Raw genomic sequence first — 71,749 nt, 5'->3', positions numbered from 1 at the left:
TAAGATATCGGATAATATGCTGGGAAGTTATACTACAGTGCAAAGGATTGTTTCAGAGACTGCCTGAAGAATTCCCCTGCTCAATTATGCTTCCTGGTGTACAAATCCAAAGTAATAATATGCTGTGTAACAAAGAAAACAGACATCCTGTGTATAATCCAATTGTTATGTTGAGGAAAGTTATCGCTGGGAGTTAAGGGAAAAAAAAACCCTTAAATGTTTCTGATCTGATGCAGTTTCTAGCTGATCGCATCTTACAATCTAAAGAAAACAACAAAACTTTCAGCCTCACCTGCCATGGGAGGCAAAATAAGAGTTACTTATTTAACCTGAAATAACTGGGCTTCCAGGCCAACTGAATAATCGGGGATAAGAAAGGGAGCTAGGCTTTTATCACTTGGCCCTGCCATAACTGCATAATCAACATTTTTGTAACCTTTCATTAAATGTTATTAAATATTTTAGAGGCTGAACAAAGGGGTCATTTGTGCATTTTGTGTAGCAATTCAGGAAGATACAGACCTTGTATTCTTGACTGTCTTCTGGAAGTTCATCAAGTTCTTTGTCCAGCTCAGACAGGGACTTTGTAACATCATCTAGTTCTTCCTGTAACCTTTTATATTCCTGACGTCCAGCATCAAAGTCTCGCTTGTATTGCTGTCTCTCGTGGTCTGATCTGATAGGAGGGTACTCACTACATAATAAAAACAAACATTTATGAAACATATAATTACAACAATGGCTGGTTACACAAACCACAAAAGCGCACAGGAAAAAAAAACAAAAAAACAACCATGTTCTGAAACAAAAGTAAGCCAATTATACTAAATTCCATTTAGAAATATATATATATATATATATATATATATATATATATATACACACACACTACCCCTTAAATTTAAGTGGAAGGGTTTCCATCACCTTTTACCCACCATAACTTATGTAATGGTATTTCTTTGCTACCCCAAGCCTCAACTTTTAAGCCAGTATCACAACCTCATGCTGACGAGTCCCATGAAGGACGAAACAGCTGTCCATGAGTGGTGATCTGGCTATTGTACCTCTTTCTGAGTTTTGTCTAAAGGCTGTCTTGTACAGCGGGCAATTACTTTCAAGGAATCCATGTATAAAGTGGATATAGAGGCAAAGGTGATAGTTGTTAACCTTGTTTGCATGCGCCTACCCAGAATCTTTTGTGGTTGTCAATACACCATGAGATTTCTGAGGGGAAAACAAGCCTTCTGGCTTGTCTGGTGTCTGTAGGTGAGTGTTTAATAATACTTCTACTACCCCTTAAATTTAAGTGGAAGGGTTTCCATCACCTTTTACCCACCATAACTTATGTAATGGTATATATATATATATATATATATATATATATATATATATATATATATATATATATATATATATATATATATATATATATATTAATTTCTACACAGGGATGGCTAGATAGATTTTTATTTGTAGACTAAAACCATTAAACAGCCACAAAAACTAAATAAACCAACACACACACGGTAGCATCGCTAAGTGGAATAATGTTGATGCATTTTCTTTACAGGTCCCGTAAAGAGGATTAAGGAGGAGAAAACCTCACTTTTCAGGATGACAGCCCTAAGCAGTATCTAATTAACTTTTAACATACTCACTGCCCCCAACATCTTGTCCTCCAGCCAGACTGGTCAGCCCAAAGTATGTGGCTTATATCATGTAAAAATTATACATCAGTGTGAATTAATATAATCTATGAAAAAAAGGTTTATAGATTACTACCTGTCCCAATCATCATCCTCCAATTCCTCACATGACTCGCCCCCGGTATTATAATCTGTATCATAGTGATCATTGGGGTATCTCCTGGCTCTCTCTGACTGCTTCTTCGGTGGTGCCTTCTTGCTGGCAGACTCCGAGCCACTGCTGTACACATATGGGGACATGCCGGTGTCATTTTTCACAGGGTAGACCTCTTGTACGCTAATGAAAAAAAAAATGATACACAATGGTTATATGGACAGTATTCTTGCAACTGTATATTTCTGAAAACATAAGTCAAGTAACCACAACAACCGTGTTTTGGACTTTCCCAGGATAACCTATACTGTTTCCAAGATGGGGTTTCCAGGATTTTTGTATAGAGTGTTGTATAGTGGTTTGTTTGATCTGTAGAGGGGCAACACCTCTTTCTATGTTGGTAAACCCAAGGGATGCTACTCTTTGCTAAACCTTCTGGACCACCATCTTCCTTATTCACTACCCTCATCTTGATCTCTTTTTCATAAATTCATTATAATCTATTTTACTGTAGCTCCTGAATGCTGCTGCCATATCTTCCTTACACATCACCTCTGTGTCAGTCTATCCACTAGCTCCATGGATACAATTTAATAGGTAAATCGTCATAGTGGTTCCCCCACATACACCACCTTATCTCTAAATACTCACCGTCTCATTCCCTCCACTCATCTGATGATCTGCGCCTGTCCTCAGCTTTCATTTCTACCGCTAATGCTCTTATACAAGACTATTGTTTGGAATGTTTTGCTCTGGCTCTCCCTTTGTCTCCAACCATATAGAGAAGCCCATCGACTAAACCATTAACACCTTCACTTTATCTACCCTCACTCCTGCTGCAGAAGTCTCCCTCCATACCTTCAATCCGTGTATCTAGCAACATTCTTTATTTTTAACCAACACATAGCACTGCAGAATATGACGTAGCTATAACAAAAATTTAAAAACAGAATTCTTCCAGACTAGTAAGAGGGGTGGGCCACTTTCAACAAGAAATAGGAAGGGTTTTGTGGGGTAAATTATTGCTTCTGAATGATCCAATTCAAAAATATTTAAAATAAAAAATATTCTAAAATTATTAACCACAGATACAATACAAAATATATTTTACTTTGCTGGAATATGGTGGAGTAAACCTTACTCTGTTCTCTTGATCCCCTCAGGCATCTTAATATTCTAGAAGGAAAATTAACCAATAAGTAGCTGCTGCCTTTTCACCACCCAGAAATAGGACCTTGGAAATATCAAAAGACGGGAATGAGGGCCAATGTTCTAATATTTCTGGGCACTTTTTAAAGCTGGGCCCTCATCATCAAAATCTTGACACGTTTTGCCTACGTGTTCATACCAGAACATGTCTAATAGATTTGTAAATTAATGCTTAGTATGAAGAACAAAAAGGTTCATTTACAAAACCCACAAAATATATTGGAGAAAGGGGAGCATAAGATATATATATATATATATATATATATATATATATATCTCTCTATCTATCTATCTATATACACACACACACATATACATACATATATACCCGTTCTATTGGCTTTGTTTTATAGATCTGTTTTACAAAATGGCTTTGAGTAATTTCAGAAACAATACATCAAAATACACAGCGGAGGTCACACTTTACAGGGGCAGAATTAAACCGAGTCTTACTTACTAGTGTATGTCGTGGTTGGGTTCCAAGTAGGACGGAAGGGCATTCACACTTCTGTATTCAAGAGCTGATCCATTGAGTTTTTCATTGTACTCTGACATTGCAGGTACAGATTCAGGATTAACTGGCACATTCTTCACCTATTTGTAAAAGTAATGCACATTAAAAAGTATATAATGTTTTCCAGTGTACATAGCATAGCGGTAGCACCAATGGCTGCTTTTGACAGATGACAGAAACTAAGAACCTGTTTAGTTAAAAGGGGTTTATTGGAAACCTGTGTAAACCTTTCACATAATTGTGTTATTTTTATTTTCTTTGTAATGGCAGTTGGCCGAGCCGTATAACTAGTTTTTCTACCTTGCAGAAAGAACAGAACGAGATAGAGGATTGTTGGAAAAGGTAACAGGTGGCGATACACTTTTCCTCATGCTGTATAAGCTTGGACACAGGACTCTTTGTTCTTCGTACAAAAGCAAAATACATTTGAGAGTAGGCTTCAACAGTACCCCTTCTTGGTCTACATTTAATCAGACACAACTGGGGCAATTCCACAGACAAGTTCTAAATGCGCGCTAGGGAATGACAGTCAAACACAAGCTAAAGTCTAAGTTGCACAGCAGTTGATATACAGTTGATGCTCAAACTCTAAAAACACATTGAGACCTTCTAGGCTCAGAATTTTAAGCAGTATAATAAACCAAATATGAACACTAATAAAGTTTAAGCGTGGCGTCATTTAGAGAACACCAAGCCAAACCGCAAAACAAATTTTCCCCAATTCTCCCTCCGTAGATTCATAAGAGGAGGGAGCTTACCCAATGTTAAAATAAAGCGTCATTCTGTATAAATGGTCCATATGGATGGATCTCCCTGAAAGGCTATTATATAGAACCAATGAATGGCTATTTACTCCGTTGCTTTTTTTGCCTTTTTTACATTCTGCGGAGGTGTATTTGGTAATTTGGTGTTTGTCTCTTTTTTTTTTTCTTTCTTAATTATAGCCCTGATTTTGATTATTTCACAATTTTTATTGAAGTCCTGTTCTAGGTGTGTAAGCATGACACTAGTTTAAGGTTTAAGAGATAAAGCAGGTTCAAGCACTCCCAGTATATCTTCCATAGCAGACATCATGCGTCCTTCCGGCTTTGAATCCAGAGTAAACAGGTTGGTTATGTAATGAAACTACAATCCCCACCCTGAAACTCAGGGTAGAGGAGAGTCTCCTCTACATAAACACCCTACATATCACTAGAAACAAAGGCAGATTGTATTAGGAAAGCGCTTTTTCTTTTTTTACATAACATTCACATGCTCGTTAATAAAAGGTTTTTAAGAGGAAACACATGTAAGGGTATTTATCACTTGAAAGCAGTGGCAACCTTAGAAATAACAAATTAGATAAGGCTTATGTTAAAGAGTTACAAATGCATAACACATACCGTATTGGTTCGATTATAAGACGACCCCCCAAAATCTGAATATTAACTTAGGAAAAAAAAGAAAAAGCCTGAATATAAGACGACCCTAAAGGAAAAAAGTTTTATCAGTAAATGTTAATTCATGTAAACTAATTTTTTAAATAAAAGCTATGATTGAGAAAAATATTTTTTTTGTTTTTATTTCCTTGTATTTTCCAGCCTGTCCCCCAGTTACGCACATCTGCCCCCAGGCTTGCCACACCAATATGCCACTGTGCCCCATGGTATGCCTTTTGACCCCCTATGTGCCACTCTGCCTCCAGAAATGCCTTATACCCCTATATCCCATTCGGGCATTTAGGGGGTTAAAATGCATATTATGGGGCAGAGTGGCATATAGGGAGGTATAAGGCATTCCAGGAGGCAGAGTGGCATTAAGGGGGCATTTAATAGAGCACTCTGCCTCCAGAAATACCTTATACCCCTATATGCCACTCTGGCATTTAGGGGGTTAAAAGGCATATTATGGGGCAGAGTGGCATATAGGGAGGTATAAGGCATTTCAGGAGGCAGAGTGCTCTATTAAATGCCCCCTTAACGCCACTCTGCCTCCTGAAATGCCTTATACCTCCCTATATGCCACTCTGCCCCATAATATACCTTTTAACCCCCTAAGTGCCAGAGTGGCATATAGGGGTATAAGGCATTCCAGAAATGCCCTATGCCCCCATTTAGCACGCACACACTTACCGGTGCTTCCAATTTCCTGCTGTATCCTGCAGCTGCAGCCGGAAGGAGGTGGAGTTGGCAGCGGGGGTTTGTCTGCGTCCGTCGCGCATACCTTCCCCGGCTGTCAGAGATCAGAGTTCCCCGCACCGGTACGGGGAACTCTGATCTCTGACAGCCGGGGAAGGTATGCGCGACGGACGCAGACAACCCCCGCTGCTAGCCACACCTCCTTCCGGCAGCAGCGGACGTTGTCTACGCGAATCGCGTAGACGTCAACCCGCTGCCCCGGCAATACAGCAGGAAGCACCGGTAAGTGGGGGGGGGGGGGGGGGGAGACAGGAGGATCCAGGTCCCCTGCAGCGGTGCGGGGGATCTGGATCTTAGTCTCATAATCAGACCTCTATTTGAGGTCTGATTAGAAGACGACCCCGATTACAAGACGAGGGGTATTTTTCAGAGCATTTGCTCTGAAAAAAACATCGTCTTATAATCGAGCAAATACGGTAAATTTACCATGTATTTAGGATTTATATTTACTAATCTAGAGTACATCAATGTTGTAAACACATCTCATAGTCTAGTAAATTGTGGAAATTAGGGAGTGTAACCAGGGACAGGCAAAAAACTTTTACAAAAAGTTTTTTATGCATCTAGCAGTTGATAGCTTGTTACTGAACCATTTTGTTTAGATTGAACAAAAAAAACCCATTAACATAACTACATTCCCTAAGATTTATATGTACTTATAGTACTTGTAGGCACATTGGCCCCTTGCCCCCCCCCCCCCCCACCTGGAGCAGCCTACCCCTGCTTATAGGACTGTAGAACCCTCTGATACACTCTTGCCCAGCAAATATTGGGATCTCTAAGAACAGAGCAATATCAGGGGAGGATACTGGGATATTAAGGAGGTATGGGACTATAAAGTCTAGTTCAACATGGTGATACCATTGTATTTGTCATCTTCACAACAGCCCGTCCCACAGGATTCAGCACTGAGTTTGCTAAAAGATGAATATTGCATACATTGCTTATCCATTAGTAAATACAGGAAACAAACATCTTATCTGCAGTGTTTGATAGCAAGTCATACATGGGCTTTGCCAATATCATTATGGCTCTCCCTTACCCATTCTTCAACCTGAGGATCTCCTGTTTCTGCAATGTTGTCTTTCCTCCACAGGATGTTCATCTTTCCACATCTGTTTATCTTTCTACGGATTTTCACAGCAAAGAAAATAATAATTGCAAATGCCACAACAATCAGGAAGCCCAGAACAATCGCAATGGCCTGTTATGGAAAGAAAGCAAACATTAACTAATACAGCAAATGATACAGTAAACAACTATTTAATCTGACTATTTATGGATTAATTTGTGACCTGACTGTAAAGGGTGGATAATGAGATGCTCAAGGAGGTTCCATATGCATGAATTAGGATATCCTACAACTGGTTCTATGTAAATTACGGCACTCCATTCTCAAAATGAAATCAAATAAAAAGATAAAAAAATTAAAAAGGGAACAGTCTAGTCCCTTAAATGTTTTGTCGCTGTGTTCATGGAAGTAAAATACTTGTCCTAAATTACTACTCCTGCTAACCTACGCCCAATGAACTAGGCAACTTCTAGCCATACATAGGGAAATGTAGATAAATGAGATACTGCTAAAAGGATTGCAGAGGGAACCCGTGGAGATTTAAACACTACGCACATCTTAGCCACCTGTCACCAACTAGTACAAAACACAGCTGAGTCTCATGTCAATATTCCATCATGAATGAAAAGCAACACTTACCTCTTGTGGCTCCACCACACAGTAATGGTAGAGATATTGATTTACAAAGACACCGGATGTTACTGGTGAATAAAACTGGTTACAAATAGAAACTATTTGGGTATAAAATGTAGATCCAGAAGCCTGGGCCACAGGGTTTACTCCAATAGTATAGACAATGGAGGCAATAAAGACTAAAGCTCCCAGAATAGCAGATACCACGATGACGATCAGATAGAATTTTCTGGTGGTGGAGCTTTGTGTCCTCGTTACAGTCATCACAAAGATCACCATTGCAGTAATAAAACAAAACGCAGCCATGGCGAGGAGGAATCCTTTGGCAGTTCTTGGATCTGTGTAGTTTCCTCCATATGCAAAGCCCAATCCCATCTGTGATCCTCCAAAACCATAGCCAGTGTATCCTCCAGAATAACCAGAAGATCCTCCAAACCCATAACCCATGGACTGGCCAGTGATATCCAAATCCCAGGGTAGAGTAGAAGCCACACAAGCAAAGATGCCAACACACATGACTACAATAAGAATTGACATAATCTTTATGATGCCAGGAGGTGACGTCCACTTGTAGAAGTGTTGAATTTCATCTTCTGGATAGTAGGAGTAAGCTGGCTCTCCCATCTGTCCACCATACATATCCTTACTAGGCATTATGCTTGGGGCATATGTGGACGGTTTACTGGAGAAAATGTAAAAAAAAAAACAAATTAAAAAAAAAAACACAACCATTACATACTAAAAAAAAAACACACAAAACCAGATTGAAATCCAACATTACAATTTACATTTCCAGATCAAGTTACCAATGTGGAAAAAGATTCCAAATAAAAAGTTTTTTATGCTAATTTATGGGCAGCTACAGAATATTACCTTGATTTCCTCTACTCGTTTTAACAGGTTCAACATGGCTATACGATCAAAAATAACCTAATCTAACTTTACTAAACAATCTGTCAACAGAATGTGCAGCTCATTGTCAAACTGGCAGGCAGCGACAACAATGTTCAGCTCAATTACGGAGAACAATAATGCATGAGTTCAGAACTCCAATGTCATCATTTATTTATTCATAGTTCAACAAGATTCAGGGATACAAAAGGGTAAGAAAATCCAATTTAGGAGGGCTGTTTGAGCTCAGAAGTAAACAACTATACCATACCAAGGTTGGATGCTTACACTGGCATAAATTCTTTCTACGGAATGGTATTTGGTTTGAATCTTCTTGAATTACACCTCTCCCAAATTTCTACTAACTGACCAATGATAATGAGAAGGGGAGAAAAAGAGAAAAGGAAAATTGAAAGACAAAGATAAATGGTAGAGGACAGCTAAAATAAAAGGTTACCGGAAATGAAGAAATCAGAACTTTGTTCATTTGAAATGTCTTGCAAATATTTGTGTGTGTTCGTGTATATATCATTTATATGTTAATTTCTAATGACTCATGCGAATAGGGAACATTTAAAGCAGCTATCCACCCTCAATTAAGTGTATGAATAGAATATATATTGCATACACACACTTACTCTAAAATGCCTGGCAATATCCGAAACACAAAAGGTACTATGAATTGCTCAGTTACAATTTGTCATTAAAAACTGCAATATGCCCTAACCTGATTAAGTGTTTGAGGTTAAAGAAACAAAAAAAAAAAAAAAGTGCTTAATTAGGACAATACGTACTATTCATCTGGACGGTAAGGCGGCGGACTCTCAAAATGCCTGGCAGACATTTCCGACTTGTAGGACCGGTTTCAACCAACAGGGAAAAACCTAAAAGTATAAAAGCATAATTAAACTCAGATAACGAAGGGTTAAAAAGAACACACTTACAAAGTATCAACAAATATGCCAGCTCTGGCCTTAAACCCGCAGCACCGACACCAGGGGCCTATTCTAACACAGGCAGGCTAGGTAAGCAGTTCCAGGGGCTGTAGCCCCCACTGCCACATAACAGGAGCAGAACGCTCGGTTGAGCAGTAGTCTGGTGTGCCCCTGCTTCATGGGCCAGTTGGGTAGATCAGCAATATACATTACGGAGGACTGAGACTCCATTCCGTGCCACGCATGGTGTCCACGGGCTATGACATCATATCCCTGTGCTCAGCAAAGTAGAAGGTGGACACAGAGGTAAGTTGTAAATGGAGGTCTCTGTGGTTTTAGAAACTGTATGAGATCAATTACATTGGAATTTATAATATACAGTATCAGGATTATGAGGCTTTTCCTAATCCCCATATTACAGATATTTATTAGAACAGATCATATGCACGTATTTACAAGCATGGAATAGTATATACCACGAAGCATAAGAATTCATGCATTTTGAATTTACTTGTGGTTCAAATTAAGATCCTCTGTACTCTCAGTCACAGATCTCTGGTTAGACCTCACCTAGGGTATAGGAGGGAAATTTCAAAGGATAAGAAATTTTAGCACAAGAAGCCATAATCTAAAACCAGGGAGTCAGAGTCTCGGGTGTAACGTATGGAACGTTTACTGAAAGGGTGGTAGGCCAGTGGAACAAGTCTTAGGCATTCTGCACTTGCAAACAACCAAAATAATGGAAGGGGCAACAGCCACTCACACTGAACTCATGTGACTTCCTGGAGGCCATGGGCTTGAGGATTGTTGCGATCACATACATGTTTTGCTATTTCTACGTCAATGCATGGCTCACATAAAAAGACATTTGTCACAAATGTATACATATAAACAAACTGTATATCACTTATTTATATATTTGCATAATTACATTGCACTGCGGAAAACATTCCAAGACTACAACGGCAGCCTCTGTGCCTGCAGATCAAGGAAGTTTATCGAAACAAAAACGTTTTTGTCAATGCTCATCTATATTATGCCTATAGTACGCCATTTTATGCGCAAAGAAAATAAATAATTTACATTTTTTCCACTGGACATCCAACTAAGGATGCTCATGGCCCAACACAGGAAAAACTGCAGCAGTGGATCTGTCATACTCATGTTTTTTTATTCAGCAATTTACGCTATGTACATACTGCTAAAATATAAACATTCTGGGCAGTATACAGATACCACACTAATAAAATATATATACACACATTATATATATATATATATATACACACACACACACAATTCATATTTCGTACGATCTATTTTACGCAACATGTGCCTTGAATCCCTATAAAGGGCAGAATTGTATTTAAAGAGTTAATTTCCCCACCTAGCAAGAACAAAGTAAAAAGAAATCCAGTAGAGAGGGGGGAAAAAAAAAAAAAAAAGACAAAAAGGCCTGCCAAGTTTTTAAGAACAAAGTGTGCATTTTACAAGAAGGAAACAGGAGAGGGCCCTAGCAGGGAGTTTCCTTAACACCACCTGCATTTCAATGCGTATTTACAGGCCAGGAATGCTTGTATCGTTTAACCCTTTCACGCAAATGTATTTTAACTGCAGTCTTCATGGACGCCACTAGCCAACTCCAACATAGAGGAAAATAAAGAATACTTTTATTTATTCTCTAGTAGTGTTTCACTTGAAATTGTCACCATAAAATATTATCCTGCTATTTTCCCACCCTGAGCCCCGTAGCGCTGGTATTCACATCACCAAGATGGTGTGGTGTGTAAAGTGCGCCACACCCAGACCGGGACCCCTTTGTGCAAATAAACTAGATTTACCCAGTCTTATTTGGAGCGTAAACACCGCTGACCCTTACAATAACCGTGTGGACTGGAATTCTGGGGTAATGTAAAGAATTTGCACAGAAACTGGGATTTTGATGGCACTAAAGGACCATCTATTCTGCCCATTTTTCCTGATGTGAGACTCAAACCATAATCACTTCTCGTTTCAGATTCTGGATCGCCATAAGCCTATCCCATGTATGTTAAAATGCACTTACTGTATTAGCCTCTACCACTTCTGCTGGGAGGCAAATAGTTCTTCAGTACAATAAATCCTCTGTATAAACAGAGCATCAGATACAGTATAAATACACGAGAGGTCTTTGTGGTTCTAGCAGAATGTGAAGATCACAAATCAAATGTTCTTTGCAGTATAATTTGTTGTTTTCAGTATATTGTGCTTCTGTCATTTAAATTAATTGAAGGTTATGTATAAAGATTCCCCAAGGGTGTGGTTATTACAGTGCCAGAGCGAGGAAACCTTTGAGCATTTGCTATGATAAAAGGAACACGTAGGTGTATAGACTGTCTCCACTACAGTATGAAAGGAGACAGCAGAATGCAATGATAACCATAATTACAGCAAAACAATAGTATTAACATACAACAAAGAGTTAAAACCAAACCCACTCAGGATCTCAATAAGAATTTCAAGCAAAACGTAGTGCTTATCTGATTAAAATAGTGGTGCAATCAGAACAGAGAATTGAAAGAATATTCTAACATTCTAACAAGCCATAGGGCCAAAAACCAACAGTTACCGAAACTATTCTATGGAACATTCATTCTAAAGTAAATAGCAACCCATTCCCACTAAACAAGAAATAACTAAATGAAGAATGCATAAGGCTTCCAGGTGTAAAAATGGTAAACAGCAATACCTCCTTCAGTAACATATATATATACACACACACACTAATATACACTAATATATGGGAATCTACAACAGCTCCCCAGAATGAGACAACCAAAATACATGGAAGAGGAAAAGGAGGAAAAACAACTTGTTTAATGTAAAATATACAGTATTTTCTTGTAGACGAAAAGAAACAAGTTCCATGGAAAATATCCAATACTAAGCTATGGCAGCATATTTAGTAATGTATTATGTAGTCAGTCATATCTCACTATAATTGAAGGGCTCCTATAGATATGAGGGTCTAATGCGCACTGTACAGCACTGCAGAATATGTTGGCACTCAGCGATAGTATGGATCACACTTCTAGGTATAGAACCATTTGTGAAACAAAGTAAAACATGAAAGAGGTTAGAGGAGAAGACTGGTGTTGGGTTTATCTTACACCTGTAACCTGTACTTTTATATTTAAGCCATGGAGACATATCTGGCAGCCATGTCCTAAGCAAGATATATATTATAGATTTAGGGTGTCCTGCTGGTACTATGGAAGAGCTAAAGACTACTCCTGGTTAAAATGTTACTAAAGATCACCGTTTAGCCCACTACAGATTAGACTGCCTACCCTCCCCCAACCGCAACAGGTAGAACAAGACCTACAACTGAACACAATCCTACAGAAAGCAACACAGACATGAGGGGTTCTATCAAAGCTCCCCACCTGTACAAACACCTGCCGTGTCCTGATCTCAGCTGGGTCTTCTTTATCTCCTTCCCAGAAGAACTGATCCAAACAATCACAAAGTCTGATAGCAATCCCACCACAGCAGGACCTCTTCAGAAACTCAAGACCAACCCCAACTTGCTCGGATCCCGTGATGTCTTTATGACTTGGTCAACACACAAACTCATGTAGATTCACTAAATCCTGCCCTCTACACCCTGCCCCTCCCCCGCTGCCCTCCCCCACCCCTCTCGGGATCCAGGCACCTGAAACTGGGGAGGAGCAGAAACTGGTTCTCCGGTCACACGTCAGGTGGTTTCGAGAGTCGTCCTGCATTTCTGTGTTGTTAGTGATCTGTATCTAGGATCGGTTTGGAAGGAGACTGAACTATTAGAATAAGTGTGTTCTGTAGAACTTGAGATGTTTGCTGTTGGCAGTGCTTTGTGACAACCCCTTCTGTCTGTCTTGATGGTTCCTGATGGAGCTCCATGGATCTTCTTTGATTCTCAGTACCTGTACAGCTGCTGATTATAATTCCCTGTGTCACTGCTGATATATATATATATATATATATATATATATATATATATATATATATACCCTCCTGTATAACTTGTATTCGTTCCATGTATAGCTGTATTGCTTCCAGAACCTGGCCATTGAGTGTTCTTGGTTCTCCAACCTATAGTACCTTTGGATATTGTCTGTATCTGCTTGCATCCCATGGGTCTGGTTGTATGTGTCTTGTGATACTCAATGTTGCCGACTATGAATGTAGTACGGTAACCACTAACCACATATGCCATTTCTGTCCAGGGCACATACACATTTTATATAAAAAGTAATGCCTGACACTGTGGAGTATGTAGGATTTATGAACTCACAGAATGGAATCAGTTGGTGGGTTATACATCTCACATAAAGCTTTGGGGTTTATTCACTAAATGGAGTTGTGGTTTAAACTTTTGCTGCAGGAAGAGCCTCATACCTTCCAACAATCATGGATTTTTGTGGGACAGGGTGCTGCTCCACTCATGCTTTTGGACTTAGTGGGGATGTTGGCCAGTTGGACAGATTCTTGACCGGCGCAAGGAGCTGTAAAATCAATGCAGCTACCATGTGACTACCTCCCAACGCTAGTGTTGCCAGGTGGCTATTCTGTAAGGTGTTTGGGTGGCCCTGCCCTGGCCCCACCTGTTTCCTGGACTGGCTTCACCCACTGGTGAACATACAATTTATGTAAAAGCTTTTTTATTAAACTTTACAGTCATAAATGTGAAAACATAAAACATCAAAATAATTGGTGAGAATTTGTTCCTCATCTCTTTTTATTTTTTTTTAGAAAAATTAACTTATTCTTTCATTACATCTCGCCAATGTTTTACATTTTACTGTAACATCTCCCTGATATTTACCACCTCACCATTACTTAGTGTCATAATCCCACCTTGTAGATTTCTTGCCCCCTATCATATATCCTTTGTCCCTGTCACAGTCCCAGTATAATATCCCCAGCCTGCCATATGCTTCACCCACATCTCCTTGTTGTACATCTCCTCAACCTCAATATTGTCTCCCACAGCCCCTGTACTGTAATCTGTTTTCTTTTATACCAACTTACATTATTTTATACACTTATATATATATAGTTATATACATGTGTGATTCGTATTTTTGTTATCCTTGCTTATATTTTACACACTAACATACTCACACATACACTAACATACCACCGCACACCCTAGCATACCTACACACACATACACTAAGATACTTACATACCCACACTAACATACTTACACACTCTAGGATACTTCCGCGCACACACACTAGCATAATTCCACACACACTAACATACTTATACACACTAACACAATTACATACACCCATACCTAGGCTGACAGGGGTCTCCATTACACCAGTGGTGTCAGCAATGGGAGATGATCTTCGTCACCGCGCCCCCTTTAGAGGGCGCAGGCCCAAGTGCCTTGCACCGGCTGGCCCCCTATTGTTCCACCTCTGCCTCCCAACAATTTGGACACCTGAAATGTTGGCGGTATAGTGCTTGGCTGGCTCTGCATCGTGCTAATTACAGTTTAAGATAAACGATAGATATGTATTAGTAACATTGTATCTTCTTTCTTTTTTCCATGATCCGAAATTTCTTGCCACAGATTGGCTGTTTAATTGGCCATACGGTACTTAAATCAATGGGAGTGTTCCTGTCACTTAATAACAGCGTAAGCAGCCAATCGGTGGAAGCAAAATGCTCCTATTGTGATCAATGGAAATACGTCACACATGTGCACTGTGGTCTAAACTGCATGCAGTCCTCAGAATGCGTCTCCTGGAGGGCATTTGGCTGGGGGCAGAGAAAGGGGCAAATGCGTTTAAATGGAACAGCGACTATTCAACGAGATGGGCTTTAAACCGTGTTGTTTCAGTGCCACTCCCTCTTTAATATATTTCTGATTTCCTATATGGACTTCAGCCTTGAACCTTTCACGGAGTATGAGTTAATTATTTTATGATAATCATTTTGTCGGCAGTAAAAGTCTACTTTTAATCTGTTTGTTTGGTTTATGATATTATTTAATCTGAGATTTACTAAACAGTTCACCCGTTCCCCAAGTCTTCCATATACTGTCATTCTATGATCTATCAAACATTATGTCACAATCTTTGATGGTTTAAGCGGTTCGAGCAACCATGGCAAATCTGCCAGCTGACCCACTTTAGGAAGGATGGTTCCTCTTTGCATCTCAAAGCGCTCACTCTCTGTTTCTTCCCTCGATGTCTCTTTTTGTTCTAGGAGCTCAGAATGTTTGCTGGGTATAAGTGTCCCACAGTGTTCTCCAAGCCCACCGGTCCCATTATTTTGTATAGAAATAGCAGGAAACTGGTTTATACACGGGGGACACAAGTTTCGGTAAAATTATCTGCATCTAATCAATGACGGGTTTACAGTGTTTTGGGACTCAAATTCAGACATCTTTAAGATATATAGAGAAACGGGAACTTTCATCAGCTTGGTTCTAAAGCTCCTGCATGTCCTTGGTGGCCCCCAAAGGCTTCTTGGTGCACAAGTGGATCTTTTGACGTTGGTACATTTTGTACTTAAGAATTTTGTGATTATTTATTGTCAGCCACTGCAGTGTTTATCACATCACTGATTGTTTATAAGAAGTTTATACCTAAGTTGTATTAAATCCATAATATAACTGTACACGATAATTATAATTTCTCACAGTTATAAAGCACCTATACATACATCTTCTGTATATTGCGGGCTAAGTATATATATATATATATATATATATACTTGTTTCTTCAATCATGCAGTACTTTAAGCGATGGATAAAAGTAATTTTAGAAACTGCTGTTCCTTATTACGATAACAATCATTATGTGTATTAGTAAAGCACAGATAGGCTAGTCACTTGAATTAATCTTATCAGCACAGGCCAATAACTTAACATATAAACAGTCCATTTACTCTACTTATCAAAAGTAAATTACATTACAGAATGAGGCTGATAATGTGTTTGATAAAATGGTTCTACTAGAATTTTCTAATGTTTTACTTTATTACACATTTATAGTAATCAGCACAATAAAATGTATAGTTAAAACACACTAAATAAGGCAACTTTTGGTGACAGTTCTGCAAAGGGCCCATTGCATGGGTTTGTTTAGTGTATAGAAACGTAAAGTGTAGGATCTGGGAATAGCGGCCTGCCTGCTTTAAAACAGTTTCTTGTGTGCATGGGAGCAGCTATCTGCACCTCTATTCCTCCCCAGGAACGTATATCTGCCCTATAGTTAAGTTGCTAATTGCTGTTGATTTGTTGGCGGTAACTTCAGGACAAGAACTGTGTTGACTTAAATTCCTTAAGGTGAATTCTGAACCTAAATACCTCCTAAACATTACAAAAAGCACACATCATGGGTAGTTTTTTTAATTGTAATAAAAAGTCTCTTGTGTACACCATCCCTTTTCTGCAGAGAATATAACTTGAACAAAAGATATTTCACTTTTGTAAACAGAACCAAAGTTGGTTTTCTTTTTATTTATTTTTTAAAGGGCAGGACACAAACAAATGTATCCGGAGACTGGACTTGTAATTCAACAATGTGCGTTACAAAACAAACAATTATTTACAGATTTCATGCTTTAGCCCAAGATAAAACTTTAGTCTTTAGTTCGCTTAGATAAATAGAGGTCTCTTCAATAAGGGCCGGTTCTGGATCAAACGGCACCACAAGTCAGAGAACTCTGATTCTGCTCCTTTTATTTCCGTTTTAGATATCATTATGTCTTTACACAATTATTGTGTGTTTATGCAGTTTAGTTTATAAACATCTTGGGCTCTCCCTAAGAAGAATACACCATTGCCCGATGCCCCTCGGTTTCAGGCACTCCAGGCAGCTGCTTCAACTAAAGATACCTCGGTCAGATATCCTATACAGCATGAAGCCACTTCAGCCAAAGAGAGAAATTCAACTGGAAACATAGAATTTGATGGCAGAATCATTCGGTGCACCTAGTCTCACTATTTCGTCCTTCTTTAAAGACTCAAAATCTTAAATTAATGGAAAAGAATACTTTCCATTGGGGGAGGTCTTACAACATTTAGCCTGTCAATATGCTCAATATGTACTACCAAGTCAAGTCCCAAACACATTCACAGAAAGGGAATGCATACAAGGCCAAAAGGAACACATTAATGATCCAGCTACGATGTAAATGCTGCCGTATGTCATTGTTACTCAAGGCACCTTGGTGAATATATGTGGAACTGCATGTAAAACATAGGGGGGATATTGCCACTCATTGCCATCCCTTTTCTGGTTTTCATGTTTAGAAATACGGTCATTTATACAACTTTTGTTCATGAGTAAAGGCGTTTATAACAATCATTTATTTTTTAAATGAAAATAACTTTGTTATTTAACTATTAGGATTACAAGTGTATTAAAACAGCTAAAATAAAAATAAAATAATACACATGAAATGGGATGACAAAAAAAAATGAATATTAAATTCACATTCTATTGTGATATTTACAGACAAGGCACTATTTTCCAATAAAAAGACTAATTGTATCCATTGTCCCAGTTCATGACTTTGTCATATTCCTGAATCCTGCGTTTAATGTGGGAAAGTTTATTCTTTAGGTATTCGCAGCGTTCCTTCTTTTCCAAAAAAGTAGGATCCTGTATAATAAGAAAAGAGAAATAAACAAAAGGCTACAAACACATTTCACAATCTCATTACTGTATTTCTCAGTCTTGAACTTGTGCATGCAGCCCAGTATAAACGTGGAACTTTTTACGCTTATGTTTCCTAGTGATTTTTCTGGCACAATATAAAAAATGTATCGCATCTAAGCGGATGACAAATGGGTGTCGATTTTGCACGGCAGATTTAACCCCTTCACGACAAAGCCTGTATATGTACGGGCTCACAAAGCATTGCCCTTAATGGGTTCAAGGACAATCCGTTGTCCTTAAGGGGTTAAACCTAGGGCAAAACAGCCGGTTGCCCCACAGTAATCATTCTGCCAAGATCTATTTTCTCTCTCTCTCCGCTCTGCCACCCATACCTGTGACCAGGCCCAGACTGGCCATCTGCCCGGTGGGAGCTGGCTGACGAAGTCCCATACTCGCCCCATCAGCTGCTCCAGTGGCAGATTTGGTGCTGCAGAGTGTGGCCGGCAGCTGGATATACCCGGCAGCTGAATATGCCCAGCCGCGCGCTACATTAACAAGAAAGGTAGCATGCTGCTGCTGCTGCGCATGGTGGGTAATCGCGCTGAAGCAATAATAGAAGTTAATTGTACTCACATTCTTCTTCTTCTGATATTCCTGGAGAACTTTAGAAATCCTCTCATATTCCTGTGGAGGGGGAGAAAGGTTAAAATGTTCATAAGCAAATTGTGTGTAGCTTAATACAGATAACAATTACTGGTATCACAGATCTTTCCATGTGCTTAAAATAAATAACATCGTACTGCAGATTAATGTTTGTGTTCTTATTTTTGTCCATTATTTTGAAGTGAGAAAAGGGGGGGTACAGTAGGTAGATTTTTTTTCCCAGCACGCTGGCATGTTAATAAAAAAAACCCAGACAATGTACAAAAAAGGGACACGAGTGACGGCCAGGATATAATATAGAGTCAAACAACAGAAAAACACATACAGGCGGGAGCCATATGCGGAAAGAAAATAGCGGGAACGTATGGGTAAAATAGAGCGAACCCGGAATTACGGGTACCGAAGAGTAAAGAAAAAAGAAACAGAAATAGGCTGAGTTTTCACTACATTTTCCAAGGTGCGTTATGATTACTTTCTACGAGAGTAGACGCCTTGTCAGGAAAAGTACCAGCTATGTTAATCACACGACACAATCATAAGTATTAGGCACTCAGAGAACATCACTAAAAATAGGCCCCACTGGGATAATTAGCAGCATGTTTTGCATTAACTGGTTCGGCAATGCGGCTTCCTCTATACATTGCAAGGGACGTCCTCGTATAGTTAGGGGAAAGGTTTCTGTAAAAGTTACAATATATTGGCGTCTGCCGCATAACCAACGGATCATTTCTTAAGGTGAATTATGTTGAAAAACGAGCAGTAATGCACGGTGAATAAACTATACCCAACGAAATGACAAAGTGTTACGAGGGGTAATGGTGATTCGCACTGCCTACTTTTTGTTGGCTCAAATAAAGAAAAACCGTAAGCTATTTTGTTATTGAAAATGCTATATACTGGACAGTTGAAAGCGGCAATTTCAGTGGAATATTAAAACAATTTGTAGGAACAGGTAAGTGGATGCACGATGCCGTGTGAAGCATTCTCCATGTATATGAATTCTCAGGTCAGCCCGGGAATGCAGGCAGGTCCCATGGCCTTGTGGGGACAGGTCTGTATGGAATGTATAAACTATAACGAAAAGAGTAACTGGAACAACAGGACTGACGTGCCATAAACACACTCTGTTGGGATAACCACAGAACTTTAAACGTTTCTAGTTAGAGGGGAAACGGAAGGTTAAAGACGGAGAAGTAACGGTTAATTAGATTGTCAATAATACTAATTTACACTGATTAATCTGCCCTTTTATGCACACGTCTGATAACATTTAATAACTCATTCCCTACTACAGGTCATAGTATAACCATTCTATAGTTTTATGACCTACTCCATTTCCAGGATGGTTGGCCTAGTTTGACTGTTAATTAAAACAATGGATATATATCTAGAACTAGGAGACGATCCATCATAGCGTGAGAAGTCACCCAAGTGACCAACGGAATGGTTGTTCGGATGAGAAGACTCCGTCTCAATTGGTAGCTTTTTATACATGACCTTTATGTTTTTCTAAGTAAATAAAACTGTATTGTGATTTGGTATTGTGGCCACATAGAGGAATGTATTCAATAAGAGGGAGCGCTTGCAAAAAGAGTACTGCTTTCAACTCCTTGACTTTACAATATTTTATGAAAGTCCAACCCCAATGAGCCCTGAAAAATGTATAATCAAACCAGTGAAATATCTTTTTGTCCTCCATCCCTATAGAAGTAGTGGTATATCTATAAAAGATGTGCCAAGGTGTCCCTTGGACATACCAGTGCGGCCTAGCATTTTAAGCAGTGGCAGGGCCACCGAGTTTCATAGGATAATTTCCAGGTGCTCCTTACTGCGTTACCAACTCAATGCCTTTCCTCTGTCTTTGCATGAAAATATGTATGCGGGGTACTACTGTAAATCGGGGGATGTTGGCAAAGATAAACCAGGCCATTGTTCAGCAGCGGCACCTATTGTGTAGAAGAAATTTCAAATGAGCGTGTTTTCTCTCTTTTAGTGTAGGTGTTTCGATATACGGCACTAGCACAAATTATTGTTTTGTAAGTTTCTATAGGCTACTTGTTCTGAAAATAATTTGTGTTTTTGCTGGATAAACATCTGTGTTGACCCTTTATAATAAGCAATGAAGCAAAGGAGATGAAACCAAAACTCTCCTGCAAACTCTCCCTTTATTAACCCCGTAGGAATTGAACCGAAGGATAAACAGCAGTGTCAGAACCAAGTACTAGAAAAAAAAAACGTTAAGAACATTTAAAAAAAAGTCAAAAGAAAGGCGATCCCTGAACAGAAAAAAAAGTACAGACACTCAAATGCCATTAAAGCTTTCATGGACCCAGATTCCAGTACATGTATGGCCTTTTAGTGGTAATTTGTAGAAGGTCCATCTTGGACTAGATCAATACTCAGGTCATGAGTCCTAGCACTGAATATAACAAACACACTACTATAGCTGTTCTGTCTCAGAAGAAGGATTTTGATCTTTGATGAAGGGACAGATGAGTGAGAAGTTTTGGGTGATTTCTTCTCGTGCCAACATGCATGAGTGTGGTGCTGTAGACAGGGGAATAGGCAGCTAAAAGCCCTGAAGATATTTTAAGTAAAAGAAAATGTCAGAACTAAACATATTTTAACTATTTTAGTTACTATCATATTTATTCTCCCTCCATAGTTGACATGTCATCTTATGCTAGGCTAATGGGGACTCTCGCGTCTGTTCGATGTGCCCCCTCCGCTCACTGCAATGGAGGGGAATCGCTGGGATTTCTGCAAACCACTGAACCTTACAAGGATTTCTACTGTCATCTGCCTGACAATGTCAGAATGTATTTGCATTTGAGGGGTGCAAAATCATTTACAAATTAATTTTGACGAATGGTTGCTGATTTTGAACAGCGCAAGACAAGCAACCTAGAGGGAACCATATAATCAGATTGGGTGTTGGGTAAAATGACCACTGCATACATCTGTTGGGATGCACACTTTTACTGTAAAAATCTGCACATCAGAGGCATTAAGGGGAGACACTTACGTGTTGGTTCTCTGGATTTCGAGGGAGTTTGCACATTATCGCATCCAGGTCACTGAATTTTTTTAGGACAGCTTGAACCTCAGCCGAGAGCTCTTTGTACTCAGCAAATTGATCGTTGAACACGGCTTTATACCGATCCCGCTCATCATCAGATTTAATTACCTGGTATTTCCTTTAAAAAACAAAAACATAATACATAGAAAGGTTATTACAGAAAAGAATAATTTTGAATCATTTTGGCAGATTTTATTACCATTGTAATCCAGAATCCCAATGACAATTAATATTTGTACAAAAAAAGTCTAAATATTTTTAAGACTACATAGCTCACAAATGAAGGTAAAATAGATAGAACTAAGTTACTATATAGGAAAAAAAAAAAAGCAAAATGACATAGTGCCTGATGTGCATTTTATAAAGTGCTGGTGTATGATGTCATAAGGACTGCAGGAAAACATAAGCTGCAGATATTACATAATACCAACTTGCCCTTCGAATGAAACTGCATCTTATATATAAATGAGATCCAACTTACGCCACATAGTCAGGCATCACGATAGGCTTTGGGATATGGCCTGCTGGAATATATCCGCTGAGAAGCTCAGGTTTCATCTCAAGCATCTTTATGTTTCTTTGCTGATTTAAAACATCTTGAACGTGCCCACTCCCCATGGCCACGTCACGCTGAAACAACAAACTTTAATTACACGTCAAAATAAACCCAGGGGTACAGGGCACTTATAGATAAATCACAGGTAGTCTAACAAATACCTCGGATACACATAACCCCTTCGATTAACATTATCTTGCAGAAATCATTAATGTCTACGTTCTCTTCTCCTTATGCATATCCATCAGATTCCGTAGTGTTGGACAATCAGCACAACAGCTTTAATCACAGATAATTAAGAATTACATTTATTTACATAGCACCAGCAACACCGTACCAATAAAAATTAAGACATATTGGTAGAGAATAGAATGTCCAATCTATTGTACAGTATTTAGGTTTTGAAAATTGTGGATTTTAGTAAACTTTTTTACTAAATTAGACAAATCCTCCTTAAAATCTATGGTGAAGATTAAAAATGAATATGTGTTATCTACCACCATGTCATAATAATATTTTCACCTAAAAAAGTATACAATATTAAACTCTTACTGATTACAGCAATTCTTTCTGCTGCCGGCTTGCTAGTCAAAGAATGTTTTCTTAGGACCCGAGGGTGGGAAACACCCAGATTTATATGATAAAAAACATACAGCTGTGAAAATGCAACCTGGTACAATCTGACTCTCTTTGAAAACAACTTCTGTTTACGCCGCAAATTCCAAAAATGTTATGACGTTTTCTTTATATCTCTCTAGTTTGCTATTTGTTTGGAAACGCCAAACAACTCAGACACACAAATTAAATGTATTATATAATATACAGTAAAATTATATTATGTTATTGTGTTTCAGAACTATTTAAGCCTACTGCTTGGTTAAACTGTCAAACTATATTAAAACAAAGTGCTACCTTTGCCCTAAATAGCTTGTGAGTGCCACCTTTGCCCCAAGTGGCTTATCAGTGCCATCCTAACCCCCAGTCTGCCTGTGCCATTTATGCTCACATGCACTTATGGACATTCACGCTCACATGCCAACATACATACATAGCCCTTCCCACCCGCAGCTATCTGTCCGGCTGCTTGCACACTGTGCGGGCAGCCTCGGTTTTTCAGAAGGGACACGTGATGTAACATGATGTGACCCTGATCCGTTCCTGTCTCCCCGTGCTGGTTCAACATAGTTTAGAAAGGGCTCATCCGACTTGGGCCAAGCTGGAAGGGTCGGAAGGGCACTTTCTAATTTACTTTGAACCGGCACAGGGAGACAGGAACAAGTGGTAGTCTCACCACTGCCTAACAGCATAAAATACATCCTCTGATTTTGCTTTAAAAAGAACATGGTTATCTGGATGAGTCCGATTGTGGCATGAAAAAACTCCAAAACACTTGAACTCCCCTGACATCGATTTACAAGGCCCATTATACTTCCCAACAAGGTCAGTTTGTGAGTTAGATGTTACATGAATGTGATGTACCGCTGCCAGCATATACTGCTGGCACCGCTCATGAGTGAAACACAAAGTGTGGTATATATGCAACTGCTGTAGTTGATTGGTAACCTATAATAAAAGTGTAATCACTCTGGGATCCTGTTGCCTTTACATGTTTGAACCTGCGTGTTGGAGCGTTTGTCTGCACACGCACACTGCCTGACAGAGCCGTGCGAAGCCTGGATTGGTTGATATTTGGAGCTCCAGTGATGCAACGTCACAGCGCTACTGAGCAGCAAGCGTAGATCACGCCATGGCGGCTTCATCCAAGCTCTGATGACCCCAGTGTTTTCTCCCAACAGTGAAAGCAGAACATGAGCAAATTGCAAAGGGGCAAGGGATGACTGGGTTTTAAAAATCATCCCCAACACAAGGCAACAAAACCACTCTCTTATGCTTTTGTGGTCTGCCACACAAGCAGCAATACAGGCATGTGGGAGGCATAGGCATTTGCCCAGGCTGAGGATGCCTAGTGGCTAGTCAGAACCCGCATACAAATGGACCACACGCATCCACCTCACTAACAGAAAGAAAGCTGTAAAGGTTTGTGGAGTAGATTCATCCATAAAAACATCAGGTTCCCCAAGAAGCTAATTTTAATGCATTTATCTCTGATTAGTCTGCATGTCTGTAAAATTCCCTTACTAAATATATACGTCACAAGAGCAATAGGAACAGTGGCTCCTGTCCTACCTACATCTATGCCTCAGCAAAGGTTTCTCACATTGTAGGTACACATCCAATGCATATTTAAATTCCTTCATTGTATTAAACTAGACTACATCTACAGAAAGGCTGTTCCACCTATCTACCACCCTGTTATGAGAACAAACACATAAAAAACAAAAATGAAAATGATGAAACATAAGAGAAGCAAAATAGAAATTATGACACAACAAAAACCTAGCCGTAAACTCATTATATAAAATAAGTAGGTTCTTCTGATTAAGCCAAACGATAAGCAGGCTAAGAGCGGCTGTACAGGTTTCAAAAAACCTACAGCTAATATATTGAGTGCTCCTACTGCTTTAATCATCTGAAATGTACCCAGATGCCCATACTGTTTTCATGAGTGAATATTAAAGTACTTATTAGGCGCTTTACTAAAGATTTTTAAACTTTGGTAGCAGGAAAGTGGCTGCATTGAAATGAAACACGCATGCGTGGGGGGGGTCTCGTTAGACAAGTAACCTCGCGTGAGCCATCGCTGGAGCCGGCTGGAAGAAGCTCCCTCTTCCATTTTGCCGGGCAGGAGATGTGTGTTTCACTGCAACACATCTTCGGCAAACCAAAGGAGCCGTGGGCAGACAAACAGATCTAACGTATAGAGAGGATTCTGATAATCAATGCATCCTTCTATACACTTGGGAATAAAGTTAATGTTACGTTAACAAGTCAGTCTGCATGTATTAAAGTGCACATTAGGGCTGTATGGTATCTTTTATAGTAACTCTGCATGATTTGTAAGGATAAAAGTTACCGTATTTGCTCGATTATAAGACGAGGTTTTTTTCAGAGCAAATGCTCTGAAAAATACCCCTCGTCTTCTAATCGGGGTCGTCTTCTAATCAGACCTCAAATAGAGTCTGATTAGGAGACTAAGATCCAGATCCCCCGCACCGCTGCAGGGGACCTGGATCCTCCTGTCTCACCCCCCCCCCCATCATACACACACTTACCGGTGCTTCCTGCTGTATTGCCGGGGCAGCGGGTTGACGTCTACGCGATCCGCGTAGACAACGTCCGCTGCAGCCGGAAGGAGGTGTGGCTAGCAGCGGGGGTTGTCTGCGTCCGTCGCGCAAACCTTCCCCGACTGTCAGAGATCAGAGTTCCCCGCACCGGTGCGGGGAACTCTGATCTCTGACAGCCGGGGAAAGTATACGCGACGGACGCAGACAAACCCCCGCTGCCAACTCCACCTCCTTCCGGCTGCAGCAGAAGGCGACGTCAACCCGCTGCCCCGGCTGGAAGCACCGGTAAGAGAGGGCTGAGAGGGGAGGGGAGGGGAGAGTGTGTGTGTGTGTGTGTGTGTTAGTTAAATGGGGGTATAGGGTGTGTGTGTGTGTGTGTGTGTGTGTTAAATGGGGGCATAGGGCATTTCTGGAGTGGCGTTAAGGGGGCATTTAATAGAGCACTCTGCCTCCTGAAATGCCTTATACACCTATATGCCACTCTGCCCCATAATATGCATTTTAACCCCCTGAATGCCAGAGTGGCATATAGGGGTATAAGGCATTTCTGGAGGCAGAGTGCTCTATACAATGCCTTTTAACTCCCTTAATGCCACTCTGCCTCCTGAAATGCCTTATACCTCCCTATATGCCACTCTGCCCCATAATATGCATTTTAACCCCCTAAATGCCAGAATGGGATATAGGGGTATAAGGCATTTCTGGAGGCAGAGTGGCATATAGGGGTATAAGGCATTTCTGGAGGCAGAGTGGCACATAGGGGGTCAAAAGGCATACCATGGGGCACAGTGGCATATAGAGGGTTAAAAGGCATATCATGGGCCACAGTGCCATATTGGAGTGGCAAGCCTGGGGGCAGATGTGCGTAACTGGGGGACAGGTTGGAAAATACAAGAAATAAAAACAAAAAAAATATTTTTCTCAATCATAGCTTTTATTAAAAAAAATAGTTTACATGAATTAACATTTACTGGTAAAACTTTTTTCCTTTAGGGTCGTCTTATATTCAGGCTTTTTCTTTTTTTCCTAAGTTAATATTCAGATTTTGGGGGGTCGTCTTATAATCAGGGTCGTCTTATAATCGAGCAAATACGGTATTTTATCCAGGACATTAATTTATGAACTCCAACATGGTTCTGAAAGGATGTGTCTTTAATACAGGCTGGTGTCAAACTCGTTCATGATCTATGCAGATACTCCTGAGGAAGCAATTTTGTTTCAACAATTATGGCTTACCATGGCTTTTTGTGGATGATTCTGCGAATGGTTCTGTGATGACTTCATCTATCAAGTAAAACACACGAGGTGCGATTATCATGTCAGATATAAATGGTTGTAGGACAGACATCAATGCAAGTACATTTACCTGCAATGTGCTCCCCTAAATGATTCCTTCTACTTTTCAGCAAATGTTTTAGGTAAAAGTCTTCAGACTCCAGCTTTTACAATTGTTCAATAGCACAAAGTATATAATAAACCCAATATCCATAAAGGCTACTCCGAGTGTATGTAGAATACAATACCTTTATTAGTAAATTCACCAATAAGAAATGATTTCTCTGAAATCAGGTTACACATGGCCTGGCGTTTGGTAATAACGGGAGGATAAAGAGAGGATGAAAGGCTATGTTGGCATAGCTGCCAAAAGGGCTACTTAAATGTTTGTGGTTTCTGTGGGTAGAATTGATTGTTCATTTTGATAACCCTTGATTAACAGACTTTAGTAGACAATAGCAGAGCAGAGCTTGCAACAGCACTTGTAAAATAAATGCACATGTGGACCATAGCCCTTATAGAACACCAATATCAGCTGGGACCAAAATGTGTGTAATACACCAATATATGAGTAAGCAAGGAGACTAAGACTTATGTTTGAGACGTCACCATGCTATAAAAAGATTAAAAAAACAACTAAAAATACCATAAAAAAAACGTACCTCTTGCTCTATAAATTCACGTCTCCTCCTGGCACCTTCATGTCTCCAAAGCTTCAGGGAAACTATCCCACTTATGAGATACACAAGCATGGTGACAAACAGGAAAATGATAGCAGCAGTCTGGCCTCCTTCGACACGACAAAATGATGCATTTATCGGGGTGTTAAACAATTGATAATAGCAAAGCCCCCCGCGGTTTGTGTCGTTGACATAAACAATAGCGGCAGCCATGTATAGAATAAACAGACAGATGTTAATTCCGAATTCAGTCAAAGGCCACCAGTCGGAATCCAGAAGAATGGTGCGGTAATACATGGACATCCCAAGAACAAGAAGGATTATAGTCACTACCCAGGCAACACCTGCCACCACAAGAATAAAAGGTGTCTTGGGCCCACTATAGTAGTAGCCTCCCTGCATGCTAGCCGTGTATCCATAAGGCTGGGAGTACCCAAACATATTGTACCATTCATTGTCTTTGTGGATGTACGCGGTGACACAGGCAAAGACACCGGCCCCAAGCAAAAGTTCCACCACACACAAAATCCTCAGCAAGCCCGGCCAAGACTTCATGTAGGAATATCTCAAGTTATATTCTTCCACTTTCTCACTGTAAGTCTTCACTGTATGAGCCGGGCGATCCAATGAGTCATATGGGTCATGGGGAAGCATGGCTTCAGCTTCTCTCTTTGAGTTGTAACTTCCTCCTGACCCACCGTAAGGATCTCTGTAAGAACTTGCTGTAGCTTTCGAGTCTACCGCTGAGCTTCTCTCATGTTTTTGTGATGAAGTTATGGATGGTGACTGTGGTGGGGAGCACTGAACTCCACCGGAAATATAGTTAATATCTGACATTGGTTCTTCCCATTGGTTGTCCTTTTTTCCCTTAAAGAAGTTCTTCCATGAATCTGGAATAAATCGCCTTACGGGTCTAAGTTCAAGGGCTGTGACTGGTTCTTCACTATCGCTTGGATAAAACTCAGGCCCAAATGGAGGAGCAAGGGGTAGGGGAGGTGGAGGCAAGGGGTCCGCGCTTAGTGCCAACTCACAGTTTTGAAAGCTCTGAAGGTTTTCAGAATAATGAGAGTCTAATGGTACCTCATCATAATGTACCCCTCTCCCATTGGAACTTCTGCCTTTAGATCTTGGTGCTGAAGAAGGGCCTCCTGCAGACATTTGTGGGAGATTGCTGCATTACACACACAAAACAAAAAAAAAAAGAATTGCATTACTATAAAAAAAATGTCAGTAACCATATTAGAAAATTCCAGGAGCTAGAGCTTTGTGTTCAAAGAGGAAAAGAGATTCTGGTGTCTTTCTTTATAATATATATATATATATATATATATATATATATATATATATATATATATATATATATATATATATATATATATGGTATATATGTTGTCTACTGGAGCCACTGAATTTTAATAATCTTTCCATTATTTTTGGAATATCAGCCAGTTATTAAAATGATGTGTCCATAAAAAAAGCATTTTAACTACACTAACCTACCAAGCAGTTACCAACCTCTCCATCTTCTTCTCATTATACCCTCCGTGACCCCACTTCATCCAATTCCCGACATTCTCTACTATAAGATCATCGCTACATCCAGGAGCTGCATTCGCAAAAATATTGGCAACCACAGCCGCTGCTACAGTTTCCGTTTACACATATGTAAAAATATATATGACGAACACCTTTGTAGCTACAGGAGCAGACTTACACACTTAGTAATTAAATAAGACTTTCAAATCCTAAATCATTGGTGGATGAGTAGGACCAGGAACTGTTTTCCTCCTTTGGAAAAAGAAAATGATGATGATGATGATGATGTTAAACAAAAATCCAAACACAGACCATCACACATATGTGATAAGAAAACCAAAACAACAGTATGCAGATAACAAGTGTAAAGGTAAAATCAGACTGTATAATCACTTTGACGTTTCCAGCATGAGAAGCGTATTTATATTGATTGGATGCTACAGAACCTACCGCCGTTAATAAAAGTGGTGTTTAGCTACACACTGAACCGATCTCTAGTATTAACTACTCAGCAGACGACATATCTAAATAAAATAAAAAAATCTTAGTGAGAATCAAATGATGGAGAATTATGTTAGTTGTTAATTATTGTGCATTATTTATCAGGGAAGTAACATATGATGTCAGTCACTTGAGCAGACTGATACACAGCAATTACATGACAGATCAGGGCCACATCATGTGTATTTAACAAATGCGCTGATGTCATGCCAATGACATAGTACCTGCGCATCACAGAAACCAGCTGCAGACACCCCCATTTATGCCCATTCAATATACAGCTCAGTGCGATGATAATATCAGGTTTAAACCTGATTATTTCAGGGTAATTTGTGTGTGGGGGGGTATATTTTATTCAGTGTACAGAATTGATAGATTATCACTGATGGAAATACCTACAGAATCCTTGCAAAGAATGATAACATTTGGTGCTTGTTTGTGTTCGTTTTTCCATTAAATGACCCCATTTCTCCTATCTTCAGTAGTTTCCCATATATATATATATATATATATATATATATATATATATATATATATATATATATATATATATACACACACACACACACACACGTATCTATATATCTATAACACAATATATAAATATAGGCAAACGCTTCCACTTTTATGGAGACTGCTGGAGCACTTTTGTAAGTTTGTCTGAGAGTGCTGAGAGTTACACCACAGCCACAAGGCATCAAATGACATGCACATGCGTGTTGGGGTTAGTGTAAGGGGCAATTAGAACCCACCTGCTGTGCATGAGCCGAGAAAGATGATCAGCAAGACTCTGTAAACATCTCTCTCCACCCCTTCTGTCTCTACCCAGGACCACTCTCACTCCGTACGGCCGTCTCCCACCTGACGTCCCCTCTCTTTCTTTATAAAAGTTGCAGCAGACTTTTGGGCTCCGTTAAACTCGTGTCGTTGGTGGTCTAATGCCCTCCAGAGACATACAATAGAGACAAACACTCTCACCTGAAACAGGCACTCTCCCCCGGGGACAGGCGTCCGCTCTCGGTCACGTGACGCCCACGGCACGACGTCGCCGACACGCCCCTCTCTGCAGGTAGGCAGTGTGTGACTCACCTACACAGGGAGCGGCGGGCGCGAGCAGGTTCCTTCCGGCTGCTCCTTCCTGTGTGTGGATCGCGTGCTTGTTTATGTGTCAAGCTTCGGTAGAGGGTCTCCTGAGCGGGAATGCTGACTGAGGGAGAAATGAGTCGGGGTCCCGGAGGTTATCCTCCCGTTCTCACAAGAACAACAAGAAAATCTAACTAAATAAAAGATATTAGGGAATAATTGACTTTTTGAATGTTTTGTAATAATTTGGTAAATCATGTGGGCAAAATCACAGAACAGGGGATCTCAATATGTACGGCTTGGAGGAGAGCGGAGATGCCATTGAAACATTTAAAGGGAAGCTTATTTCAGAGGAGAAATGTAAGAAGTACATTATTGAGATGGTGGTAGATAAGTGGAACAGCCTCTCATCAGAAGTGGTAGGGGCTAATACAGTGAGGGAATTAAAGCATTCATGGGACAGACCTAAAGCTATCCCGAATACAAGACCAAGCACTGATTAAGGTCTGACTCTTTACATCAGGGAAAATGGGCAACTAGATGTGGTAAAAGGTTATTTTCTGCAGTCAAATCCTGTGATTCCGGAACTATTTGAAACAGGGCCGGTTATTCTGGGATAATACCGACGTCTAAGGCTGTCGGGTGCTCTGTTTTGAACTGGATAATCGAGTATTAGGGTGATGGCCTGCTCTGAACCGGTCTGTCTAGTATCTTACAGTATGTTTCTATTAACCCCAAACCCTTGATCTGATTGGTGTTCAGTATTTTAGTTGCAGCTGCCTGGCAGTATTAATGATTATGACATCATTGCACTAAAACCCAAAGTGTTCAATTCAGTTTAGAGGATTAGCTGCTGAATACAATAACCCAAGAGTTTCATGGAGATTTGGAGAAGCCCGATGTGGCCTTCTACTAGATGACACTCAGCAAGTCTCCTGGACTTTCCATAGAACACGACAGGGTACGGGGTCTTTCCGGTCCCCTCTGTTCGGAATGGGGTTGATCGTAGGGTACCAAAAGCTTTACAAATTCACCAAGCGAGCCCAGCCACCGTGAGTTCAGTTGCCATGAATTATCAAACAGACACTCAAGAAAGTATAGTTGCGGGCACCCAAGCTGCCCAAAATATCCTAGGAATTAAGCAGCTGGTTAAAAAACGTTCATCGGTGGGACTTGTGTTTGGGGGTCACACCAGACTGCAGCACGTTTTCTCTCTAAAAGGATTGCGTTGACCCCACCTAGCGAAGGGTCATTTTCTAAAACCAAAAGGCCCAGTGGTCACCTGATTCACGCATTGTGCACGCTCATTGTACTTCAGGTGTGAACTTACTGCTCCTGGTATATGTCACTGTCACACAACATCCCAATATGCATTCAGAAACACCCCCTGAGTACAGTGATACCCCCCATTCATAGGTTTGTTGGGTTGTTTCTGGTCAGTCTGTCCCCATGTCCTATTTGTGATATCTTTGAACCTGGCGAATTCAACTTACCCCATTAAACTATACATTTTTGAAAACTAGACACCCCATTTCAGATGTTTAACTCTTTCCATGCCAGGATTTGTGTGAAGATGTAGCGCTAATCTTAGGCTTATAAAAATAAACTTTTATATATATATACGTTCGGCCCTTTTTTTACATTTTGCTGCGACTGGATGGCTCCCCTAGTGGTGACATCAACCGGGAATTATTTTTACACGTTATATTTTTATTTATTTAGTAAATTGATGTATTTCTTATTTATTTTACTAATCACATTGTAATTAGTAGGAGTGGAGAGACTCGCTTGGGAACTTGTTTATTTCTTAATGGGCACCACCATTTTGAGAGCTGCAAAATCTCTCACTATGGAGCTTGTGGCTTGTCACTAGTGGGGTACCTCAGGGATCAGTATTGGGACCTGTGCTTTTTTAATTTTTATTAGTTATATTACAGAAGGTCTTTATGGTATTGGATATCTTTTAGAAGATAATACGAATGCCTGCAACAGGGTAGACATTCATGGTGGAACAAACCAAATGGCAAATTATTTAAGTAAATTAGGAGAACGGTCCAGATTTTGGAAGCTGCAGTTTAACGTTGATAAATGTAAAATAATGCACTTGGAACGTAAAAGTCCCAAGGCAGAATATTTCTGTTTCTCCTGGAAGTAGCAACTGATGATTCATGAAGAAGAAGTGTTGTAAAGCCTGTAAAGTTCAGAATGATAAATAGGAGTAATGCCCGCATATATTATAAGTATATTTGGTTAATTAAATTGCTAATTTCCCAAGACACGTGCATTGTTTTTATTCGTAGTAGTTAAAGGTGGGTACTAGATACTGTCCTGCAGGCTATCATATACATAATACATGAGATTTTTTTTTTATATTCTGTACTGCAGGCTTGGAGCCACCAAAAAAGTAATGACTACATATCAATCAACCTCATGATTTATTAGCGATGTGAACTAATTCTATAGAAAGATCTTCTTTAAGGGTAAGGGGACAGGAGAAGATGGTCTGATTTATTCACAAACAACTCGTGATCCTAGTGAATAAACCCATAGGCTGTTAATTAGCTGCTTCCTCCTCTTGTTTATGGAGGTATTCAGCTACACCAAAAACCCATCCCAGGACTTCTGTCCCCTGTCGCTGAACCACAGCCTTATCCATTCAACTATTTTAACATCCAAACCCAAACGGTGTTGTTTATTTATAAGCCTTGGTCTATTATCTAGGTGTTTATTATACTCATTGCATTGTGTGCTTATAATACATATTTAAGAAACATTGCTCTATTGCCCTGTTTGTTTGCAATAGTCTACATGATGTTCAAATGATAGGGGGAAAGCAGCTAAGCTCACACCGTTACAGTAATAATATCCCCCCCTTAAACGCCCTAAAGATGATCAGGAATGCCATGTGAGCTGCAAGCCTGTCTGCAGCTATCATATTGCAAACTATTTAAACCTCTTTATTGTCGAGTTCCCTATTTTGTATACAGGACATTATTACTGCTGTGTTTTTACTGAACATCATGTAGACTATTGCAAACAAACAGGGCAACAGAGCAATGTGTCTTAAATATGTATAATAAGCACACAATGCAATGATTATAATAATTGTGATATCTACACACTATTCAGGTGAGTATTTAAGACTGAAATAATTTGAATCAACACACAATCATTCGTTATCGATATACACTCAATCATCGGCCAATTACAAATAAAATCAGCTGTTTTAAGTTTCCTTTAAATTGGCTATTCTACAAATAAAAACTAATGACAACCATAGATTCAAGCAATATTTAATTAAAAGACAATAAAGAGCTTGCTTAAGGCTAGGTTTCCACTTGGTTTTTTTTAGCTAAAAAAAGCAGCCAGATGTTAGCTGTTCTTCAATAGGAAATCGCAGAATGCCATATCCACTTGGCGTTTTTCTGTCTGGCGTTTTTTCAGTCCTCTTTAGAGGTCACGTTTTTCTGCTTTTTTGGGCTCTGTGGCAGTTTTTCAAAATCGCAGCATGTTCACACTCTGGCGTTTTTTTGCAAGGAAATCTTGGCGTTTTTCTCCAATAGAAGTCAATGGGAGAGAAAAACGCCATGAAAAAGCCATGTGGGTTTATTGCCTTGGCGTTTTTTATTGCGTTTTTTCCACAGTTACAATGCAGAGGATGGACCCAGTATCTGTGTGTCCTACGAGAAATAGGCTGGAAACAAACAGTTTCACACAAAACAAAGTTCATATTGAATTCTACACCATTTGGAACAAACATGCCATTACAAACAAACATACGCGACGCATCAACTGGATCCTGCGTGCCAAAAGCAACAGCAAACAATATGCACCATCATTTGGGGCCAATCTTCCTAGAGGAGCAGACATTCGGAATAAAGCATGCCTTACAAACCACAGAAAAGTGACAAAAGGGTCCGCCGGGGCGTTTAAGTAGAACTCTACCAAGTAAATGACATCAGGAGGGGGCAGATACTTGCCATTTATCCTAATCCCTTTTAGCTGGGTGAAACTTCTAACTTGTAAAGGCTGGAAAAACTGCCTAAGGTCAAAAAAAGCAATTTCCACAGAAAGGCTAAAACGCCAGAAAAAACTCCAGAAAAAAACGCCAAAACGCAGAAAAATGCAGTGGCAGTTTTCTTGGCGTTTTTCATCAAGAAAAAAAACGCAGGACAAAAACCCAAGTGGAAACCTAGCCTAAAGGGGGTGAACCATGGGAGAAGACCTGGAAGCTGCCATTGTAGAATTTTTTTTGGGTGGGATTACTTTTCCTTCTCAAAGGTCACACTAAGCAGATTCTTTATGGCAATACTAATGAAGTCCTTCTCTCCATAGACTTTTATGAGTCAGAGGGTCCCTCTGAGTGATTATGACCAAGCCATTCTATTATTTACCACAGGCAGTATAAGGGAGTCTGGGTATTTGTATAGTAGACTGGGCTAAGATAACAGATAGAACCCATACAAAATGACTAATATCTATGAGCCCGAAAACCACCATATTATGCAAAAGCTGGTTCTAAAAGAAAACAGAATGTCTTTCCACAGCTCTGCGGAATCTGTCGGCGCTTTATAAATAAAGTATAATAATGTCTTAAATGTTAACGTGACCCTAGTAATCTGTACTTTACTTAGTACTCAAGAGATTTTACTGCATTCACCAACCTATACGATGTCTACCCCACCGTTTTAAGGATCGTACATCTAAATTTAGATGGCATCTTTAGTTGAAGAGAATATATTGTATTGGTACAATCAATTTTTATATTGTGTTTTAAAGCCACTGGTTCAGCTCAGCCGTTCGTAAAGTGACTTAAAACCGCAGATTTCCCTTAAGTGACGAGACCCCAATGACAAGGAGAAAACTGACAAAATCCAATTCCTTCCTCACATTGAAATAATCTTCCATAGTTGTATAACAGACAGGCGGACATTGTAGATTTCTGCAAATTCACAGTTCTACCCTTACTAAAAAGTAAGTAATACATATCGATGGGAGCTTTGCAAGAATATTTAGTGTTTTATAATAATTTAATCAGCCATTACAGATTACCGAACTGCTGACTAAACTGACTAAACTTTGGCATCCGGAATTAGCCCTGTAGCATACGTGAGATGACAAGACATCATGGACTTGATGGTCAAAGATGTATGAAGTATGATGTACAGTGTGCACAAAACAATGTTTGGCAAAGATGTATGTGTATGTTTGTGCCAAGAGTTTGGGATATTTGACCATCACACACCCACACAACAATAATGAAAATGACAATATACCACAGGCATCAAAAATGGAAAAAGGCGCAACTATAAACTTTTGGAAATAGGTACATAAGCAATATTATTTATAGCAATAACCTTTCAAAAATATAAGTCTCATAATAAAATTAGATCTTATTACCATAATCATGGACATCATGACATAATCAAATATTAAATATAATGGCGGTGAAAGAGACATCTAAATGTTTATACACACACAACCTTGCTTATCAAATTAGGCATTCACAAAAAACACATACCCTACAGCTGCTGCCAAATACCTCCACAGCGGTCAGAATACTGAATGATGGGGGCAGAAGTGCCAACAAAGACATGAATGCGCGGTGTCACCACGTGCTTCTGCTGGCTTCTCCGCCACCATCCTTTAGCTGCAGAAGGTGTATACTGGCCACAGGCGTGGGGAGCAGACAGCCACGAGCATGCGTAGTGCTTAGCACTTTACCTCCTACATCCTGGTGTAAAAATAAATGCTTTTTTTTGGTTGCTCCATCAAAAGTAACACTTTATGACTGCAGTGAGACATCTCAATAGTTGTATGCTTCTCTACTGTGCAACCTATACAGGGAACATTATGGAATCTATACTGGTGCTCCACGACAAACTGGTTGGTCTCTGGAGTACAGTCATATCTCATCTGTACTGTAACCGATTTCTCCCATCAGATGGGTTTTAGAAGCATTATAACAGGCTACAGCATAACAGTGTGAAATCTCTGGAAAATAGTGCATTTGCCTCACTTTACAGTATTTACACAGAATGGTGAATGCAGAAAAAAAGCTACACTGCTAATCCTCAAATTGTTTCTATTTAAATGCAAGTGTCCTGTCAAGACTTTTGAGGGGTCTGTGATCATGTAAATGGTAAATTGTCTGATTTTCAGTTGTTATCCTTTATCCACTGCTGAATCCACTGTGTGATCTGATCCAGATTTTGTTCTAGATCCTCTGGTGAGTTACTGGGCAGCTGGTGCACTATTTCACGCTGATACGACTCCACAGCTTCTTCATAAATCGTCTGGAAAATCTCGCACTGCACATTGTCCTGCAGTTTCTTCTCTTTGTATCCCCTGGTAATATAAGAAATTTCAAAACCTGATCCCTGTAGCATGTTTAGTATACTGTACAATATTGCCAAGATAGGGAATGCACCCCTATTTTTGGAGCGCCAGACTTGGCTGCTACATTTTTAAAGAAACATCAGAGCAGTCGAAACTGAGGCAAATTAGGGCACAAACATGTTTTTATATTAGGATAGGTTTCCACTGATTGCTGTTTATATCAAAATACAAAAAACAGACCAGACATGTTATGTCGATACTCATAGCCTAGATTGCCGTATCCTTCCATGTATAGTTTGCCATTATATTAAATTTTGCAGGAGGGATCGCTTGACAATATGTGGCTCTGACACAGCTGACATCAGTACAACAAATGTCCGTCTTGTTGCATTAGAGTCCCGGATATGATGGAGAAGCCACGCAGCATTAGTTTCAGGGTCTTACCGGCTCTCCAGTCTCTCATATAACAAGGCATTATCAGTTCTCAGGACAAAAACGATTTGGAACCAACGCTCTGGGAAGAAGTCACAACCGTGATAATCCACTATGACTCCACCTTCACTCATTTTATCCTCCAACTCATCAATCACCTATAAGGAAATAGACAAATTATCTCAGAAACAGCACTTCCCTATACTCCTGGATACGGGGAGTTCCAAGTACACGAACTTACTCTGTCTTCATCAAGAACAGGACAATCATATTCCTCATCATATCCTTCATACAGGTTACCTAAAGAACAGGAAAGGAATTGTAAAGTTATCACAGCACAGTTTGTAGGGCACACCGATAGTACGCACACTGTCTTCTTCCTTATGGACGCCTCATCAACGTTCATTCCCCCTGCCAAAATATTTTGGTTACACACCTTCCTTTGCGAGGTCTCCCACACTGACATAACTTAACCCAGTTCTCGTAGCAAGCTCTTTGCCCAAAGTGGTTTTTCCAACACCAGGAGTGCCTACAAAACACAGTAAGGTATATGTATTAATAATAATGCTATTAATAAATGTAAGTACAATTAACCAAGTAAGCCAGTATGCTATGCATTTAGCTGTTTCGTGTTAAGCAAATTCAACGTGAAACCAATTATTTTTTATAACACTGGGGATAGGCTGGCAGAAATATATATACACACACACACACGTAAACATATTACATTTTACCCCAGGTGGTACACATTTCCTTTAGGGGAGTAATCATTTTGGTTGAGAGTTCAATAGTATTGCTTTGCACTTACATCATGCTCAGTGCTGAAAGGAAACAACAGATAGCGTGTACTGAATGCCGCAGACAAGAAACAAGTCACAGAACTGAGTAAACGTAGGGTTAGTATGGAGGTCTTGAGCCATAGATTAATGTCGGCGAGGTGAACAGCACATACGATTCTAATGCCATTATTTCTTTACATTGCTGAAAGTTAACTTATAGGCCTGATGTCCCCCTAAAGGTATTCTGATGTCTGAAAAGCCCATAGATTCTAGAGTCATTGTGCTACAACTAATATTAAAAATCCATGGAGGGAGAGACTCTAGAAATATTTATTTAACCAACAGACCCATAAAATCATTGTTTATTTAGCTTGGGCACACTCTACAACGGCTGGTGAGCATTTTAAAAGGGGTTCGTGTCATATACTTGCCTGGGAACTTCCTAGGGTTACTGCTTCAATAAGGGGCATTATCATATATGCAAAAGAGGGCTCAGTAGAAGTGTGTGTGTGTGGGGGGTGAACAAACACGGCAAAAGGACCACTGAAAACAGCCAAGTCCTAGATATACTCAAACAAGATTGGATAAGACCACAGTATTCCATCAGATTTATTTGGCTCTTTGCTATGAAGGATTATGCGTTGCTGTGAAAACAAACCCCCTATATTTGGATCCCACTTTTTTTTTTCTTCCATTTTTGGTTTCCATAAAACCAATAAAATATTCTATTAAACCTTTACATATTCAAGAAATGTTTATCTTTCTATAATGTGGCTTAAATGTAGGCTGGATGTCTTATTTCTGTTTGGTACATACCATAGTTATAAGATCACGAGTTCATAACCAGACACCTGTGAAGCAGCTCAGGGTGACATTATGAAGCACCTAAACATCACTTTATAAGTAACAACTAGAAGTAAGTAAAAGGAGGAAGCAGAACTGTTGATACAGCAGAGGGATAGGACCGGGGCATGGATTTGTAGCGTAGGGAGTCCTCGGGGCAAACGTAATTTCCTCTATGGACGCTCAGCTGTATGTGCGCACCCTCGGAGGTGGCGGTGGGTTTCTGTTTAGAGCGGCATGGCTTTGGTAGGTGTGGGGGGGTCACAGTTTTCTGTTGGTTTGCAAGGATCTTTTTAATGTGGCGGTAGAGTCAAAGTTACAGATTGGAAGGTTATGTTTTAGGAGGCACGATCAGAGAGAGAGAGAGAAGAGGGTGTTCGGCAGATGGTACAGAGGCGAGACCTGTCAATTTGCAGACTATCACAGCGTGTGAAAGAGAGAAAAATTGCACGAGCCGTGATGGCGTGCCCACAAGCAGTTACCGCACACAAGAACGTACAAAAGGAGACAGAGTTACGGGATCCACCCATAAAGCCCAATATAAAATGGCATAAGGTTATTAGAAGCTGTAATTAGGGGCCATGGCTAACTAGTTTCTGAGAGCTGGCCAGTACAGCATGCTTACAGGTAGCCCTTTCCACATGCACTTAATGACCTCATACCGTGACCTCATCTCCAGGACCCTCTTTAATATAAGAACCGGTGGAACCCCAATACACAGTCTTCCTTTTAGGTTGATATTTTTAGTAGACAGAAGTCCCTCTGTTTTTGTTATGGAGCCTCAGAGTACCCAGTAGCCTTACCCAAGACCATTTAAAGAAACAATCTCGTTTTAATCTACTTGTTATGGGATGCTAGGCCTATTATAACACAGGAGCCGTATATAATAATTATGTGTACGTTGGGACCTTCGAACAGGCGGAGGCCTTTTGCACCATTCAATTCATATGACGGCTCCACGTTAAGCATTCCGTACAGTGCCTCCTCATAAATGTGTCCCGCGTCCCCCTCACCTGTGAGCAGGATGTTCGGATGCTTCATGTTGGCAGAACAGGTCCCTCTCTGCGTACGCACGTGTTACCACTGACACGCGACGCCTGTCTCGCGTACTAACTCCAGCAGCAAAGAGTATTATACGCAAAAGACAATTCTGTTTTTATGTTTCGCGTAGTATTGCTGAAACCCACAGAAATATTGGACTCTCTGGAAATTATCCACAACTATACGAATATGGAAACAATCTAACAGTGTTCACGGCGATATTTTGCTGACTGTAGGGCCCAGAAATGGCTCAGTAATTGGCGTTTGTGTTTCTGCCACTTAGAACTCTTTGGAAGGCTGCTGGAACGTCACTGATTCGCCGGTGACGTAGAATGCATGCGCCTGTCGTAGTGTGATGGGTAAAGTTTTCTAGCTTTTGACTTGCGTGATTGGAGTTGGGGTCGCGGTGTCAGTGAGAACAATAAGCGAAGAGCACAACGGGTTACCCGCCCGCAGAGCCGCGGTAACGGAGAGATAGGGATATCGCTGTGCGTTCACTGGGGGGCGGGGCCTTTTAACGTTTGAATTGACATGGGGAGGGCCAGAGGCCCACAATAACCGTCAGTTTAGTTTCCTATAGGCATTGGGTAATGCAGTGTAAGGAATGATGTCTGGTTCACTGGGAATCATTTGCGTTCTTACGCTCGGCGGTGTGTTTACAAGAGAGGGGGTTTGCGGGACAGTTTTACTTTTGTCTACTTGAAATTATGAGGGGCCCCACCTCAAAGGGCTTCTGTTGCAAGAAAAAGCTGAGGTGGCCCTTTATAATGCATATATAAGTTAGCGAGGGGGGTATATCATCTTACTGACTGAACTATGCGTTATGCAGGGCCAGTTGAGCCCTTTTTGCAGAGTTTTTCAGTTATAACGCGTAGTGAGTTAGGGAGTTGAAATCACAGACCCTTCCACCTCCTGCTTTAATAAATAGAGCCTTTAGTCTGAGACTGGACCAGATACATACTTTCCTGTGCTACGCGATGTCTCTGTATTCCCTAAAACATATCTGCATCCTCTGTAACATTAATAGGAATTAGCTTTTATTTCTAATGTATGAATAAGAAAAATCATTGGGCTGCTGTAATGGAAAACCAAAAAGAAACTCCGCAGTTCTATATTTTACTTTTGCTTTCCAGAAATAAACAATATGGTTGTCGAACCAGTTTGTAAACACTGGCAAGCTCACGTTACTAATAGAAACCGCCAAGAAAGGATGATCGACATTTCAAGTTCATATATGTATATTAAATGGACAATCAGTGTCCCGGGCAGAAGGCTCTCTCTTAATAATGCATGTTAAGAGCCATAATATACCTTTACTATACTTAGAAATCACTTGACTTATGGGGAAGCTCCTCACCGATGTCAAATATTTCATGCTGCTGCTGCCTGTCGCCAATGCTTTCTATGTATGAGCACAGGGGGTCTTAATAGATCCTGGAAGTCGGAGCTGGGTAGCAGAAAATATACCATATGTCCGCCAAACACATCGGGGGGGCAGGTTTGCAGTCTCACCCGTAGTCGATAAACTGTTAAATAATTTAAAGTTATATGTTGTGTGTTTCTTATGTTACGCTAACACTGTATTCCGTCTGTGAATATTTGTTTACACCTAGCCACCGTACGCTCCGCATGTCAAACCCTATTCCTCCAGTTTTCCCAAATCATTACATGCCATTAAAATCGGCTCCAGCTGGCCTTTTCGAGATATTACCCGAAATAGTGTAAAGTAGCTTTATAAAGTGTTAAATTACTGTACTTTTCTAGTTTCGTTGTACGGTTTACATAATAACAAAGCCTCATGTCCTTTCTCCAGGCAAACAGTATCGTATGTAATGCTGTCCTGAGCTGATGGGAATGATACAGATTGATAATGTCAAAAGCATCCTTCAGAAGGAAGGTAACTTCTGCTAAGGTAAGGGAGAACACGGCATTGATATTCATTAGTGTGGAGTCCTGGGAGAATTCCACATGACCTTAACTGTCACATTTTCAGAATGTAGACTTTTTAATTGTGCTTGTACTATTTACTTTGTAACACCTTAAGATAATAATAGCAGTAAGAATGCTACTTGTATCTGTCTTGTTTCTAAAAAGACCAGTGAATGAAAACAATAACAATTTACTTGGAAAGACAGGTACCGTATTGGCTCGGATATAGGCCGCACCCTAAAAGTTAGGTGCTTTTTCAAAGAAATTTTTTTTTTTTGTAAAAAAAACCCCCAAACATTATTGTTAAATAAATTGTTAAAGCACATCGTGCAGATGTGCCGGCAGCGGGGGCTGTTTACGCACATCGCCGCTGCTGGTGAACGTCTGCGCGATGCGCTTAGACAACCTCCCGTGCCGGCATCCCCCCCCCATTGAAAGTGCTGGCAGGGGAGGCTGTCTGAGCGTATCGAAGAGTAGGATGCAGGTCCCCTGCACCGCTGCGGGGGATCTGTATCCTAACCCCGCTGCCTGCCCGGAACTGCATGTCCCGGGCGTCGGGCGCTAGACCCCGAATATAGCCCGCACCCCCACTTTAAAGACTTAAAGTGTGGGGGGGAAGTGCGGCCTATATTCGAGCCAATACGGTATTTGGAATATCTTCCATGTTGGTGCCCATTGTGAATGTCAGCAAGAAATTTGACGAAACCGGTTCAATGAGTTGAATAAGCAGGATCTTCTTTATTCAAGTGTACGCTGACTCGCAGACTTCTCTACCCCCTCCTTAATTCTTTAACAATATATAGGCAAAAACCGCAAGTTGGTTAGCATAAAAACTAGACATCTGGGGATGTAGACTACCAAATATAATCATAGTCCTGTTAAAGCCGATATGTGAGTTCTGCTGTTTTACTAGTAGGTACTAATTTTACAGAGGTCAGGAAAGGGACAACTTCTCCGGTGTGGAGAACTTTCTTTCGCAACAAGGCACTTACAGCAAAAACATACCGCACATACACATTTAACCCATTCATACAAGACAAGCAAGGTAAAATGGCTGTTGTTTAATGGTATCTGCACTTCCACGGCATGCACACACACCTTTTTGTTTGAGATTGTGGGACCTCTAGATTGTAAGCTCGTTTGAGCAGGGCCCTCCTCACCTGTTGTCTCTGTATGATAATTTGTTATGTTATATACTACTTGTTACGTCCTGTCTACCCATTGTACAGTGCTACGGAATTTGATGGAGCTATATAAAACAATAAATAATAATAACTTCCATAGCATTCAGAAAGCTATTTGTTGCCTACACCTATTGCGGAGTAAGATACAACCAGACCTTTGCAGTGTCTTCATTACTAGATCTTCTCTGGTTATGTACGATGGGATCTTAAAGAAGAAGACACAGAGAGCCGACGTGCTTTGAGCTTGAAATGATTGTCCATTTATAACTTTTGTGGGACTTCGGTTACAAGCCAAACAGCAGTTTTTAAACACATCTAAGAAATTTGTCATGTTTTAATGTGTTTTCAGATTACAGATTGGGTTGAGCCTTCATTTGACGACTTCTTTGGAAACACCAGCAAAGTTCCAGGTACAAGAGAAGTTAAACAAAGTGTGAAAAACAACAATGAATCTTTGTTAAATGCCAAAGCACAGAGCAAGAAGAGAGCAAATCCCTTTTCCTCAGAGCGTACAGCAATTCATATAAAGCAAACCTCAAACCAGTCACAAAATGACCCATGGATTGATAAATACAAGCCTGAATCGCAGGTAGGAGAAAATTGGGCCTAGAAATGGATTGTGTTACGCTTACCTGAAACCCAACTCTCTGTCACGCTTGTGTTGTAGGTCTATTTCTATATGGACTCTGAATGAGATCGATAGTGGCTCTTTTTAGTTTCCAGCATGCCTGATAATACTATTGGTGTTAGTATACACAGCCAATCAAAAGTTTGGGGTGACTTAAAAATCTCCTTATTTTGGAAAGAAAAGCACAATTGTCTATTAGAATAATGACAAATAGAACAGAAATCCAGCCCATATGGGGTTAATATTGTAAATGACTATTGTAGCTGGAAACTGCTGAATATCTTCATAGGTGTACAGAAGCTCTTTATCACCGTATCTGTTTATAACCCTGTGGTCCATGAACCTTTTTTCACTTTGGGCTTCAAATACTACAGTTTGTTTTGGGGACTTTGCCGATATGTCAGACAGGTAGCCGACAAACAGAGCCCGTGTTGCCCTGGTTTAGCTGTCTGGCCTACCTGCCTGTGCATTTTGAGTGGCAGGAGACTCTCCACATTGATCTAAAAGCTGTATGGCCTGTGCTGATGGCTTAAATTCTGTCAACATGTTATATACTGGTCCTTTTCCTTTGTAAATTAAATAACATAAGGGGATAACATTTAGTCTTCAAATACACCAGGAAATATTTTTGAATATACTTTCTTTAGCACCAGCAGGTCATTTATTATATTTTTTTAATATAGAAAAATCAGGTTGGCCAAACACCAAAGCCTTCTAAACTAGAGACTAATGGACCAGTGCTAAGGCAGTCATAGTATTTAACTCTTTACACATTGGTTTTTACAGCTGTATTTTAGGCTTACGTTCAATAGTCACCCTGAAATATTGTTTGCGCCTGCAGCTCACGGTTCTGTTCTGATGATTATATTTAGGCAGACCTTGCCGTGCATAAGAAGAAAGTCGAAGAGGTTGATGCTTGGCTGAGAGCACACATTGGACAGGGATCTCGGAAGCAGGTTTGTTCGAAGTGTTGTTATCGCTTATTATTTTCCAATAATTTTATGAGTAATTGTCATTTTCCGTGTCAAACAGAATGAAATTCCAGTGTTTGTGCACCTGATGAAAAATAACATGATCTATGCCAACATGAGCCTTATATTTTCTGTACAATGTGTACAGCTCTTAGATGTCAAAAGGCTTCTGTGTCATGAGGATTAAACAACAACAACAAAAAAAAAAATAATTAAAAAAAAAATTAATTCACTAATTCAGCTGTTTGACTGAAAAATAATTTGTGCTGATATAAGCTTGCGAGCAGGGTTCTCTCCATCTAATGTATCGGTTTGTCTTAGTCTGTCAGTTCTCGTCTTGTCATACCCCTTGAATATATGTATTGTATTAAGTGCTGCGTAAATTGTTGGTGCTATATAAATAAGATACTAAATATATAATTGTGAGTATATCACATACATAGTCAGACGCTTGAAGGAGGCGCCATGGGTCTCGGGCGCGCGCCCCTTGAGCGGTCTTGCAGAGGCATGCTTGTCAGCAGATTCATGTGACGAATGGTTGGCGTGCAGCCTGTGAAACCCTTGTTATGTCACATACATAGTCTTTTACACAGGGTATATTAGATGTGTTTGCCTAACAAGCTAGAGTACAAGCCCAAGAGTAAATCTATTGCTTGATATTGACTAAGTATTCAGCAGTATTGGTAAAGCATGTCTAAATATTAGCGTTGGCAAAGGTTGTGCTAGTTTTGTCTTTTCTAGCATCCAGCTCATCAATCCGCTGACTGTATATTGCTGATGTTTATAGGATTATTTCATAGTAACAAGACACCTGTTACACCTCTGCCCTCTTTTAATTACAGGGAGGATCAATTTCATTACTTACTGGACCTCCAGGATGTGGGAAAACAGCAACTGTTCAAGTTCTAGCTGAAGAAATGGGAATTGAAATCCAGGAATGGATCAATCCAATAATGCAGGAGTTCAAGCAAAATGACGAACCGGAAGTGTACAATCGAGGTAAAGGTCCCTGTAAGATGAAACGTAGCTGATGTTCGCTAACATTTTATTTCTGTGATTTAAATATAGTATACTTAAGTAGATTCAAGTTGTTTTCAGTAAGACGTGTGATTAGTAGATCACATTGTAAGTTTTTCAGATTTTGAAATGAGTTTTCATTCATGATATGAAGCTACCCTCCCTGTTTAAGTTATAGGATTTGACGGTTTTTGTTGCCATTTCTTCCAGGTGTGGGATTGCAGACATTCAGCGGTCAGTCTCAGACTTCCCTGTTTCAGGATTTCCTCTTAAGAGCGAACAAATATAACAAACTGCAAATGATCGGAGAATCTTCTGCCACTGATAAGAAACTAATCATTGTTGATGTAAGTTTCTGTAAAAACTAAATTACATTTTTATCTTATATCTGGAAATACATAGTAAATGCTTTAGAGAAAGAAATACATGTGAAGTTATTGGGAACAAGTTTTCCAAATCCCTGTCAAGGTGTTTGGCCATGGGTCCTGCTGTAGACTTTAAGGACCAGTACTAACCCCTTCCCCAGAAATCCAGAGAGGCTCACTGGAGCAACAGGAGAGGATGAAACGGTAGGCTGTAGGTTAACCAGACATATAGAACAGAAAAACACCTGGCAAAAACTTGTATTTAATTCTGTACACCTCCTGCTGTCATAGTGGTTGGTCTGCTCTCTTTCTCTCCCTCTAGCTGGTTTAATCCCTTTCACTCTGGCAGCTGCTCCTTCACAGGCACATAGTCCTAGCATGGGCAGATACACAGTTTGTATGCTGGAGACACGAGGTAGTTTATTTCAAACATGTATTGCAGCTAGGGTTAGTTAATGCTCCAGCTGTTAAGGCTACATTTCCTATTACTCTCAGCCAGTCTGGTATGTTAAGCACAACAACTGGAGTACCAATGGCTAGTTTTTATATCATCCAGCTGCGGTGGAATGCACATCTCATGATTCTTAGCCATCCATTTGGTTAGCTGAACATCATGAGAAATGTAAAATCAGCAATTTGAGTGTCAAATGTTACCACAACTGCTGTAAAACTACCTTCCAAGCCGTTCCGGTCCTTTTTTCTACCCTCCTACTAACCCTCTTTTTTTGTTAGAATGTTTGCTTAACAGAGCTACGCTACACAATATTAACTTTTTTTTACTACATCTCCTATGATGTTTGACAGCACCGTTGCTAGCTGATTATTATAGGAATAGTAGCTATTAACTGAAGATAGGTCTTTTGGGAGGGATACACTAAGTATTGTTGACTGCATCTACAATAATCAGCAGCCATATTGCTAGCTGAACTTCATGCGAATTGTAGCTATAGACTGGGGTTGCGGTGGCCAACACTACACACTAACTTTCTTTGCTGTTGACTGAAGCTCCATGATATACATCATATGACTTGTATACCGGGGTAGTTGTGGCTAATCTATTGTAAACTGTTAACTGCTGCTACAATGGTCATATCATTTGTCATATTAATGGGTAACCAACCTCCCAACTGACTAACTAGCCTCTCACCAGTAAACCCCTCTTCAAAAATAGACAATGGGAAGGAGGTACTGGGCTGGAAAAAGGGGAAAGGTAGGAGAGGATCTCATTGCATCTGCTTTTGTTATAATTTAAAAATGTAATTTTCTGTTTTAATTTCTGAGGACATGCCAAACCAGTTCTATAGGGATCCATCAAGTTTACATGACATCCTTAGGTAAGTTGTAAAAACATTTGAGCTGTAAAGGGACTTTGAAATAACAAAGTCTGATATTGGCTTTACTGCCCTAAATATTTTAGGAGATTTGTCAGAACAGGACGGTGCCCACTGATGTTTATCATCTCAGACAGCCTGAGTGGAGATAGCCACCAGAGACGGCTCTTTCCGAAGGAAATCCAAGACGAACTGTGTGTTAGCAATATCAGGTTGGTACAAAATGCATTCTCCTATAAATAATAAAACTAATTACTCCTCTACATGATTATGAGAATTTGTGTGCTATTAGTTAATAAATGGCTATATAAATGGTGGACCAATCAATATTTTTTTTCATTTTTGTACACTTATTTTAGGATGGTTTTTAGACTCTGTTTTCACACTATATGCTTGTATTTCCTTGTTGATTGCATTTACTGAATTATATTGGTTTTTTTTTTTAAAGAAACACCTATTCCAGTTCATCATTTGAAAAGGATGTTCAGAATTTTAGTCATTTAGCAAAAAACATTGTAGCAGACTGCAGTAAATTGAGCATCTCTAACATCATATACCATAGCGAAATGCAGATGAGGGATGAGCAGATGCCATGTGCTTGTGTAGTCACCCAGAATACATTTACTCGGTCATGTATGGAGAGATCTGCTCTCCTCCTACATTAAGAAGGGACCTCAGCGCCAATATACTACAGAAAATTAGAAAAAGTAATTGGCAAACCGTGTGGTAGCACAGTATGATATCCAATGATTTAGCCGTGAGACACCAAGTTTATTTTGCTGACAAATTCACTTTAAATTAATCAAAACCACTATACAAAGTTGTGTATTATACACATTTGCAGCCACATGTAAAGGTAGCTTACAATTTTAGGATTAATCAAACAGAATTTGAATAATGGGTTGATGATGCTAATTGTAATTTCTATTTGTTTGAACTCCTGATTATAATGGCAGATACTGCTGCCGCTAGTGGTCTAAGAAGGTGAAGCCTTTTGTTTTAAGCATCGGTAACATATATTGAAGCATGAATTCCACCATCATTTTATCCCTTTTTCCCCCCCAGCTTCAATCCAGTGGCTCCCACAAGCATGTTAAAAGTTTTGACTCGCATTGCTACTGCAGAGGCCAGTGGGGTATGTCTTTCAATGAATGTATTCATTAAAACCCAGGTTTACGAATGTATTTTACAATAGGTAAGAATCTAATCAGGAAATCACCTTGATTAAAGTTGATTTATTTAGGGTGAACACCACCCTTTTTTCCAGGGAGGAGAAATGTTAATTTTACTGTGTGCAAATTAGTGATGTTTTGTTTTGTTTTAAAGTTAAAAAAAAATAAAAAATAGATTTTTACCACACCACCCATTCCACGTCCCTTCTTGTACTGAGACAGGAAGTGTACTTAAGTATGCTTCCTATACGTATGCACTGTAGTCCTTGCCAGATCTTCCACTGAAATCAGTGGGACTTGAGTTTGGATATTGCAAACTGAACAGCAGCTACTGCCTAATTATATCATCATGACTGAAACTCAACGTTTCAGCCCCTGTCTGGGGCTTCTATGAAGAATATAAAAAACCCAGACAGGGGTGAAATGACGAGTTTCTGTTATGAAAAGACAAATCCTTACTGAGGTTTAGGCGAGTTTATTCACTTTGGGGGGGGGGGGTTATGTGTGTGTGTGTATGTATGTATGTATATTTATAATAATTAAATTGTGTAGTTAGTGTGGTGGGGTCAGGTAGTGGTGAATTACATAGTTAGGTAATGGTTAAATAAGTTTAGAACATTTTAAATAAAGAAAAGTTTATATATATATATATATATATATATATATATATATAATGAGTTTTATAGTAGGTGTATATAATGTATATACCTGCAAAATTGTGAATACATTGTGTAATACTTAAAAATATATCTAGAATTTGTGTGGGGTTAGGTATTAATGCAGTTTTTGTTACTTACAGTAAACAGAACAAAAAAACATGTATTTTTGCACACCCATGCACATGAAATTGTTTACATCCGTATATATACTGGCCTCTCCACAATTTTGCTGGAAACGTTAGTTATGCTTTGAACATTTTCCAAGCTTTGGGATGTTTGTTAAATCATTCTGTCTTTACAGGGAGGAAGTAAATGTGTGATTCCTGATAAAGCAGCCCTGGAGTTACTCTGCACTGGATGTTCCGGGGACATTAGAAGCGCCATTAATAGTCTTCAGTTCTCAGCATTGAAAGGTAAGTGGAAACAAACTGGAATTTTTTTGCGTCCTCTTCATTAAGGGACACTCTAGCCTTCATAGGCACTGTAATGCAAATTATTAGGGCTGAAACAACTAATCGATAAAATCGATAATGAAAATCGTTATCAACGATTTTCATTATCGATTAGTCGAATCGATTTTTATCGATTTTATCCTTATATAATCCGACCTCAAACAGAGATTGGATTATAACACTAGAATCCAGATCCCCCGCAACCCTGCAGGGGACCTGGATTCCCCTCACTGTCGGCCGGTCTCTCACTTCCGTCTCTCTCCCCCCTCCCATACACCCCTCTGACTCCTCCCCCTTCCCATACATCACTCTGCCTCTCTACCCGGCTCCCTGGTGTTTTGTGAACCTCCGTTGCTGACAGGCACTTTCACTGCAGCTTCATAGAAGCCTCAGCGTAAGTGAAGGTGAGTAACGGAGGCTGTCTGTGCGCATCGTGCAGACCCCCACCGGCTGACAGAGAATCGAGGTCTCCTGCAGAGGATCATCCTCTGTCAGCTGGTGGGGGTCTGCATCGCACAGACAGCCTCCGTTACTGCCCTTCACTTACGCTGAGGCTTCATAGAAGCCTCAGCGTAAGCACCTGTCAGCAACGGAGGTTCACAAAATACCAGGGAGTCGGGAGAGAGGCAGAGTGATGTATGGGAGGGGGGAGGAGTCAGAGGGGTGTATGGGAGCCACCCTCCCATGCACCACTCTGGCTCCTCCCCCTCCCATACGCCACTCTGCCTCTCTACCCGGCTCCCTTGTGTCTTGTGAACCTCCGTTGCTGACAGGAGGCAGAGTGGAGTATGGGAGGGGGGAGGAGGCAGAGTGGAGTATGGGAGGGGGCAGAGTGGAGTATGGGAGGGGGGAGGAGGCAGAGTGGTGTATGGGAGGGGGAGGAGGCAGAGTGGTGTATGGGTGAGTTATAGTGGTGTATGGGGGGGTATAATGAATTTCAGGGAGGCAGAATGGCATATCTCGGGGAGTTAGAGTGGTTTATAGGGGAGGTAGAGTGGTGTATGGGGGGTATAATGAATTTCACAGTGGCGCAGGGCATTTATGGGGAGCGGAGTGGCATATCAGGGTGCACAGTGGCATATAGGGAGGTATAAGGCATAAATGGGGGCGAGTGGCATATTGGAAGTTATAAGGCATATCAGGGGGGCATAAGACATATCTGGGGGTAAAAGGTATATCAGGGGGCTCAGTTGGATATCACTGGCATATAAGGAGTATAAGGCATATCGGGGGCACAGTGGAATCTCTGGCATATAAGAGGTATAAGGCATATATGGGGCAGAGTGGCAAGCTGGGGGTCAGATGTGCATAACTGGGGGCAGTTTGGTAAATAAAAAAAATTTAAACAAGGCTTTTTTCTCAGTTTTTATGAAAAATAGTTAACATATGAATTAATATTTACTAATAACTTTGTACACTGTGTTTGGGTTCTTATAGCTTTTATTATTATGTCAGTAAAATAAGAAGGTGAATAGAGAGAGAGAGGCCATTGCAATAAAGAGATGAAAGTGTAAATTTTTTTATTACATTATTTTAATTCAAAAAATAGCATTTTTTTATCCGATTAATCGAAAAAATAATCGGCCAACTAATCGATTATTAAAATAATCGTTAGTTGCAGCCCTACAAATTATAGCTGCATAGTCCCTTTATATTTTCATGTTCCTTTTCATGTAACCCCCCCCCCCCCCCTTCATATGGATTTTTGGCCTTCCCCGGCCCTCCAGCTATTTTGCATGCATGAGATATGTTCGGCCAAACAGGACTCCCGGCAGCGGCAAGAATTTTTGCACCAGAAAGGCAGCTGCATTTTCTAGTTCATGTGTGTTTTTTTTTGTTTTGTTTTTTATTTTGAGGTGCATGTTAAAATTCTCAAAGAAAACTTTAATAAGCATTCTTCTTTAGTGAGGGTGTGAAACTGTCCCTTTTAGCCAAGGACTAAAACATGTTTTAATCTGACCTCATACTGTATTTATCCCAATTTATACAACACCATGCAATCTGTCTGGATTTAGCTTTTATAGAAGCTTGTGTGCGTGTAAATATGAATAATTTCAGATACACATCTCAGTGTTTTCATGACCTACATTTCATGGTCACCTGCGACTGTCTTTTACTGATCTACCAACAAAACTATATTATGATCTGCTTGCACTTTTTTTTTAATTTCACTTTCATTTGTTTGGGAATCCTGGAAGGTGCTGCTGTCACACATTATTACCAAGGTATTTGTGTGACAAATTACAAACAAATAAATGACTTGTATTCCACGTGTTGTAGATTATTGGCATGCGTTCATCCCTCTATTAAGGCAGTGGTATTAAAAGTTCAGTATATACTTCCGTATATAGGTGCTTTGAGTTATGTCAAGTTACCATGAGAATTAAGAATGAATTTGTGCATGGGATGGAAATTGTTCACGGTTTATATTTGCTTTTGCCTCTAGATTCTTCGGTAGCAAGTGAGTTCTGGTCTAAAAAGAAAGGAAGAACTGAGAAAACATCATCCAGAGGAAAGCACAAAAAGAAATCAGAGGTGCCGGGAGAAAAAACAGAGCAAGTTCAAGCGATCGGTGGAAAAGATGCGTCTCTATTTTTGTTCCGGGCCCTGGGAAAAATTCTCTACTGTAAACGTAAGTAAATATCCTTGTGAAATCATTGTTTCTTTAAATGAAGTGTATTAACTGCTAGCGTAATCATTTACATTATCTGTAATTTTTTTAACTCAACACTCCACTAGCATTTTGTGGTCTGGATGCTTAACTTAAATTGGGAATACACTTGGGGACTTAAAAGGTAGCTGGAAAAGAGTAGGGTGCTCTTTGTGGTATATATGAAAATGAGTTTCTAAAATCTATATATGTGTTTTTTCTTTTTTTTTTAACCAATAAACCCTTACCACGCAATGAGTTAGAAATAATTTTTGGACTGGTGTTCTGATTCATGGCAATAAATAAAGAGCCAATGTTAATTCTGTTTTCTACAGCTTCAACGGGCAGTGAAAGTCCCTGATAGTCCGTCCTGACCAGTGCACTACAGGCTTATAAAATGCCTGGCATTCTGTCCCCAACACAATACATGCAGATGTACGATAATGTGATCAAGCTGAGAACACCTAGCGTGGTACAGAGATGTGGGGTGACTTGGAGTACATTTAATAATTGAGTAATCTGTGCATTAAGCGGGGTTGGCTCATCCTTTAGTTTTTAGTAGAACTCACAAGGGTTGGCACACCACGACGCATATTTATTTTTCCACTAAATCCTAAATTAAATCAGATTACACATTTGATCTCAATGACCGTGGTATGTATGGTGGAGGACATAAGGTATCGTAATATTGGTGAGTCCCCAAGGAAAGATTCTTCATAATACATGACGGTGTTAGTGATTGGAACGGTTTTAGCTTGTGGCTTAGTAAACAAAACGTACGCTAAAAGCTTTTGCCTGAGAAATGGCTAGCTCAGCGTATAACTTAAACCCACAATCATGTTTGCCTTACACGTGCTCTTTAAATCTTAATCAAACTGCTGCAATTCACAAAGCTAAATGCCTAATGTTTTCTAGGAGAAGCTCTGCCAGCCGACTCGGATGCTTATAAATTGCCTGCACACTTATCTGAACACAACCGGGACCTCCTGCTTGTTCTCCCAGAGGTGAGGCATTTATCTTCTTAATGCTGTTCTATAAATTCAAGGTAGCTGAATCACTGCAATGGTGTAAGTAAAAGTATTTGTATTGATTCCCGTTTACTCATTATTATGTGCGTGGTGATCACGTAGACTCATTTGTAATGAAACCGTGGGCACAGTGCGTCACTGAATAATGTTTGAAGTGCATTAAAACTGTTGAGTGTCTGCAGCTCTTTACGACTAAATTGTGTCCTTCCGCTTGTGTTTTCATTTCAGTCGGTTGTAGAAAAGTCGCACATGAACGGCGAGCTTTTCAATTTGTACCTGCACCAAAACTATTTGGACTTCTTTTCGGACATTGATGATGTTGTTCGGGCGACGGAGTATCTGAGTGCTGCGGATGTTCTCACTGGAGACTGGAATGTAAGGACATCCATTTTTACGAATTCAACCTCTATGGCTCATCTTAGTAGATGAACTATATTTTCTTATTTAAACCTGCATTGCCATTAAAGGGGCAATAAATTCCAGATATAAAGTTATCTGTTTTATATACCATTGTTGTGCAACTGCTGGCCGGTGGGCCATACGTGACCCTCAAACAAAGTGACCACATGAGCCATACTGCAGTATGCGGAACGTATAAGCTCACGTGTCGTGTCGCGTTACAACAAATGAAATGTATCTGTGTCCTTTGAAAAATGGCTGAATATTGGTTACGGTTTTATATTGCGTTTTCATTATGTGTCGTTCACTTAATCTGCGATTTACTAATCCACAGTCTCGTTCCACGTTGAGTGTTTACGGTTCTTCGGTCACCAGCAGGGGAATCATACATTCTAATAGAGCCAGAGCGTTTGCCAACTGTCAGACAGGCGTTGGCTTTAGGCCTCTCCACAAACCACAGTGGCTCTTGGTATTTAAAAAGGTAATTTGGTTTGATTTTCTTTGTTTATAAGTAATACTCTTATTTTTCTCTGCTTACATATAATGCTTTACTGCCAGCGCACTTATGATTAGTTTATACTGAATTAGCGGGCAGGATGACAATTGATGAACAGGCATATGGAGTCAAAAGCTAAAGATTGAAGATCTCATAGCACGGTCATCTGTAACACAAAGTATGAAATCATTTTTTCTCTCCTTCCTCTTTGTCTGTAGCATCAGGAAAATTCCTTGGCTGCGAGATCACTCTTCTCAAGTTTCTGTTCTTCACCATTATGCCTTCAGACCCAGGTGTTACCATATCTAGCAATGTTAACAAATCCGCTGAGGAATCAAGGTAATGTAAATATATGCCATGAAACTCCCCTAGAGAGGCTGCCTTTGGGGTTGGTTCCATCTGCTAGATGCTACCCCTTGTAATGGCAAAATGCAGCTTGCCTCACCTCTTTATGAGCTCTTCTCTAAACTTAACGTATGCATTTAAATGATTTGCATGTAAAACACATTCAATGCCTTAAATTTCTATATTTTTTTCCAAGAATAAGGGAACAGGCTGTGATTGCTACACCAAGAGGTGGTCCCAAGTGATGGTCCCAGTGCCCTCTGCCCTGGCTCCTGGGTTTAGGATTGAACCCAGCCATAACCCGTCCATGCCATATCGCTAAAAGAGGCGGAAGAGCATCCCGCAGGGCAATGGGGGTCTGAGTAAACTCAACTTCCTAAATCTAGTCTCAGAATGTTCTTCGCTAATAGAAAATAAACAGAAATATTATTGTAATAGTTGTTTTGCTCCTTTTTCAGTCTTGCAGAGAACTTCCTGTTTGCCGGAACATATAATATTTGCTTATTTTTGTGTTTCTCTGAATAGACCGGTTGCGTTTGTATTTCCCGAAAAATGAAGTACAGATAAATGTGGCTTCCTGTGGCCACAATCAAAGATATATGTTTTTGTTTGGCAAGATCTTTAATTTGTAAAACTAATATGTAACCCTTTCAGGGCCAACAACATACATTGTAAGTGGTTGGCAAAGTGGGCCGAGGATGCTCTAGAGCAGGCATGTCCAAAGTCCGGCCCGAGGGCCAATTGCGGCCCGAGGGCCAATTGCAGCCCGCGTTCCGGACTGATAAGGCCCCCCAGATAATTTGCCCAAATAAAGATCTGTTTTTTTGATATTAAAGGCAGAGTGATTTAACACCTGTTTAGATTTGTCATCCAAGTCACAAAATGAAACTCACGGGTCTTTGTAGTAAAGTGCATTAAACACTAGTTTATTTCAATCAGCACGGCCAACGTTTCGGACCACCTCCGGTCCTTTCTAAATATATGTATTTTCAGCATTATATGTGATGCAGTTTGCCTTAAACTATGTTTAATACATGAATCCTTTATTTGGTTGTTACTTGCTATTGAGAAACTACAAAAATTGCAATTTAATCAGACACTTCATTACTGTAAAACCTAATATTTAAACTGATTATTTTTCCCTATTTTAGGACTGCAGAGTAGATTCGTGACTATTTATTTCAGACTCGTATCTCTGCAAATTATTAAAAAGGAAACGGGGAAAAAAATCGGAAATAAGGCTAAAAACCTCCCAGAAAATAAAGCACAGTTAAAAATCATTGTGATATGAACTAAAAGTAGAAATAAACCAAAACTGTTTCAAAGTTAATTAAGATGTTATCTTTACTTTTCAGCACAAGTCACATTTATACAAGATGTTGGCCGACTACCCCTGAAAAAACATTTAGGAAGGTAAAGTCCCCAGATACCCAGAACCAAAGCGTGAGCATTTGTAAAGTAATGTTACACATATATACAGTTCAGGATATATTGTTTACAATATTTTTTTCTTTTCAACCTAAATAATAAACTGTGTAGTTTATGAAAATAATTATATACAAATAAATATTTAGTGCTACTCTACATTCAACATACAAACCCCCATTCTTTAGAATGCGCTGTGCGTTGTATTTACTGTATGTAACACTTAGTTTGAGATGTGTCCTGTATGTTTTACTTTCCTCTAGGCTTAAGCTTGAAGCCCTCACCGATAAAGACCCGGGTCTCCCCGATGCAGAGAGCGGTGAGGATGAGGATCCAGGCAGAACCAGGGATGAGGCAGCCGGACGTAACATCGTAGCTGGAAAGGGGCAGAATGCATCCCTCTCCTCCAGTCAAGGTGTACCGAGTGAGATATCAAGCAGCCAGCCCCAGCCTGTTACACCCCACATGGACATGGATGATGAAGATATGAAGATAGAAGAATATGACAGTGACTGACCTTTACCAGAATTGGTTAGAATGGCAGGGAGCGGCAACATGTTACTGTGTTCTAAATGAGCTTAAATTGGTTTATTTGTTGTTGGTTTTTTTTTTACAAATGCAGTGTAAATACACAAGTAGCAAAATGCGGACCAAACTGTATACTTTCACTGTATAAATAGGCCAGAGATTATATCATTGTCATACAGCACCTATAGGAACACCATTTGCGAAGCCTCACATTTGCTGCTGTTTGTGTTGATCTTTGTTCTTTGGAAGGACCCAGTTGCAGCATACGCTGTGTGCCCAACTTGTGTAGCTTAGATGCAACTGAGATACCAAGCAAGATGTGAAGTCTAGTTTATGTGAAATTCTCCACTGAACTATTTAACTATGTAAATAAAAAAGTATTTTTTCCCATACCCTGAGTTTAATTGTACCTGGACATTATATATATCTATCTATATACATATATATATATATGTATATATATATATATACATACATGACACATATACATATTGCCAAATGTGCTGTTTGAATTTGTGATGATACTTTCATTGATAGAAGACCCAGTCTCACACATTGGATGGAAAATCATTCTATAGATTGTGTGGCGTTTTTGGCTTAGTGTGATTATTTTTGTGTATATGTATAAACACACGGCAGCATCAAAGACCAGAGCACTTAAACGGTCTATTCCTCAAAACTGTATTCGTCTATTTTTATCAGACTGTTTTGCACGGACTGCAGTGCATTTTACTGCATGCAAAGTTTAGTTATTGCAGTTAGAAACTTAGATTTCTGTTTCATTGACCTCGTCCCCAGCTGCCTCTTCTGGAAGCGTTAGTATGTAGTCATCTTGTAGTACTCACATTAAGATCACTGGCAAGCAGCAGCCAATCACATGTATGCCGGCGAAACATCGGTCTTTTAAAAGCATATGTGTGATTGGCTGCTGCCAATCGCGTTCTGTAGAAATGGAGTCCTACTAAACGTTGCAGACGGCATATTTCAGTATGCTCCCTGCTTTAACGAACAGCAGCTGGGGAGGAGTTAACTGAAATCATCATCTTCCTCCAGTAACTAAAGAATGGACCCAAATAAGCATTTCAAATTAAAGTAGGATTAGAGAGTTCCTTTTAATTACTGCGGGCAGCGTGAATTACTTTAATTACAAAGAAAGAAGAAAGTGGTGGAAACTGGTTAACTGATTCAAGAAAACTTTGAATGTGCAAATCCAGCAGGCCCCTCCAGGAAGAAGAGCTTTTCTGGACCTGTGTTATTAAGTTTGTTACCTTGCTGATTGAACTATGCCTTGAGCAGGGCTAGCCCTTGTCGGAATTGCAAAGGTTGGCCATTAATACATATTGAGTTAGGTGTGTTAAAATCACAACTGCCAACTACCACTATGGTTAACAAACCTGTCTGTGCTTATTAAGTACCTTGTAATCTGTTCGAAGTGAAGTGACCTGTCTTCAGCGCTGAACATTTCGTATAACAAGCAGAAGACTTGCATCATAGACCAATATTCAAAGAATTGGTTGCTGCAGCCGGTTTTGGATATGATCCTCACACTTTCTGTAACAAATAAGTGTCCAGCCAAAGGAAATGATGTATAAACACACATTATGTGGACTTCTTGGGCCGAGTGAAGGCAAACTTTGTTTTCTAATTGAATGTTGCTTGTGCTGGGCCAGTTTTGCTCTTCTTACATGAAAAGTCATAAGGCTTGGCCCGTCAGATGTTCTATAAGCGCTGTGCGAGCATCAGATATAATGTGATACCAGCCGCAAGCTCCAAATTATGTTGGACTAGATAGTTGGCAGCATGTAGCCTGATACCAGAAGCTGGAAGAGGAGCAGGCAGCAGGTTCAGGATTGATGAAAAGGGTAACGGAATACGTTATCATGTTGGAAGAACTGGAGAGAAACACCTTTTTGTGTTATTAAGGGAATTTATTTCTTTCCTTCCACGATCCTATGGAGCCACACTGCAGATCTCATCCTTGATAAGAACATGGAGGAGATGTTGTTCTCTGGTGGTGACTGCTGGCCTGCTGTATGGTACGATTTCAGTTTGGCATGAGGTTATTTTTATTTGAATTTGTTTATATATAGCGCCGTCATATTCTGTAGCGCTGTACAATGGGTAGACAAGACGTAAGTGGCATAAAACATAACAATTTGACTTACAGAAAAACAGGTGAGGAGGGCCCTGTTCAAAGGAGCTTACAATCTAGAGGCTGTGATGGGATCTCCTGTCCTTTCACTCGATTCTCCATATTCTAGATCCAGAAGCCTGTGATTGTTCCCCAGTCCAGAAAGGTGTCACCCGATTGTTAAATAGAATAACCGGGCTGCGTACAGGTGACCTTCCATTACCTGAGCAGCCGAGCCCCTGCCCCACCCCATGTGACAGAGGGGAGGACACGTTTTGCGTGGGAGGAGGTCACGGTGGGTGAGGGAAAACCTGGAAGTAAGAACCCCGGCAGGGCTGCTACGTCTCGTGGTGTCAGGGAGTCCCCGGACTGCTCCCACCTAACCCAGCAGGTAAGCTCCGAGCTGCTCCAGCTCATGTCACGAGCAGATCTCGCTTTACGTTAGAATCGTGGAACCTGTAGATCTCCGGGGAAATCCCGGTAAATGGAGGAAGCTGACTGAAACGCTCAAGGCGTGTGATATAGCAGGAAGTGAGTGTACTACGCTCCTGCTTTGATTCGCCTTTCACGCGGCAGGCATCGGGCACGGAAACTTCAGCCCGACCGGATCCCCCGTAGGAGTGCCCCTTTCCACTATTTCCTCCCCGGTGTACGCTCTGTTTAGTTGGTGACTCTATGAGTCTGTAACATGTTTACAGAACAAGGGGATAGCGCAGGATTGATTAGTTCATTGATAGGTTCGCATGTTCCCACTCGGTGCAGAATACTACCGGGATGACATCATCGTCACCATGGCGCCTGATGGATTACTGACAATCTCTGATAGCTTCAAAGGCTCCACGTAGTTGTCATCGTGGTGAGACCTTGGGGTAAGAAAGTTAATGGAAACTACAATTCCCAGCAGCCGGGACAGAAGCCCCACTCCATGTGGGGTGATAGTAGCGCATGTCATTAATCAGATGCCCCGGGTCACTAATCCTTATATTACCGTACATCATGTAATACGTCACTCCACTAAGTAATGTTCCACCTGCCAACTTTCATTAAACATTTTAAGAACCAGTTATATCACATGGATTGTATATGAGCATCTATAAATCACCAGCACATCCCTGCTATTATTATAATAGGGGGGGGGCAGTGAAAAAGAACATAAGATTATCTCACTTTAAGACAACCTGAGGGCCCTGCAAAATATCATCATTATTGTGGAGCATATCTTACATATTTCGCACCTCTATGTTATATATATATATATATATATATATATATATATATGTATGTGTGTGTATATATGGTATATATCTCTATATATTCATCCATAATATATATATATATATATATATATATACACACACACACACACACAAAAGACAGACACAAGTGAACTGTATATATATATATATATATATAATTTATTTTTTTATACAATATTCTACAGGTGACAGTATTAAAGGTTACATTATTTGTTTTAGACCAGAATGCCACAATCCTTAAAAGCAGCAGAGGGGGGTTGGGGAGCACATATATATGTATAGTGAGAGTTAGTGCTGTGGTTGATGAAAGCAGGGAGGCAGCTGTGATGTCCGAGTCCTTCTACAAAGAATTGTTCTTCGGTGAAACAATATGAATTCCACTATTTTGCCGTGGGAGGAAGACCTTTAATGTATGGTGTTGGCATCCATGCTTTTATATACTTTTAACAAAAAACCCTTTGAATTATTTTTGCTTTTGTAATTAATTTTGTTGTTGGGTTTTTGCAGAGTGGGACACCTGTCCAAACCACATTGTGGTGGCAATGAGTGAATCTGTGGCTACGGAGTGTGAATGCAGGTCAGAGGAGGAAGAAGACTTCATGGCAGGCGGAGATTTGGGAGAAGGTTTTGGGAGGAAACCAGGGGGTCTGTATGAAGCACTAGAAGGACAGGTGGTCCATACATTCAAACTGAGAAAAGGCTCTGAAATCCAGGGCCATTACTCTCTAATTAAGAAGGAAGACGATGTCGCCATGTCGACTTCCCACCATGCTAAACACCGGATGTCGGATGAAAGAGTTCCTGGCTATACCAGGTGCCGGCAAAACAGCATCGGTAAGACGAAGGTGTATTTTAAGTTTAAGGAATTCCATTATATACGTTATGGTGGGTAAAAGGTGATGGAAAACCCTTCCACTAAAATTAAGGGGTAGTAGAAGTATTATTAAACACTCATCTGCGGACACCAGACAAGCCAGAAGGCGTGTTTTTCCCTCAGAAATCTAATGGTGCTGCCACAACCACAAGGGATTCTGGGTAGGTGCATGCAAATAAGGTCAACAATAACCATCTTTTGTCTCTATATCCACTTTATACATGGATCCCTTTAAAGTAATTGCCCGCTGTACAAGACTTTAGAAGCTTAAGGAATTAAATGGAAGTTAGCAGTGTGGAAGCCGTATCAGAAATGTGTGTAATTGGAGAGATTCGTGGTGTCATTTAGAAATTACGAATTCCCCCCCCCCCCCGGGATCAAGTAGAGTCGCGTAACCCTGTTTCTGCATTGCCGCTTTACAGATGCTGGCTCTGAAATATCCAACGATGATCTCAGGCAGCGTCTTCAAGAATTAACAGAGGTCAGTGCCCGACTAAAACGCGCTTTTTCCAAGTATTTTCCAGCATCTCCCTCTCGGGAGGAAAACTTTATTGATCTCTGATGTGAATTTCCAACATAATCAAGTGAATAACACCAAGGCAAATGATGTTATATCTACTTTTTATTATTATTTTAACAGATTTGAGCTTTGTACAGGATTATAAAAATGTAATACTGGGTAACTTTTTCGTTACCGGTCCCTATCATAGAAAGACGTTGTAGATACTCAGACCTTAGTCTGGATAGCTTTATGTCTGTCCCATGCATATTTAAATTTCCTAACTCTATTAGCCTCAACCACTTCTGCTGGAAGGTTTTTAAACGTATCTACCACCCTCTTGATAAAGTAAAAACTAAGTTCCTTACATCTAAGGAAGCGTGGGCTCCTCGAGGAAATCCTTCACATGTGATTTATTGGACATTTTTTAGTATTTCATACCCGGGTATTGTTTTCTAAAACAAAGGTACCAGATTACCTGAGCTTGGACCCCTCAATCAGCATACTGTGCTCCAAGTTTCCTACTTGATCACTGATGCCTCATGTGCATAGATGAACATATAGATGGGTTTTGGTGACCCTTATAACTTACAAGTGTAATTATTGGGTTGTGAGACTGGTGCGACCCTCACCCAACTGGTTTAAAACAAAAACCCCTCAACGATATTTAGCTTCATGCATAGAGCGGTGCGTAGATTACCCCATGCGTTCCTTGGTGGTGTAGATAGATTCAAGATGCGGTTGTGTCATCATCCCATGTTGTTTAACAAAACCAAACATGTCACCTTTATTATAGGTTAGTTAATTTTAGTTTGATTTGGTTTCAGGAGGTAGATCTTTTAAGAATTGAGCTTGAGGCCTCTCAGCGACAGCTTGATGGGAAGGACGAGGCACTGAAGATTTTACAGAGTATGGTGAGTGTGCAAGAGAAAATAGCGCCTCCGATTCTGTATTTTACATATTGTGAATATTTTGTTCTTGGATGGAAATTGAATTTGTCCCGCAAGCAAAGTCCCGGCAATTTGCTAAGAAAGGGATTGGACAGTAATATAACCCAGCAGTAAACTGTTTCTTGTGTTCATCAAAGAGTCGTAGCGGGTTTCCAAAAGTACTTTATGATATCTACAGCTGTTTAGTAGCGTCTCACGTCTCCAGTGGGTGGGTTCAGACATTGCTACCCTGCCCAGAGAAAGAAGAACCTGACGAAGGGAAGCAAGGCTTTACCAAGTACTCCGGGTTAAACAAGAAGAACAGACAGTTTATGTGTTGACTGGATGATTGTATTTGTTATTTCTTATTGATATATCAATTTCAGGCCGTCTTCGACAAAGCAACAAGTCATACAAAGGTGATGCTTCAAAAAGCAGAAAAGCAGCGGCAATCTTTGGAAAAAGTGAGTAAATTTGTCCTTGATGTGTCAGAATGCTTTGCTTCCATGACAAATAAATTTCATTCCATGGGTTCATACTTCCCCGTGATGGTTTGGTGGTTTGCAGATTAGTGATGCTTAGGTCTTTTACCAGCTGACCGGCACAAGGATATCTCTATTTTGGTGAATATTAATGGAGGTTATGTATACGGAGTGATGTTGTTGCAAAGTAGTTTTGGTTGCTATGGTAACTACTTCCCTTTGTACAATAATTACTATTTATTCATAATCCCCATTAAGCTTCAAGATCATAGTAAGGCATATCTAGTAAAAGGTTATTTATGGCACCCCCTGGAAAGCACAGGTCAAGTAGGGTTTCAGGTTGGGTTGTGGTTAATGATCACTGAAGTCAAATACCAATTGTTAAACCATGTGAAATATCTATAGGTATTGCGGTCCATCAAGCACTGCCCAGCAAATAGAGACCACACCATCACTACTTACATAACCATGTATGTTACCTCGACTTTGTATTCTTCCCCCAGGAAATAAATGTTTTGCAGTGGGAAATTGAGTTTGATCAGGTCAGACTAAAAAACCAAGAAGAGTCTTGGAAGGAGAAGTACGACCGGTATGTACAGCTAGGTTTTGCATTACATGGCCCATACTTTTCACATGAAACTGATTTGTTTAAGAAACAGAGTTATCAGGCTAACTAGAACACAATTAATGGTTGTCTGCCAGACCGTATGTTCCCACACGTAAAAGAATAAATGCTATGAAAAAAGAAAATGAAACATTGTTTGAGTACGGTATTAAAGTAAATACCTTTTTTCTCGTCCTGCGTCAAGCTTTATTGTTGTCAGATTCTTGGAACTCTTTATTGGCTTTGGTCTACAGCCCAGTATTTGGTACTAACAATTAATACCATTTTATGGGTTATTTCTATTCTGCTTAGGAGCTTGTAGGGCCTGTGGTTTCCTATTTATCTAAAGTCCAACTAAAAACTAGCATTTTGATAAAGGAGCCTTTAGCCAGGTCTGTTATGCTATGCACGTGTCTTAGTGAGTGAGGATATTGGGGAGACGTTAACGGGAATCAAGATACAGCTCGGTAGCGCTTGGCTTCTTATTAAGGGTGAAAGAGACCTGTAAACTTCCTGCGTGGTATAACAATGACAATGCTGCGTCAAAAATGAAATCTGTCTCTGGACTTTGGACCAAAGTGGAGGCCCTCTTGACCTAATAGCCAGAAAAAAGGTTTGAGTCCTATTAGGTTTTTTGGTGCTTCTTGGGCTCAATTCATGAACCCAGTCTAATATATTGAAATTGATTTATATACATGACTATAGGCCTGTCAGATGGAGTTCATGAGTTAAGCTTGAACCCATCATGAAAGGACCTTGATGGACAAGCTTGAGTTTCTAAGCTCTGTGTGTTGAAATGCCATTGCATCCACATTTGTAGGGACAGGACCTAATTGTAAAAATGCAGAAATCATTATATATATATATATATATATATATATTTTAAAAAATCCTTCAAATTCAACCCTTCCAAGAACCCATATATTTTCATTCAGGAAAGAACATTGAACTATATATAATATGAGGCATCCATCCTACCCCCCCCCAAGATCTAGATCTACGTGATTATTCCCCCCCCCTTAAACTATCTCTGCCGTATTGTAACGTTGCTGATTGTTGTTGATTGCTTCAGGCAGCCTTTGTAAGGAAGGATGATGAGAAGGGCAAGAACTTCAGGAACTTCAGGATAGGAAACTAGACAAACTAAAATGGAACTGATTATCCCCAAGTAAATTGAGTGCTATAAGTAATTTTAATTTACAAGTTTAGTTATCCTAAAAGTTATGACTCTACTTTCCCCATTTATATATAGCACTTTTTATTTAGTAATGCAGTAATTTTAATGTTTTTTTTGTCAGTGTTTCTTACTGGGGAACGTTTCCTTTCTTGTTAGTTAAAGTGTGTACTGGACCTGGTTTTTTTTTTTTCTGAGATTTAATTTTTTATTGCAAAACGGGAATAAAACTTTGATTGCTCTTTCTCCCCTTTTTAGATTATCTTGTGATAACGTAGCACTTAAAGAAACTCTGGAATTACGGACAAGTGAGGTTAAGGCTCTTAAATCTGAAAACACGAGTAAGCAGAATGTTTTTCTCCTGTTGGTCTCCTGATATTGTCTGTCATCACTGTAGCCTACAAGAAAATTGTGCTCAGCCTATATAGACCAATGGACTCTGTCCTGATTATAACTGCCAGCTTTTGTGGTATTACTTCCATGGGATCAGTATTGGCCCTAATTTATTTAATTACCGTATTATTTTTTTTACTCCTAGTAGAACAATAGATGGTTGCTGACCTTAGACCTAAGATGTCATCCCCTTCTGCTGAGCTTAATGAGATAGGGAATGAATTGTTGATACCCCTTAACATTAGAAATGCATTATTCTGCTAACTCTTTTTTATAAGAAAAGCCAGTCCTTAGTATATAAAAGTCTTCTCTGAACTGTTTTAGGCTAGTATGATCCTATGGCAAGTGAGAAGAATGACTTGTACTGTGTAGTTTCTAGCACCTATTTATTTCTTCCTGCTTTCTTTGTATAGTTGTAAGCCAACGGTGCCAGGAGCTCCTTGCAATGCTTGATGTGAAACAGCAGAAAATGTTCCAAGATAACGTGCCTCTCGGTAAAAGTAACTTAACAGAGGTTATGGCCCTTGAGGTAATTTTTTTGACCCAAGAATTGTATCGATATGGACATTGTACTCTATAACAAAGACTGCATTTTTCTCTGAGAAAAATACATACGCCCCGTGAGATTGTGTTTCCTGAGTATTAGCGGTGGGAAAACTGTGCTAGAGGTTATCTTCAATAGCAGCTGAAATTGGACCTCACTATAGCAGGGCAATGTGAACCTGGATCTTTCATTGAAGAAAGCTTATATCCACCATAGTTTAGTTTAATTGACGTCGAAGGAACAGGTTTAAAACTAGCCTTCTGCCCTTATTCTTGAACCTTATGCTGTTCCCTGGAGACCAATGTAACAAATTGGAATGCTGTGTGATAATTATACTCATGAATATTGCATTGACGTGTGGTTTGTGTGCTTCCCAGCTGGCGGTGCTTGGGGCATGTACCTGCAGCACGGGCGGAAATCCCTGTTCCTGCGCCAAAATGTCAGCAGCAACTCGAAAACAGCTTCTCCAACTCAGGCAAGAGGTAAACTCCAGGTCTTCTTCAATTGATGGTGAATTTTGGGGAGAGTTCTCCATGGAGCACACATAATTTGGTGATGACATTGAGTATGCTGTGGGGTTTTGATAATATGTGAATGATGAGCATATACCTCTAGAAATATAGATATATCCATAAATCATAGATACAATGGCCTGCAGAAAGCATAATTTGCAACGGTCAAACCGCATACAGCAATTGTACATTTAATGGTCAGAATGCAGAGAAAATGCTCCATTAAAACCATTGAAAACCCTACCCTGCAGTTTGTATGAGCACTTTTTTGCCTAACCTTGACTGGGCCGATGAATTGTCTGAATAAGGGAGAGCATGAGTTAATGTGTGGATGAATTGTCTGAATGATAATTTTGGAAGGGCAAAGATGGCACTAGCAGGATGTTTGAGCCTTGGGGACCAAGATGGCACAGGCAGGGTGTATATGGGACGAACATGGTGCAGGCCGGGTTGTTTGGGGACAAAGTTGACTTGTGCTGGGCTAATTGGGGACAAAGATGGCAAATCTTATGTGTGTTATCTGGGTGCTGGCCAGGTTCTATGTGGGCAGTGTGGACGCCAGGGCTGACTTTGGGGTGTGCAACCTGTGATGTATACCTGTAATCTAGGGGTTTTTAAATATACCTTTAATGCTGTGTTTTTGTGTGAATTCCAATTGATCTGTACCTGCAAAGCTGGGTTTGTGCGTTATTCTGTAGATCCATATCTGCTATGCTGTTTCCATACATTATTTATGTATACCTGCAAATACAGGGTTTGTATGTCTTGTTCAGTTGATTAATACCTGCAGTGCTGTTTCCCTGTATTTATTTGATCTATACCTGCAATGCTATGTTTCATATATTATTATTGAATACCTGCAAATACAGGATTTGTATGTCTGATTCTGTTTATTTGATATATATACCTTCAGTGCTGAGATCACAAGTGAATTTCAATTGATCTATACATGCAAAGCTGGGTTTGTGTGTTAATGTGTTGATCTATACCTGCTATCGGCAGCGGGTTCTAATATTTATATATATAAATATTTATATAAATATCGGCAGCGGGGACTGATATTACTATATATATCGGCAACTGAGGCTAATATTAATATATATGGGCAACAGGGGCTAATATATATATATATATATCAGCAGCAGGATCTAATATTTATATATATCGGCAGCAGGGTCTAATATTAGGCCCTGAAATCATTTAGTGGAAAAGTTAAGGTATTGTGTTGTTTACTCTATAATCTTTATTTCAAGGATTAGTCGTACTAAATTGTGGCTTCAGGCTTCCCTTGTTGAATGGTCAAGTATTGTATTGTCGAATAACAAAAGTATCATTCCATAGCACATTACTTTCGGCAATATATATACATAGTGGTATGATTTAATAGTGGAAATTATTAATGCCCCCCCAGTTTGACTGTGGTATCTTGTGTGCCCCCCTATATATTGTTTCTAGAGTCGCCACTGGCTGGCATGCCCTCACAACTCACTGTTTAGCGAATAAACTTCACTGTGGCTAGAGCTGAATTAATTTTGTATGATTTTAATTGATAGTTTGACATGGAGAAGAAGAGTAAGGAAGAAGCTTATATAATGGCCGATGCCTTCCGAATTGCATTTGAGCAGCAACTGAAACGCCGGAATGACGAGACTCTGCCCTTAAATGACATAGAAAGGATCTGTAAGAAAGGAAGCAAGCGGCTTAACAGCTGGAAACATATTAAAGAAGATGGTAATACAGGTCTTGTTACAGCGATGTTTGCAGCAGCTTGTACAATGCACACCAGACATTAAAATACATTTTAAGATTTCTGCCACATGCTAATTATTCCTGACCCTCTTATTTCACATACAGCATATTCCATCAATATCACTGTTTAGTTTTGTGTGATTTCGGCAGCTTTTATTCATTACATTAGGCAGGTATCAGAGCTGTAACATACTTAAGACAATTAAGTTTGGCACCTGTCTCCAGTGTAAGGCGTCTGCAGAATACTCCTGGCCCCTAGAAAAACCATATTTATTATATGCTAAGATGCTCATAATACCTGTATAGAAAGTATTATGCTTCTTCTGTATCACTGGTTCAAGCAATGCATGGCTTCAGCATACCCTCGCAAACTGCCAGGTTACTTTATAATTGGTTCTTGAAAAAGGACGTCAGAATCAGAATTCTTCTGACTATTGCTAATGTGGGCTTTGATGTTTGGAAAAGCAGGCAAGAGGAGCAGAGGATTAATAGTTTTCTTGGCTGCTTTGATTTGGCCACTTACTCTTACGTTTTTATGTATAGATTTTGGTGCAACTAGACTTACAAGGACTTTACACAGCATTCGACTGCTCATTTCTCTGCTCCTGCTTTAGGATTTCTGCACATTCCCTTTTGATGTGCACATTGACTGTATCAGATGTGTTTGGTCCACTATATAGCATCAGACCCATGCTGTCTTTGACCCCTCACTCATTGATCTGGACTATGTTATTTTTCCTGTTTGATGAGGAACACCTAGTGACTGATCAACTACCTGGTTACTGAAAGCTAGCGCAAGATACAACTTCTACTTTGTTTTTTTTTTTGTTTGTTTTTTCTTCTTCTAGGGGTTTTGTTCTCAAGAGATAAATATAAAGGTTTAGGCCAGAAGCTAAAGAGCATGTTAATTTCTTCTGCTGACTGTAAAAACTTGGAATCACAAGATGACCCTCAAGAGATCCTCAAAATACTGATAGGCTTGGTGAGTTATCCATATAACACTCAGCCTTATGATTTGTGTTTGTGAAAAATCTTGTCTGCAACAAGTTCATCTCCTACAAACTTAGCAATCACAATGTAAATCAGAAAGTCACTTCCCAGTTGTTGCTTAAACGAGAACACATTTTATCTGTTTGAAAGGCATTTCTTAGAAGACCCCAATTTGGCTGTACATTTTTTTTACTTTAGTCATAGGCTATATAAATCCTAAAGCAAGAACCACAATGTAACACAATATGTAGTATCTTGGCTACTTTATTGAGATACATATTGAGATCACTGATAATTTTTATGTGGCAAACCATTCACCATTTTAGCAACTCGAGAGTCTCAAGAATGAGCAGACATAAGGCTATCCTGAATAGAATGTAACTATGCATTATACAGGGCCACCTCCTGCAAGTGAAGCTCACTTAGTTCTCCATAACGCATAGTGAATAGTGAAATGTTCTGCTCACTGATAAACTTGTGTTTCATCAGATTTTATGCCACCCTTGAGTTTTGTATTTAGTTTTTTATGTATTTTGCAATAATCCCCCTGTAGCCCTAGCATATTGGAAAATGTTGCTTTCTGCATATTTACGTTCATTTATTGAAATCTTATGACTGAAAAGATCAAAAGAGCTGAAGCGCCTACAACAATAATGCTAGGTTAGAGCTAAAGTGTACACACAGTACATATTATTTTTGTTAACCTTGTTTCTGTTTGCATCAATGGATTTGCAGCTCAATGATAAAGAAGAGGCATTAGCCCACCAAAGGAAGGTCAGCTACATGCTTGCACGTACGATAGAAGACAAAGCGGAGTCTTCAGAGGAGCAACACAAACCATTTTCTGTCGCGAGAACTGCGAACCACATCTCATCAGAATCTAGACAAATTGATCCCTACCCCCGCTTAACAAATACTGCTACCTCTTGTGCATGTCCCGGCAAACAAGAGAACATTAGTGCATACAGAAACTCTACTAGCTGCATAGAGACTTCTTTTTCATCGGTGGTGAAGAACGTCTCTCCTGGGAATGGACATCCTGAAGATACTGAGACTGGTGCTGATTGGGAGGTAGAATGTACTAAAGCAGAAACTCCCAAAACATAGGATGTAGGATAATTTTAGAAATTATGGTTTTTAATGGGTATGACTTATGCACATAGAATAAGTACAATGTACATAATACATTAACAGTCGGTTGCCTAACTTGATTGGCCAGTATATAAGCATTAATGAAAGAATCTATCTATGTAAATGGATGATGTAATTGTGATTTTTACAGTCAAATGTCTGATTTTTAAAGAACAAATATACATGTATTAGTATATGTGCCTTTATTAAAATTACATACTATAAAAATTTCGGATTGGACCATCGCCATAAGACGTATCCAGCGTGACCAACAGTTCTCATGGTGCCATGACTTTTATATGGGAAGATACCTCTCTCACCAAAAGGTCTCAGTGCTGTACAGATGTCATTGAATAGGGGGTTTATTCACTAATGTAGGAATTTGCAGGAGAACTTTAACTTCAACATCACCATGCATTATGAAAGGCCAATCCCAGTGAACCTCTTTTGTAAGAAGTGCTTGAATGGCCCTGTATAATGCATAGTGAAATCAGTATCTAGAAAGTCACCTCGCCGAGTCATTTTTCCAGGAGAAACTGGTCAGACTTGGCACTTTATAAGGTGTTAATGACTTCAGACTGTAAATGACCTGCTAACTAACCACTCTAGTCAATGCCTGTATAGCGAGCAAGTGCCGCACTGGTTGATTGGTGTTTTTTGTTTTGTTTTAATGCTAGCCTGTTGTTTTCAGTCTTATTCACTTCTATTTGACATACACCTAAGCATAAGTCTGGTCAAACAAAGAGGCTGCCTAATTAGGGAACTCAGTAAAGGACTGTCGAAGGACTGTATTTATCTCCAGTCTGTGGTCAAACCATGTTGAGAAATGATATCTCCTCAAGGAAATATTTTACTATAATATAATATTTCCTTCAGTAGGAGCCTGTAAATGATCCTGCTTGACTTTTGTTGTTGGTTTGCAGAGTTGCTCCCGCAAGAATAACCCATGTTGACATAAAATCCCACAATTACACAAACAGTTCTATGCAAACTCTAATTTCTGCAACATGCATTCCTGTCCATGCAGAGACTGTTTCACCAGAAAATGCCTATATGGTTCATATCTATAACATAGGTAGAAGAAGCCAAAAAATGGCTGTGGAAGTTTTTCCTTACTCAGTCCTTTCACCCTGGCCAATCAGCATTTACAAGGGAAAGGGACAGGCATTAGTGTGAGACAGTGACAGTTTAGCAGAGGCTGAGATTAACGCTCTTTGCTCACCTATCATACTGCAAGTTTATGAATAGTTTATTTTAGTGCAGAAAATGTACTGTTGTGGGTTGGATTAGAGAAGCTGTAGCAACTACTGTAGTGTATTAAAGGGACTGCAGCAGACATTTTTCCCCTGTTCCTGAGTAAAGTTTAGTGAATTAAGATAGTTGCCTATTTATGCTACCAGCCAAACCTGTAATTTGTGGACAAGTTCATTTTTTTATTATCTTTCTATCGTATCATCTATTATCCTTTACTGAAAAATATTGGTGACAAAACCAGGCATTGAAATCTATAATATTGGGGAAATTTAGTCCTGCTCCACAGGGCTGCATGTGCCTATGATGTACCAGTCTACTGCTGCTACTGCACCTCTTTGGCCCTTCTAACTCTGGGGGAACATTTTTTTTTATTTCTATAATGAAAGGTGAGTCCGGAAGGTGTCCTGGACCACCCCCCCACCCCCATTGGGAACGCCCATGAATGTCATACTGAATCAAAAAAGACCACTGAATTTCATACGGGAAAAAAAAAATTGTTGCCCGAAAACAAATGCGGCAAAAACTAAATGAACATTTTGTTCGAATCTATTTTGCTCGTCGTGCACATGTCTACTGGCTAATACTGTATGGTACTTGCCTGTAGTCCCCCTGCTAATTTTGCTAGTTCTGTATAATAGGATATAATGGTAGATATGGATCTATTTTATTTTGTAAGCTTGGTAATTTTATAGAAATGTATACAAAACTGAATATGTAAATTACAACCTGACACATAGTTTGTAATGTATTACAACATTGCCTAAAGAAAATGTTTACATATAA

General features: G+C 39.9%; 5 protein-coding genes across 5 annotated transcripts in view; 2 read left to right on the top strand and 3 right to left on the bottom strand.

The window, feature by feature from the left end:
* The window catches only part of LOC149303082 (occludin-like), a 10,779-nt gene extending 1,639 nt beyond the window's left edge, over positions 1-9,140 (bottom strand). Inside the window, exons 1-6 of the mRNA XM_089481869.1 lie at positions 9,091-9,140; positions 7,412-8,087; positions 6,743-6,904; positions 3,467-3,603; positions 1,783-1,983; positions 523-694 (exon numbers count right to left, since the gene is read on the bottom strand). Of these exons, the coding sequence (XP_089337995.1) occupies positions 523-694; positions 1,783-1,983; positions 3,467-3,603; positions 6,743-6,904; positions 7,412-8,087; positions 9,091-9,140 (1,398 nt within the window). The remainder of the gene's footprint in view (positions 1-522; positions 695-1,782; positions 1,984-3,466; positions 3,604-6,742; positions 6,905-7,411; positions 8,088-9,090) is intronic.
* Positions 9,141-17,756: 8,616 nt separating this feature from the next.
* Positions 17,757-28,469, bottom strand: LOC149303081 (MARVEL domain-containing protein 2-like). Its single transcript, XM_089481827.1, has 5 exons — positions 27,294-28,469; positions 22,097-22,245; positions 21,562-21,733; positions 18,507-18,557; positions 17,757-17,876 (listed from the first exon to the last, which is right to left on the bottom strand). The coding sequence occupies exons 1-5, from the start codon at positions 28,467-28,469 to the stop codon at positions 17,757-17,759; spliced, it is 1,668 nt and encodes a 555-aa protein (XP_089337953.1).
* Positions 28,470-36,589: 8,120 nt separating this feature from the next.
* Positions 36,590-39,865, bottom strand: AK6 (adenylate kinase 6). Its single transcript, XM_089481906.1, has 5 exons — positions 39,838-39,865; positions 37,639-37,731; positions 37,444-37,502; positions 37,215-37,360; positions 36,590-36,779 (listed from the first exon to the last, which is right to left on the bottom strand). The coding sequence occupies exons 1-5, from the start codon at positions 39,863-39,865 to the stop codon at positions 36,590-36,592; spliced, it is 516 nt and encodes a 171-aa protein (XP_089338032.1).
* A 1,870-nt stretch (positions 39,866-41,735) lies between these two features.
* On the top strand, positions 41,736-56,432 carry LOC149303079 (cell cycle checkpoint protein RAD17-like). The gene is made up of 16 exons (XM_089481862.1): positions 41,736-41,777; positions 43,328-43,567; positions 44,479-44,562; positions 45,420-45,576; positions 45,805-45,941; positions 47,241-47,293; positions 47,377-47,502; positions 48,356-48,425; positions 49,423-49,534; positions 52,020-52,205; positions 53,139-53,227; positions 53,480-53,626; positions 53,985-54,131; positions 54,365-54,485; positions 55,847-55,904; positions 56,180-56,432. Exons 1-16 carry the CDS (start codon positions 41,736-41,738, stop codon positions 56,430-56,432), a joined length of 2,022 nt encoding a protein of 673 aa, XP_089337988.1.
* Positions 56,433-60,373: 3,941 nt separating this feature from the next.
* Positions 60,374-69,688, top strand: LOC149303078 (coiled-coil domain-containing protein 125-like). The gene is made up of 11 exons (XM_089481826.1): positions 60,374-60,665; positions 61,128-61,186; positions 62,032-62,118; positions 62,520-62,597; positions 63,119-63,204; positions 64,652-64,734; positions 65,200-65,315; positions 65,708-65,812; positions 67,396-67,573; positions 68,440-68,573; positions 69,317-69,688. Exons 1-11 carry the CDS (start codon positions 60,374-60,376, stop codon positions 69,686-69,688), a joined length of 1,590 nt encoding a protein of 529 aa, XP_089337952.1.
* Positions 69,689-71,749: the final 2,061 nt, after the last annotated feature.

This window comes from Sceloporus occidentalis, unplaced genomic scaffold (assembly GCF_023333645.1).
Source record: "Sceloporus occidentalis isolate IW3139 unplaced genomic scaffold, rSceOcc1.0.p SCAF_16, whole genome shotgun sequence".
Classification (NCBI taxonomy): domain Eukaryota; kingdom Metazoa; phylum Chordata; class Lepidosauria; order Squamata; family Phrynosomatidae; genus Sceloporus; species Sceloporus occidentalis.
The sequence above is the reverse complement of the archived record's forward strand: the minus strand, read 5'-3'. Positions and strand labels throughout refer to the sequence as shown.

What these genes read in the sequence shown, in the direction of transcription:
- AK6 (XM_089481906.1), bottom strand. Translation starts at nt 39,865, where the DNA reads ATGAAGCATCCGAACATCCTGCTCACAG. An exon ending in TCCGAACATCCTGCTCACAG is followed by an intron (nt 37,732 to 39,837) that starts GTGAGGGGGACG and finishes TGTGTTTTGTAG; the next exon opens with GCACTCCTGGTGTTGGAAAA. An exon ending in GGGAGACCTCGCAAAGGAAG is followed by an intron (nt 37,503 to 37,638) that starts GTGTGTAACCAA and finishes CCTGTTCTTTAG; the next exon opens with GTAACCTGTATGAAGGATAT.
- LOC149303081 (XM_089481827.1), bottom strand. Translation starts at nt 28,469, where the DNA reads ATGTCTGCAGGAGGCCCTTCTTCAGCACCAAGATCTAAAGGCAGAAGT. An exon ending in GTGAATTTATAGAGCAAGAG is followed by an intron (nt 22,246 to 27,293) that starts GTACGTTTTTTT and finishes TTGTTGTTTCAG; the next exon opens with CGTGACGTGGCCATGGGGAG. An exon ending in AATATCAGAAGAAGAAGAAT is followed by an intron (nt 17,877 to 18,506) that starts GTGAGTACAATT and finishes CTTATTATACAG; the next exon opens with GATCCTACTTTTTTGGAAAA.
- LOC149303079 (XM_089481862.1), top strand. Translation starts at nt 41,736, where the DNA reads ATGTCAAAAGCATCCTTCAGAAGGAAGGTAACTTCTGCTAAG. An exon ending in AGTTTACATGACATCCTTAG is followed by an intron (nt 47,294 to 47,376) that starts GTAAGTTGTAAA and finishes TAAATATTTTAG; the next exon opens with GAGATTTGTCAGAACAGGAC. An exon ending in CTGAAAAAACATTTAGGAAG is followed by an intron (nt 55,905 to 56,179) that starts GTAAAGTCCCCA and finishes ACTTTCCTCTAG; the next exon opens with GCTTAAGCTTGAAGCCCTCA.
- LOC149303078 (XM_089481826.1), top strand. Translation starts at nt 60,374, where the DNA reads ATGAGTGAATCTGTGGCTACGGAGTGTGAATGCAGGTCAGAGGAGGAA. An exon ending in TCTTAAATCTGAAAACACGA is followed by an intron (nt 64,735 to 65,199) that starts GTAAGCAGAATG and finishes TTCTTTGTATAG; the next exon opens with TTGTAAGCCAACGGTGCCAG. An exon ending in TCAAAATACTGATAGGCTTG is followed by an intron (nt 68,574 to 69,316) that starts GTGAGTTATCCA and finishes ATGGATTTGCAG; the next exon opens with CTCAATGATAAAGAAGAGGC.